A 72,089-nucleotide genomic window follows, 5' to 3' on the forward strand; every position below is an offset into this window, starting at 1 on the left:
GAACTGTATTTCTCTGCAAGCATTTGCAATTGCAAATAGCGTGGACACACAGTGAACATCTGGAAGATCTGTTTTGAAGACAGGAGGAGGGCTTTATGTGCATCAATTAAATCAATATTGCTCTGAATAAACATTGCACTCTGGCATGTGCCTGGCTACCTGCAGAGGGGGAGCTGAGGGGAAAATTACTGAAATCATTAATGACACGGCAATTTTTAAAATCTGGTTCAAAATGTCAAAGCACCTGAGGTTCCCCGCAGCCTGTCCTTTCTGCAGGTTCCATGCAGTACATTTATTTTTGTCATGCGATAATGAGAAAAGCCTCAGTTGAGGCCTTCTGAGAGGTTCCTCGTCAGCTTGTTCTAATTATTGAACTCTCTCCATGACCTGAAAAGCAGGATTAAAAAATGATTGCTCTGTGCCTGCAAATTACAGAAATAGACAACCATTAACTCCTTCAAGACGACACTGTCAACATCCTAATGGAATTAAAACAAGGCTAGAATTAAAGAAAAAAAATTCTGGACAAAATAATGACCAAATGTGTTGTTTTTCCGAATTCTCTTGTCACACCTCAGTCATCAAACAGTTGCAAAAATCTTCTCATTCTAGAGTTCCCGTTGAATATGGTTATGGCAGTAGCTGAATAGATTAATTTGAGATTCTTATGTTCTCAGTTTGATAAGAAAGAATTTGCTTTGATTAGCATTTAGAAACTTTGTATGAATAATTAAAATTTTGCAGTGGAGACTGTTGTCTTTCTCAACTGATTCACTATCACTGGGCTATCTCTCAAATCATCCATTTCCCGATAAACTGTGAAGACGATGTTACAAACGGCTCAGCGAGGTTAGTCAGTGAAAAGCTGAATCTCACAGACCAGCAAAATCTCAGGTCTGATTTCTGGTTGGTGCTGAGTTTGCTGACCTCAGCCAAAGAGGCACCAGTCCTCAATGCCTAGGTTTATGGGAGAGGAAAAATCAGTCTATCTGAAAAATCAGATTTCTATTTCTGACTCCAAATAAGAACCCCCTGCTGCACAATTAGTGAGGGTGAGATCAGGCTCAGTTGTGATCTTCACCCTGTGATCAAATGGCATATAATGGGGGTGTCAAAGTACATATCTGAATAATAGTGACTTGACTAGCATACGTGGAACTATACCTCAGTAGGAATAAGCAGTATATTGTTCCAGGAGCTCTGAGACCTTGTCAAATCACTGTTATTCAGATATGAGTCTTGTCACTGCCCTGATATGTTACTTGATCACAGGGAGTCAAACAGCTTTGAGGAGAGAAGAGAGCACAAAGAGAATTGGAAAAATGAAAATAATGAGTCTGTTAAAGCAAAGAATGCTGATTGTACAGGAGGGACATAATCTAACTTTATAATTGAACTGGGAAGCAACTCCTTCAGATTTAAGAGAGTAGGCCTCTGAGGCATTTCAGAAACTGTAAAACCACAATAGCTAACAGTACAGTGCAATGTTGGGGATAATGCTTACAAATCACCTCGGTATGAAGCAAACAGCTGGACTCTGTGGGGAGAAAAGTACGGTTGAAATTGTTCTCACCTTCAGACTTGCATCTAGCATGAAATTTCACACTTGTGTTTCCTAATTTTGCTCTTGCAGTCCAAGTCAAACAGCCTGCTTACATCTTCAGCTGCTATGCATGTTGCTGCTTTATTGATCTGGATCATGATATCGTCAATCTATGTAAAAAAAAGCGATAAGATTTTCAAACACTGAACATCAGATAAATGTATAATAATGAATCAGTTCTGGAGTGATAGTTTTGCCTTAGTTATGGATTGATTCATTTACTGTATATCCCCATGGCATTTATCTGGCATAACAGGTGCAGAGAATATGAGACTCCTAATTCTTCAAATGAGAGATGCACACACGCTCCAACCTGATTTCAATGATTATAGTCCAGTGAAAATAACAACAAAGCAATCAGATGGCAGACTCCAATCCAATACTCAACACCCCATGAGATAAGCAGTACAATATTAACTGAACACTCACAGGAGCCAAGCCAGCAACAGCAGAAGCAGCAGCAGCAGGCTTCTAACAGGAGTCCTGACCTAAATCAAGAGCCGTGTATTTGGGTTGGTGGATATTGATTTTAATTTTTTTCTGATTTTCATCAGATAATATCACTTTTTGGGGCTTTTTAATCTAAGACCATTTTCACACTAGGTGGACACAAAACAGAGGCAAATTGATAATCATAATAATAATAATAAAATACCCAGTCACCCAGTTCTCCTCTGTTGCCTCAAGTTTCAGGCACTTTTTTTTGGTCAGACAGGTGTCTATCACATGGGGAAACCAAATACCATATTTAAGAATATTTAAACAAGTCTAAGAGATGCACATTTATTTGCCACCTATGCATGGAAATTTACCCGTGCCTGGAATGGAATGCACACTCTCTCCCTGGAGGGCTGCATCCTAATTATATATTTTTGGAGAGTATTAGGTGCAGAATGATGAGAGCAAAGGCTTGGGGGACCCCAGAATGTGTGTTGAGAAACTGCTTGGATTTAACCAGCTAAAACAGCACTGCTTGCCATTGAGAGCGCTGTCTGGCAAGCTTCCAGTTGCTTGTCCAACTAGGACCACCCTAACCATTAGGACTTGCAAGGTTAACAGAAGCCGAGTAGGAAGAACTCCTGCCCCTCACCTATTTGGGAGTCACTCTCAATACAAGTAAGTGTTTTTTTTAAGAGTCCTCATCCTCTCCCTTTCTTACCTCACCCACTAAACGTTGTTTTTGAGGCTCCAGATATATTTTAATTATTTTTCTCGATTCTTTGCTTACCAGCATCATACAAAAAGCTGATTTTTATTGTAGAAAATGTATTTGTGTTGGAGTGTAGAGCATCACAAAAAACAATGAATATCAATGTGTACCAATTTTTTTCAAAATTCAGGCAAGCCTACACATACTCCAGAATTTCCCAGCAAAACCACTGACCACTGACCATGAATGGAGAATTATATCTTCAATTGTCAGGTTGATTTATTATCTGATTTCGATTCTAAGATCAAAAGAACCAGAAAGGAGGAAAATATTCCTTCTGGACAAACTAGATCAATCCCTGAAACAACAAGTGGCAAACATCATTACCCCAAACAGAAAGCTCTTATTTCAGTCTGTCCGAGCAACTAGAAATATCACTGCCATAACTCTAATAAAACACTGGCCACTAATCCTGGTTAAAACAAATAGATCCTACTTACAAGAGGGTCACTCTGTTTTTTTTTCATTTTCCTCGAATTCATTGTTCAGGAAGTTCAAACAACAGTGTACAACTTATCCACAGATATATTGGACATGCTTGATTTTAAAATTATTTAATCTTTTGACCAGTGGAGGGTGATTTTGAACTGAGCTCTAAATCAGTATAGTCAGCACATTGCTTAGTTGTCCTGAATGTTGTTTTGCTATTTCACTTTGGTTTGTCTCTTATACTTTGTTTGACACTGAGGTAATCTGTCCCTGGTTTCTGACAATGCTGCTCCACTACTGACCCTCCTCCTTTGTGATACAAGGTGCTCGAGCTCAAGATTACTGACAAATGCCCTCAGATGGGTAAGTAAAACCGTGGGTCTGCCATATAGGGAATTGGTGGCCCTGTTTCCTACCTTTTGGCAAGCCAGCACACATTGCCACAAAGTTATGGGGAATAAGTTTATTTATTACAGTCCATTCATTTTACAGTATATTCTGTGAACCACCTTAAGATGGCCCAAAGATTTGATAAGATGCTGTACCAAATGCAAGGATTATTATTATAATAATTATTAATAATAATAATTATTAATAATAATAATTATCCTTGCATTTGATATCATGCCTTATCACGTCTTCGGGAGGTCTCAAAGCACTTCACAGTATATATTGTGAAGTGAATTGACTGAATCAAAAACAGAATACTGCTGGGAATACTCAACAGGTCAGACAGCATCTATGGAGAAAGGAAAGTGAGTCAATGTTTCGGGCCCTAGCAGATAAGTGAGGTGCTGTTCCTCGAACTTGCACTGTGGTTCATTGAAACAGCATAGGAGACCATGGTTGGAGAGGTCAGAGTGCGAGTGGGAGGGAGAGTTGAAGTGGCAAGAAACCAGACGCTCAGGGTTGTGCTCAGGGTTTTGCGCTTTGAATTGACTGAATATTTTATAAGAAGACTTTGGGACTGTTACACCAATCTGAATGATCTTTGGGATATTCGATGGTAAATCGTTTCAGACTATTGACATATTTATCCACTGATAGTGTTAAGCACCAGATGATGGTGAGCTTGGGCTATAGTTCAGTGAAAATAGGAGTTTTAATGAGCTAGAGCCAGAATGAAATCCTGAATGACTAAAATACAATTCCAAGCAGCTGACATCAGACTTTCCTCCATGAAGCACTTGTCTATACCACAAAACCCATCGTCAGCTCACATTCGAACAGTAAGCCTTGCTTGATGTAATTCCACCTAAACAATACAAAACAGCTCTCACTGAGGATAATAAATCACCTGTAATCACAGTTTGAAATCTCAAGGGACAGAACCTTCTTATGAGATTGTTTAAATGCGAATGCCTTGCCATTGCAGTATTCTCTCAAGGAGAGCATGCAAGAGGGTGTTGCTATTGATACTGACCATTTGTTGCAGTGACCAAACACTATTTAATCAGAAACAAGACACACAAAATAGCTTCTGATTAGCTGCTGCATCGAGCTCATTGGGGCCCCACTGGCCAAGGTTCCAAAGGGTGTCTGGAACTCATGGGATTGTATCCCAGTCGTCATCAATGCCTTTAGCGGAGGATTTTAGATTTTTGAAATCAAAATGCGAATGAAGAGAAGAGTGTGGTCTGGTTTGTGCTAGTTCATAACTCTAGTGCTGCAAAATCACAGATGCAATGGACAGCGACATGAGGTAATCAAAATAGATACTAATTCTCAGAAACACATTTGGTCTAAACAAGTGAGCATGAAATAAGTGAGTAATTCTGATGATCCATCTCACATTTCAATCTTTTGACTACAAACCGACTTGTGTGTTAGGTCACCAATTCTTGGTATTACCAGCCTGGACCATCTGTACTAAACAGTAGTGTGGTGCACACAGTGCCAGAAAACAAAGTTGCAAATTCCGACTTTAAAAATGCAATGTGAAATCTTGCTTTGTGCTGAAATGGAATCCAGAAATATAAACAGCGATAGTTCCCAAAGCAACCAAGCTCTCAAGCTATATCACAGGATGGTTTCTTCAAGCACTTGTGTGTTATAAAGGTGGCAACAAGCACGGTAATGATACCAGTACTAGAGTCTCCCACAGGGGTGACTTGCAGCGAGGTGTCAAACTCTGAATCTGTATCTTATTCATTCCTTTGAGATAGAAAACTATTGAAATCTCCATCGATTCTGCAGTTTTGTATTCCTCTGTGTGTATTCTCATGCATACTGTTGGCTCCCCAACACTGAGGTGCTGCAATAAAATCAAGCAGGGACAATCTGTTTTAGAAAATGCAGCGTGCTGTGAACATATCTGTTCCTATTATCTCTTTTTATTTCGCAGTCTCTTATTTCACTAGCCTGTACCCTATTGCTAATAAATAATTGTGGAATTACTCTCCCTTGATTTCTCCATCCTGATCTTAGCATACAGTAATTCGATATTTCTAATTTGCAAAATATTACTTAAAAGAGGTTTGATGCAAAACAATGTTAATTAATGAAACTTGGAATTCTAAAGATCCCTGTAAATTTCAATAAAAAGCCTTGGTAAAAGGGCAAGACTCAGAAACGAGTACACGAAAATTGAACCAACAACAACAAGATTACATTTGTATAGCGCCTTTCACGTCAGGAGGACGTCCCAAGGTGCTAAACTGTGCTATCCTAAACCCAAGGGTGAAGACCCTAACCCAAGTGAAGAGTAATGACCCATAGTGAAAGATGCTAAGGTAACAACCTTGGAGAGGCGATGCCAAACCTGGGTTTTAAATGCCTGAAGATACTAGGAAATGATAATGTAGGAGATGTTGCAATATGTTTTGATTTCAGTTCAGCAAGGATGCCTATTTTCAGTAAATGGACAGAAAATTATTCCTGTAGACACAAGTCATAGAATGCGTTTGTAATTTCAGGATTGCATGGGTGCACCCTGATTGCAATGATAAAATAATTGACTCTTAACGAAATAAACTTTAATTGTTTTAGTCTAGTTAAACATCTTGACACAGTTCAATGCTGGCAAGTAAATCGGACCTATCACAATTCTTTGTGTAATGTCAAAAAGGCAGTTACTAGCCCTAGCAAAAATTATAACCAATATGACAATTCAAAACGAAATTAATAACCAAAGTTTTTGCATCCTGTGACGCTGATAATCCCTACGTCAGTTACAGGCCCTGGACTAGTATCATCAAAGTTAATAAGATCATTATATTCAGTCTAATTCTGATATTCAATGACTGAAAGCAGAGTAGAAAGGCACAGTTAATAAGTGTTTTTAAAGACACTTCCTTCCTTGAGCATTGAATGCTCTGGACTTTGGGTAACACAATATCTGAGTATAATCGTCCGTGCACTTGGTATAATTCCTTTTATCTTAGAAGGACTTTTCAAAGTGCTTCACAGGATATACTGTAAAGTATAGTAACAGTGTATTTTTGTAGGCAAATGGGACAGTTAATTTGCACTCAGAAATATCCCACAAATACCCATCAAGTGAATGACTAATATGTATAGAAACATGCAGCAAACTTGTGACAACTCTGCACTCCAAGGAAAAAGAGTTCAGTAACAAGTTATCCGGAATGGCAAGTTAGGCATATGTATAAATACATAAATAAATGAAGCCAGGATATTTGACAGCAATGATGACTGAAATGGTAGTGACAAGTGAAGCCAGAGTTATCAGGAGTTTACTGTAACTGTGAAAAAAAATCACTTCATCATATCACATTTGTATTTTATCTTCCTCCTCCTTGTAATGAAATCAATACTGATCACTCTGTCTCCTACTCTAATTTTTTCAGGGCTTCAGACTGTGAACATGCTTCCCTTCTTCAGTCTTTCTTCTAATCTATAAGTTTTCAAAATCCAAGTTTGATCTCACCAAACCAATAGTTGATTTATCCTTTATTTCCTACCCTTTTCCACCTTTGTGTGGTCCTGCATTTTGCCCCTTCACCTAGGTTTCCCAATAAAAGTGATATTTTCTATAAAGTTGGTGACATTTATTAAGGGATCCAGCTGTAATAAAACATGAAGCATTTGGAATAATGCTGAGTTACAATAAAAGGGATTGGTTAAATATTAAACTGCTGTGTCCTTAGCTGATTATGGTCATGCTTTACGTCCTAAAATAACAAAGTATTTACAAAGTTATTAATCTAGTTATTGGTAGTCCAGTTCCTGAACCTGCTGGTGGGGCCTGCGGTACTCCAGGGCACTGCTGATGACAGCCCAGCCAGCTGGCGCATTGGCAGGTGAAAATGCTGAACAGTCATTGGGGGCAGGGTTTCTTCTATTAACCCTGCGAGCCAAAGCACTAACAGATAGGGTGGTTCTAGGTGGACAAGCAGCAGGAAAGCTTGCCAGAGAACGGCAATCTTTAGATGGTTAAACTCCAGCAGTGCTCCAATACACGTCGTGGGGTTCCCGAGCTTTGGTTCTTGCCAACCTGCACCTAATACTTCTCGGAATTAGGGTAAATAGGAAGCGTCCCTCCGAGGAGAGAGAATGAGCATTCCATTCCTATAAGAATCTCTGGAATTTCCATGCTTGGCTGGGATACGTGGAACTCTCATACTGCTTGATACTCTTAAGCATGATGATGGATTTCCGTGTGTATCAGATAACCAGCTGACCAAAAAAAAATTACTAAAAAATCATTAAGTCAAGAAAGTGCAACATAATACATAGACAAGACATATTTGTGCAACTATTTAATGATAATAAAATCAATGTGATTGAGTTATTAATTTGTAATACAATGTTAATTATTAAACAGTGTGATACTGTTAGTTGCAGCAAAAGTATACGGTTACTAATGAATTAATAATGCAATTGCAAACTTGTTACTCATATCGCTCTCAGTTTGCAAATACTATTAATTTTTCACCCACAAAATATAGTCAATTCACTTTGCAGTATATTCTGTGAAGTGCTTTGAGACGTCTCAAAGACGTGATAAGGCGCTATATCAAATGCAAGTTTTATTATTATTATGAAGCCATAAAAATTATATTGTTGCCACACATAAAAGTAGATTGCAGTTGCTTCATCCAGTCACTACACCTAGGATTACAATACAAATGTGACTCATCCCTACAAGCTATGATAGGCCTAGAGGATTTATGCTATGAGGGAGGGATTCTTGTTTTGAGGTACATCTCCTCAATGTCATTCATCATATTTTAATATTAAATTAGTTTGGTCACTCAATCCACGACTGTATGTGGAGCACTGCTGTGCACCATTAGCTGCCATGCTTCGCCCACTTTACAATATATTCTGTGAAGCACTTTGAGACGTGTCAGTGATGTGATAAAGCGCTATATCAAATGCAAGGATTATTATTATTATAATAAATTGCACTCTTTCGTTGGCATTTTGGCATCTCTGCTGTTTCCTAATTAAGTCTGTGTCAGGGTCTGATTCTTTATTTCTCCGGTTGCATAATGATAAAGAATGGATAGCAAAATGAGCCTTGTTGGTAATTGCTGGCTACAGATAATTGTTGGAGTAAATAGCCTGAGGGATTACAATCTGAGTCTACAGAATAGATTGCGATTGTGCATTTCCACTGTTACTTCACAAGAGCAAAAGATCCCTCAGCATTACCAAATTCTCTCAACACACAACTGTCAGACTATGCACATTAGATTTATTCTTCAGAGAATACCAGTTGAGGGATGTTGAAAAGTTACTGGCAACTTTTCCTTCTGTGAACTCATGCCCAATAGGACATGGATTGAGTTTTTTTCAAACTCACTTTTCATACCACCTTTACAGTCAGAAGAGAAAGGAAATGGTCATCCTGTTGGTCTTCATTGGATCTGAATCCAGGTCCCACAGGTGAGAGCAAAATGTGGAACATACTGTACCACCCAATGACAGAGCCATGGGAAATATAATGCTCACATTTGATGTAGCAAAATATAAAGTTGAAGCATCTCAATGCATTCCACTTAATACATATCTTTCTATTGACTCTTAAGTGAGCAACAAAACCAGCAGCTAATGTGTGCCAGCAATATCCACAAACAGTAATGAGATGAATAATTAATCTGCTTATTAATGAATTTTTAATTATTGATGAAGTTCACCCACAAAATATAGTCAATTCAGTTCACAGCATATTCTGTGAAGCATTTTGAGACGTCTCAAACACGTGATAAGGCGCTATATCAAATGCAAGAATTATTATTATTATTAAGAAATCCATTCTTTTTTCAAATAGTGCCATGGGATCTAAAACATCCACCTGAAGTACCAGAATAGGCAAATAGGATCTTGGTTTACTGTCTCATCTGCAGGATGGTACCTCTGACAGTGCAGTGCTCCCTGTTGCTGCAATGCAGTCAGGCTAGATTATGAGTTCAAATCCTTTTGTGGAGCTCGAATCCACAACCTTTTGCCCAGACACAAAATTGCTACCAAATCAGCCAACTGACACAATAGTCTGGTGAATCATAAAGAATCCTGTACAATAAATAGATGAAATAATAAAGAAATGGTACAGCAAAGCCATATTTAAAGCATCTCATAGAGAGCAACTGTCAACATCAGCTGAATATAAAGCACAAATAAACCAAATTAGAAATAAGTATCAGTTATGGGAAGAGAGAGGAAAATAGTGTCAACAGGGGGTTAAAGCACTGATTTCAAACCACAGCGGTGCAATCTCCATGCCAACAGCTCTGCTTGTTTCAGTGACTAAATCCTGTCCTCATTCACTCAGCTGAAGATTTACATTACTGCCTCAAAGTTCAAATTTTGCCCACAAAATATACAGTCAATTCACTTTACAGTATATTCTTTTGAGACGTCTTGAAGATGTGCTACATCAAATGCAAGGATTATTATTATTAATAAAGCACGGGGTCACAGTTCGATAAGCATCAGCTGCCCTACCTTATCCAAGTGGCTATGCTTCGTGTTCTGAGCTGTAGCAGGCTAATTGACAAGGGGGAATCAACAACAACAACAACAAAATGATATTTATAGAGCGGCTTTCACGTCGAGAGGAAGTCCCAAAGCGTTGGGACCAGAACCAATCATGTCCAAACATATCAATGACTCTTGAGCAAAGGGTCACTGATATTCATCAAAAGCAGAAACCCTGGGCAACCCTTGCCCTCCTGACCCTTGAATGCCAAGGTTACTGGTTGCTCCTCTATCAGCATTCCAGCTGCTAAAGGTTGACTTGGAACCTGGGTATTACGTGATCTGTTGATTCGTACTGATTAATACTGAGAATGGGAAGATATGTTGCATTTCTGTCAGCTTAGTCACAAATGCAAAGGCAAAATTGTCAGGCTTCCCTCATGATTTGACCACCTTTGTAGTTCATGATATTTCAAAACAATTTCCCTAATTACTGATCTACACGGTGAGTTAGCACAGTTCCACTTCATTGCCCAGTAAATAAAAGCTTTCTAAATGCATCATTGTAAAAATATGCAGCACTAATGCCAGCTAGAGGTAAATACACCCAATCAAAGGGTCGTAATAGGATGAAAATGAAACTAAAGTTTGGATTGATAATGAGGTGCGCTGGTTTCCACATATGCTGCTGAGGATTCCGTAGGGATTTTAGAAAATCTAAATTGGCTCCAAGGTATGCTATCTCAATAAAACCTTTACAACCCAATACTCTGTGACAGTAGCGCTGCGTGGGATTATGTCATACATGTATCCCCAGGTCAGCAATGTGATACCGCATTACTCAGTTAAGTCCACGATCCTAGAAAATTAGAGACACGGGATGAACCCTAGAGGAATTACATCATTGTACTGGTTTCCAGGTTCATATGGAGACAAGTAAAGCATTGCTTTGTAAAGTGTGAGTGATGAGCTTTCATTGTATCCTCAGCATACTGTATGTTACAAACATAGGAAAACAGGGCAGGAGAACAGGAGAAAGTCATTCAGCCCATCAAGGCTGTTCCATCAGTTTATTAGGTTTAGCAGATCTTTTAAATCCAATGCCCATACTCCCTTATATCTCTGACACCTAAGTAGCTGACTATCTCTCTTTTAAACACTGTGTAAGCCAGACAGTCAACTACGACCACTTGTGCGATTGTTTTGTTCATGAGTAGTTGCTACTGACTGGCTGGCTTTCACGGAATACATACACAGCAAGCATTATCCAGTCAGTGTCAGCAGCTGAAATGTGTAGCATACAGGTAAATGCAGGTCCACATTATAAGCAGACTCATGCTTTAATAATGGGGCTGCATTGCAATAGTAGCATTTTTACAAAGAGGCTTGACCTCGTTGTTTCCTCTCATCACTGTCTTTCTTTATATACCGAAGGTGCTTCCTTATGTCCAAGGAATAGTTCCACAGACGCTGGTTTATTTGCAATGTCTCACCCAAGTGGCCATTTTGCTCGTCCGAGCCTAGATACCAACAGTCCAACATCAACTGTGACCACCGTTGCAATTAATCATAGCCAACCCCGATCCCATAGGAGTATTTGTGAATGAGACAATTCCCCAAAAAGTGCTATTTGTGGAGATTCTATTTTACATGGAATTCCACATTTTCCATTTAATGTTGTCCTGCAGTTCTATCAGTATCGTATACACAATGGAATAAGATATGTAAGATTAACAAGGCTTCAAGATACCAGCTCTGCAGACAGGGAGAAAACACAGTGCTGTGCGTGCCACCATCACCTAGATTAGCAGCCAGATTAGCATGTCACATACAGGAATCAGAATGTACATCTGTCCACATGTGTATTCAGCACAATTACTCAGAAAGGCTTAGCGCTAGATTCATACAACATTCAGTGATTCTCTTCGGAGTTGGAGCGCTTGTGGGATTGATTGTAGAAAGCTGGTAGTTAACGGTTCCCATGGCAATGTCCTGAAAATGTATCAAGTCTAACTCTACATATCTTATAAACCATGCAAATAAACCAGGGTCTGTGGAACTATTCCTTGGACATAAGGATTGGTTCTTAGAAAATCTCGGCTTTCCCCTAAAAAAAGGATAAATGTAGTTTCTGTCCATTTCTCCAGTATACAGATAGTAAATTGAAGCCTTTTTCATGATGATGATAATAATAAGACCAATAATAATCATTGCATTTGATATAGTGCCTTATCACGTCAAGATGTCTCAAAGCGCTTCACAGGATTTTACTGTGAAGGTCATCACTTGTAAGCAGATGCCTCAGCTAATTTACATACCACAATGCTCTACAGTGAGGGCACCAGTGAGTGACCAGTTGGGATCCCATTTTAATGGCTGATCCAAAGGATGCCACCTCTGACAATGCAGCCCTCCCCCAGCTACGAGCTTAAAGGGCCGATGTGAGACTGGAACCCACAGCCTTCTGACTCCGAAGCGAGAATGCTAAAAACTGAGCCAGAAGTCCTTGGGATTTGGGCCACAGCTTTTATACGGCCTAGACTTCACCCCTCTTCCCCAGGTACAACCCAGGATCCATTATCACTCAGCAGATCTTGCATTTAGCAGGCCTCCAAATTGCCAGTCCCAACACTTGATATGATATATGGAGATAGATAAACTAAACAAGTTATTGGATTCGTATTCCTGGACATGGATGGTATTTCCAAATGGATTAAAATATTAAATACCAAGTGCTTCAATATTGTCAAAATCAATGAAGGGTTACCTTTACCCTGGAACCATCAAGTCAAAGCAATGTGACAGAAAAACACAAGGCACAGAGACAATTCTGCCTTCAACTGAAAGGTTAATTGGCTCATGAAGACAGATGCTTCCAGACAACATTGAAGAATGCATTTATTTTACTAAAATTCAACCATAGTGTTCCTATCAGATGTGCTTGCACATCATTCTCTGAGTGGTGCATGATTCAGAAACTTGAGCACAACAGTCCATTATAGTATCTTTCTTATCTTTGTCCACACTAACCTCATCCTGAATCAACACTATCTTAAATAATAATAATAATAATAATATTATTATTATCTTAAATAAGAATATCATTACCATCTTACACTGCTGGAAGGCTGAAACCAAGTGAAGTCTAAAATGAATAAAAATGCTACCCTTATGCTGTTTCTCCAGCCAATGCTTTGTGTTGTATTGAAGTGAGCAATTTTTATTATTGTTGGTGGTATCCTGCAATTTTCCCTTGGTCCTTCACCTGGATTTTACAATTACCAAAAACATGACCAATGTACACCCTGTAAAGGTTTGGAAGCTTGACAGAAGGAACCAAAAGCCCTTAAGATTAACAGAGATGAAACAGTATTTGAAATCCGTTTCCAAGTTGGAAATGAGGAGCTACAGCTGCAGCACAAAACAATGAGTGGGAGCCCAGGAAGTAGCAAAGTAAAACTATATAGAAAAAGCAAGTGCAAAATAAGAGGAAATATATTTGAATAATTAAATTCACCCCAAAAACCTACAGCGGAAAAGAAACTCAAGGAATAGTGGAAGAAACAAAGAATTGAAATTAACATATGCTTGTATGTTCCAGCTTGTGGTGGGTGAGCCACGATGAGATACTGCCAAGTACTATAATTAATGTTTTTTTTCAGAAAACCGCTAACCCTTGCCATACTTTGCAAACTAATTGATGCTGAGCACAGAAAGGATGTTAGAGGCGTATGACTTCAAGCTTTTTTTAAAAGTAATATTTAGTCAGAGCGTGTTTTCTGGGTTTTAGAGGCTCTACTGGATGTAAAGAGTTAGCCTCATTGCATGATGGAAGCAGTCTTGTTTTGTAAAGGTTTGACAGGTTGCAAGGCAGCGAGGCTGGATGGGATTTTCAGCCTGAATGCTTCTCTTCCTGTGCAACCTCTTCAAGGCTTTCAAACCCTTTCACAGTGCAGTGATTGGGGACTAATGAGGAAGCTACAAACCATTTTCCCTTTCTCTCTATCTCTTTATTAACTCTTCATCTAAAAATTGGGAGGTTCACAATAATCCTAAAACGACTGGTTTTAAAGGGTTGAGGCGATGTTGGTGCTTCCTATATTTCATATATCTTACTCTAAACACATTGAAAGTTATTGAAACTTTCTTAAAAAAACATTATAATTTCACCTAAGAACACATTACTTTTGGATTGTTTCTTTCTATTCCAAAAATAAGAGACAACAAGATTCCACATACACAATCTGACTCTGTGCAGATAACTGGCTTTAGACCTACCTGGGGTATGCAGTCTTTATCAGTGAACACAGTTAATATGGCTGCCATATTTATAGCCTTGAAAGCTATTCATTTTGTCCTGCACAAGGTTATCTAAGTGCAATTAACTAGAGTGACTAAAAAGTAGGCAATTTTACGAGGAGACAGGTAAACTTACACGACTGGATAGACCAAGGGAGACTGGAATTTTAGAGGAAATCTCATGATCATTTATCAAAACAAACTGTGCATTTCTTATAGGTACAGTATTTAATAAATTTAGTTTTGATTAAATTCAACCTGACAGCAATTGTTGTATCCCCACCATTAGCTCAGCTAAGATTAGCTAAATCAGCATAGACCATTGAACTTGGGAACTTCCTGGTTTGTACACCTCAGTGTCACATTATGTGTTTACTCATTTGTGGTCGTCTCGGTAGTCTGGTTCCTGATTCAGGTGGTCCAGCACTGTTGATGATAGTCCAGCTAGCCTTGCTCATCGACAAGACTTGGAGTGGCAGATACGTCACTGGGAGTAAGGATTTTTTTTCAGTCGGCACCCATTAACCATGTAAGCCAAAGGCTTAACAGGTAGGTGGTCCTCTCTGGACAAGCAGCAGGAATCTTTCCAGTGTACACAATAGCAAACACAGTTTTAACTGGTTAAATTCCTGCATCACCCCAACACACACTCTGGGGTTCTCAAGCCTTGGCTCTTGCCGACTGAAATTACAAAAAAATAGGATTCTTATCTTCCAGAGACAGAGCGTGCATTCCATTCCATACCTTTGCTCATTCATCCTGCACGAGAACATTACAGACACATCATTAACCCAGGATACTGAATGTCTCACGAGTTATGAGAGGAAATAAAATTGAGTTTCATGGTGGGAGGGCTCAATGCTCTATTTAAAACATTCATAGATTTCCAGTTCAAAACATCTAATTGTCATGATTTAATTCCCCTTCCGCTCCCCCATCCCCTCCCCCAACCCAATTGTTCTTTAAGGCTGGGAAAACATCTAGTGATGTCTGTGATCCTTGTGGTTGTGTGAAAGTAGGAATGTTATTTCGGGTCTCTGGGGCTGTTGTATTATAAAAATACAGAAGAATCTGCTTTGGATCAACTCGCAGGTGTGTTCAATGTTAACATAAAGTACAATGTCAACCATTCGTTTTATTTTTGTGCAGTTGCAGCTCTGGGAACTTGAGGTCATGATTAAGATTGACCTGTTCCGGTGGGAAGGGGTGGGGGCACAGTGTCCTGAGGCGATACATCGATACTTCACAGCAATTCCCATTCACAGCACAAAACATGATGTTACTATAGCTACAGCCACTCACGTCACCTGCTTCTCGTCATCCTTGTACTGGCAGGGTGATGTACAGACAGTAAACAAAGCCATGAGCAAATGTAAAAAGGGGCATTTTGCATACGTTGTCTTTTTTTTCCCCTTTAAACAGGAACAAATCGCTTCAAACTTAAAATCATCTAAAGTGAACAGAGTTCAAACATTCTTAAAGACTCATGAAATAAGGCAATTCAGGTATTTTACCATTTCAGCTCAGCAAATCAAAACACAAAAGAACTGTTGTGTTTGAAAAAATTGGGGCTGATCAAGATAAAAGACTCTTTGAAAAATGTAATTAAATATCTTGTTACTTCCTCTAGGTGATGGGATGATTGCCTGCTACTAGTTTCACACTGCCTGACTGCATGAAAAGGAGATCACAGGTTAGCAGATTCGTGAATGAGTAGAGGGAAGCTAATCTTACATCACTCACCACAATCCATCACTTGTCTAAGATGTGCAAGTCCTGCTTTCTTGTCTCCTCTCCTCAAGACAGTGATGCATGCCGAGTTCAGCTTCATGGACATAGGTCACTTCATCCCAGTGGCTGTTCTTCATGTGTGATCTGAGCTGGAGTATTGACAGGCCATTAGTTACCTGAGCTTGGTCTGTCCTCATCCAATATTCATACATATGCAAGTTCCAGCAGCTGTCATTGGATAGCATTAGGTTTGGGAATCTGGTCTGATTTCCCCCCTTTCCAGCCCAAGGGCACTGATACCAATTGTAGTGATCCTAATCCCACTGAAACTCAAATTAGCCACAACACAGACCAAGGTTTGAACCTAGAATTTTTCTGGTCTCCATGCCTTAGCACCACAGAGGCAGCACTTTTAGCAGACAAGCCACAGTACTTTGCTACAATGAGAAAAGGACAAAAACAATAGAAACTATGAATGAAAAAAGAGTTTCAATGTAAAGAAGCGACCTGAACAACAAGTTAAGGATTGTCTAGGACCACAAAGGTCTCCTCTTAAAATATATTGTGCCCTAAATGAAGGGCAGTATAGAGTATAAATTTAAAGATTTCAAAAAAATCTGGGTACATGTGTAACAAAAATGCAAACTAAAATTCCTACTGATCTTGTTCACAACTATGTGTCCATGTTGAGATTAGCTTTCCTTAAGAGGAAATACAATAATTATACAATAATTATATCTAGCATGTAATACTCCCCAAAAGAATTAGGATATCAATATTTTTTTCTGGGGGGGAGGGGCGTTGGAGCAACTCATTTAAGATGCTTAACAATTTCCAAACCAAACTACTGAAAGTTCCACATATGTACGTTTTCTATTTGTCTTTATGAAGTGTTCACTCTTGCCCAAGAGGGATGGATCCTGCTTATCTAATCCCCGTGTAAGCATAAATTGGCAAAGGTCAAGGCTCAGTAGCTCCACAAAGGCATTAGGGTCCTGTTGGAGTTTAACCAGCTACAACTGCGCAGCAAACCATGGCAAGCTTTCTGCTGCATGTCCAGCTGGAGCCATCTTATCCATTAGGGCTTTGGCTTGCAGAGTCAACAGCGGGAAGAATCCCAGTCCTCCCTCCGATAACCCAAAGACACCCCACATAGCTCCTCACCCCCAAAGTTAGTAACTAGTTGTTCATTACAGTTGATAAGCATAAATTTGATCCATTGCTAGCTGGGTAGCAGCACAATGGAGCATAAAACGCATGAGAACATTTTCACCGTCCTCCACAGCCTGATAAAAAGAGCTTGATGCATAGGAAGAGAAAATTGAAATCGGCAGAGGTGGCACTGACGGTATGAGAATTAAAGCAAACTGAATCATATTCAGAGGGAACTGGTGGGAAAGTTATCTTGTGTGAAGGTCAAATATTTTCCCATTGTGTAAGTTGTAAATATTCAATAAAAAGTGAAATCTGTACATCAAGAAATAAATTGTGTGTCATCTTTGAAATTACGTCCATATATTAATGACAGAAGTGTTCCACCCCCAAACACAACAGCATAGCTAACAGAAGCTGATTGGAATTATACAGCGTGAATCACAGGAAATTAAACTGATAACCTTGAAATAATGCGTATGTGGAGCATGCAGTGACTGAAGTCTGTGTGAATTAAAGGGAATCGGTTTTACAGTCACTGCTGTCCTTTTATCTGTTTGGTTAGCAATAAGTAAAATACTCTTTTCAGCAGAGGGATTGTCTGTCTCTCTCTGTGCATCATGAATCAAACCAAAAGCAGCAAGTAAGGTCAAAGCAATTTGTCTTGAGAGAAGATGACTCAGAGAGAACCTCATTGAGGTGGTCAAAATTGTAAATGGGATTGATAAAATAAATCCAGATCAATACTTTAAGGATGTATCACAATGGTAGAACAAGAGGACATCGGTTTAAAGTTATAAAGGGCAATTTAAGGACAGATACCAGGAAGGTTATTTTTTACACAGAGGATGATTAACTGGAAAATGGTAGACACCAGGACACTTGACTCGTTTAAAAAGGAGCTTGATCCAGTGGTGGTGGAGGGGACAGTAGGAAGGGTGTTCTGGAGAGATGAGCTCAGATGGGCTGAAGGGCCTCCTTCATCCAGACCAATCTTGTGAACTCCTTTGCAAGATTAAAACTCCATGTACATTCTCTGTTCTGCCATGTCTACCAAACATCCAAAGGAACAAATAAACAGGGAGAACTGCAGAAGACAAAACGTTATGTAAGTCTCAGAAATAATCTCAGTGCTCCTCTTTTTCATCACCCAGGATGTTGGTTATCCCACTGAAAGTCTGCAATAACCTTAACACCAGAAATCAACAGAGGTCCACTAGCACTTTTAAACTAATGTCTTAAAAATATTTTGAATGCTGAAATTTAGAAAATTAGAGGCAGAGGGAAGACTGGGTGGTTTAATAGATAAGCATGTGGCAGATGGCAGTGGATGTAGAGAAAACAACCACAATGACAACAAATTACATTTGTATTATGCTTTTCACATTGGAAGGACGTCCCAAATGTTTCCATTTTGCTACAACCGTTAATGGGGAAGTCCTCAACTCTGTACTGGCACCAGTTTAGTCCTTGACTGATGGTACAAAATGTCTCGCTTAAGCAAAAAACCTTTTTGACCGAACATAAGGGAAAAAGCGGTATACGCACAGAGAAACCTCTTGACTGTGTGATCAGATTTGGGGTTTTGTATTGTGATGGAGTTTGCAACAGCAGCTTTAGTCAATGCGTGGATTCAAGAAAGTCGAAACATCTGCACTGTCTCCAGCAATAGTTAAATACAGCTAGAGCTGATCAGTTCACAGGGCATGCCCAAGCAGCCTGAAATATTTACATGACATGAAACTACTGAAGGCAAAAAAAACTTTGATTGCACATAAATATATATTTGGCCTGATTCTGAAACCATCTTGCTGTCCTCCAAGGATTAGCCCTATTTTTCCTTGATCTCGCATGAAGTTTAGTTGGACAGCCAGAATCGGCAGAGTATCAAACAGATCCTCTGCAAACCTGACTCCCGCAGGATTAAACTGGTTTGTATTCGGAGGCAAGACCCACTGCGCCAGACCGAGAGCAGCTCCTTTGAATCCATCCAATTATCGGTAGCCCTGTAGGCATCTCCTGTTGCTATAGCAACGTCACTGCCTAGTCAATAACTGGATGCTGGTTTCCATGGAGACTCGACTAGAGATTCGAGGGATAATCTGGCAAAGGAAACTGTTTATGTGAAAAAAACATATCATTGCAGTCGCCCCAAAAAATAGAAATTTCCAAGAGCAAAATATTTAATACAACACAGATGTTGATGCTGTGAGTATTGAAATGCTTTCTGTCACTGCAGCAAAAGCAATAGGTTTTCTATCACCTAATGAATGTCAAAATTGCCTCTAACAGTAGCACTTGCTGACAGCATCAATTTTGTCGGTCTTGCGAGTCCTACAGAAGCACTTAGCATGAATAGCCCAGCGTTATTTCCCCCCCCCCCGAAATCTCTCTGTTTTGAAATGTGTGTTTTTATTTCTATGCTTTAAATTTTTTTTAATGAGTTCAGGAAAGATTGATGACATGAAATACAGCAGCTCTAGTGTATTCACAGTCCAGGGAGACTCACTCGCTAAGAAGGGAACAGACTTTTCACACACCTGCAGCTGGGCAGGAACATCAAACAGTTTCTGCTTTGCGAGATGTTGGAAAGATTAATTTGGTGCTACTTTTCACATTTCAGGTTACAGCTGTCTTTTTGTAAGGGTAGGACGAGGTCAGTGGCATTAAAGGCCGATGCTATAAATTCTACCCTTTCTGAGAGATGTTTAATACCTGTACCCCAAGGCCCACAGCAAAGGCCATATCATACTTTTATTACATGTTTATCGTGTGGTATTACATACCATCTCTAGGGCAAACATCTGCTAGTTAATGGGAATTAGATTCCAAGCATCATAAAGTCATTTGAAAGGATGTACTCTTGACACCAGGTGAATGGTGGGAAAAACATTCCCAGACTGGTGCATAAGTAACCTTAGCAGGTTCAGAAGTTATTAATTCCCTTTGCTGGATGCAATTTACAAATCAAATTTTAAGGCGTATGGTTATTGTACTTAATAATAATAATAATAATAATCCTTGCATTTGATATAGCGCTTTTCACGTCGGGAGGACCGTCCCAAAGCGCTTCACAGAACACACTGTAAAGTGAATTGACTGTATATTTGTGGGCGAACGCGGCAGCCAATTGCGCACAGCAATGTCCCACAAACAGTCGTAGATTGAAAATGACCAATTTAATTATTGTTTTTTTTTTGTTTTTTTTGAGGGATTATTATTAGGCTCTGTGTGGAGTAAGGAAACTTGCCCAAGGTTTCGTCCTGCCTGGAATTGAACTCAGGTCTCTCACTTGCAAAGCGAGTGCTCTAACCACTGAGCTACAGGACTCTACTTTTTTGAGGTAATAGACAACGACAACAACTTGGATTTATATAGTACCCCTCACGTAGAGTTTCAGAACAAAGATCCTCCTCCTCCATCACAGGTACGTCCAACTCTAGAATAACAACTCTCAAGCCTGGATTGGTGAGCATAATGGTTTACTCAGTTTACATCAGGTTTTGCCTAGAAAACTTCATTTTCAGTGTGTGTGTGCGTTGCCTGAATTCAGTTTGAAGGATTTAAGACAGATCAGGAATCCCTACAACACCAGGCTTTATTTATTTTTATTATATCTTCTGTTCACTGGTATGACTGTTTATATGTGTAATTGATAGCCAACATAACTCGCCTAAATAAATCAATAAGCATGCAGTTATAGACAAGGACAAATTATTCAAATTTCAAACTAGCAAACAGTCAAAGTAAATGTCAATTGTTTAAATGACTTGCTTTGTTGTGACATAATACTGTACTTATGAGTCACAGCAAATTGGAAGAAATGCGTATCTTGGCAATTGGAAATAACCAATTAGCATACTCTGCGACAGGGAATACATATTCACATCATTTAGCAATAATCTCATTCCAGAAGCTGTACTCAGCTTCACTGTGTCACTGACAATTTATCCAAAGAGTCTGCACTGAATGGCTGTATGCTCTCCAGGTACACATTAACCATAGTCATCACAACCACACACTCCTGGAAGTCACCAACATATTACAATTGACATTTGACAGCCCTGCAGAATTGCTCCCTTTTACTTAAGGGCCATAAAAAAAATGGATTTCCATGAGATTGTATAACGGCTTATGTTATTTATGACAGTTTAAAGTGTTTCAAAATTAAAATACTGAGCTCTACTAATGCTGCTGAGTAATGCGAGCTGAGTAAATGCACTGCATAATCTGGTACAGAGTTGTACATACCAAGAAAACTCCACATTGTGTGTCGGTTTGGCTTAGTTTCATACTCTTACTTCTGGTTAGAGGCTAAGGGTTCAAGTCCTGTGCTGTGAACCTTTAGCTTATTGTCTAGGTTGATACTGACTAGTTAGAGAACCATTGTTGGAGATGCTGCTGTTTGGACGATACATTAATCTGAGGTTCCATATGCCTATTTGGGTAGATGCTAAAGAACTGAGACATTATTTGAAAATAGAGATATATCTGATGTCCTGGCTAACAATTAATTGGTCGTTCATCTCCTGGCTGGTTATATGGGATATTATTGTGCAGAAACTGGCTGCTGTGTTGTCCACAAATACATAGCCACTACACTTCAGGAACAACTCTGTGAAGTGCTTTTCAAAGTGATAAAGTGCTATATCAAATGAAAGGGTAATTATTAGCTTGTTAAATGCAAATGAATGTGCTGAGCTTAGCGAGTGTGGCAATGAGAGTACTCTGATTTACCTCAGTGCCCCAAGACTGGGGAGTGGGAACTAAAAGAAACAACCAGCATCTAATCACTATTCAGTGAATGTTCCCTGAAATGTGCCTGTGTGAACATTAGCTGAGGGCAGATATTGTATTCTATCCAGCACATTACTGCTTATGCCTCATTTCATCATGAGGTTAGGGATAAGAAATAGGAAAGGGATATTGCAGGAGTGAAAAAGAAGCTAACTTACGACCCAATATTTTTCTTTCAGAGCCTCCAGATTCCTTTTGCTGTCCTTACTCAGTTGATGCAAACCCTCATTATATGGTTTCATGTAGAAGCATGCACAAATCCAAAAATTAATCAGCAGCTATTTTTGGGAAAGGCAACAGTAATGCCAAAGAAAGTCCTAAAGATGGGAATAATTGCTCCCATCATAGGAAGCATGGTCAAGACTTGTGTATTGAAAGCTTAATCAGGCACTGTATAAGTGAAAGAACTCAGTTAAAATGATTTTTTACCCAAACTATAAGAAACGTTATTGCATCAGACACAAAATGTGATGGGAGCGAACTGAAGGATCAGTCAGAGCTCATGTACTAGTGCTGAATGACATAGCACTGAAAAGAAATTAAAGAAAGCTAAATCGAGTATCCTTACTCGTATATCAGTAGTAGGTGTGTCCGGCTGGCTCAGTTGGTAGCAGTCTTGCCTCTGAGTCAGATACGATTGTGGGTTCAAACCTCATGTCAGAACATGACACTGTTGCACTCCTCACAATCAGCAGGCTAATGGCCCCTGCCAAAGCGGGCTATATTGTTGGAGATGCCATCCTTTGGATGAGATGTTAAACTGAGGACTCTTCACGTTGAATTAAAGGTCCTTAGTCACTATTCAAAAAGAAAAGGGAGTTTCTCCGGTGTCCCAGACTACAATTCTCCAAATAAAGTCACTTCATGGTCACTACGTGGCAAATTGGTTGCTGCATTCATTAACAAACCAGTCACTGCACCTTATAGTATATCCTTAGTGCTTTGGGATGGCCTCCTGAAAAAAAATGCATTAGTTATTAGTAGTAATTGCATTACATATTGACATGATTTACACATTGAGACACTGTAGGCTTCTATACAAGAACAAATTTTGTAAGGAGCTGTTCTGTTATGACAAATGATTCCTTAAGGCAAATTACCATGTTTAAGTACAGAGAACTATTTATGTTGTGTCTAATACACCTGCTACTACAAATTTATGGGTTTTATATTTTAATTCAAATATAATATTAATATTAAAAATATGAAAATTGCATGGATAAACATAATGGCCAAACATCTGCCAGGTTAGAGATGGGGTTTCTACAATTGACCTCAGTGCTCTTGGGAATGGAAGAAAATAGATTCCCATCCCCAATTTTCATCCTCCAGATTTCACCATCCTTTCAAATTAAAGGATAATAATAATTCTTGCGTTTGATACAGCGCCTTATCACGTCTTCGAGAATTCAATGCACTTCACAGAATATACTGCAAAGTGAATCGACTGGATATTTTGTGTGCAAATAACTGTGATCTGCTGGCAACATTTCAACATGATCCGGTGCTATAAAAATTTAAGTTCTTTGTACATGAAGCCATGCCTGATAGTGAAACAGTGTGGATTTCTTGTGAAGTCATTTTCGGCTTCGATGTACCCCATGGACACAATCTGCAAATACTCACTGGCTGAGCTTTGGAGGATCGACACTGCCCATTAAACTGCACCTCAGTGCATTCAGGCAAAGAGGGAAGAAAGGAAAGATATGATGCACTAAAAAGAAAAATACAGAAATTAATTCCCCCTCCTCACAATCAGCAGGCTTGTGACTACTGGCAAAGTGGGCTATATTCAAAACCTAGCAATCCCTGCATCAAATTCTTTCAACTGACCCTGGAAAAGGACTAAGATTTAATTTTCTCTGCTTTGACAGTCTCCCTCGATTTTATTCCAAGCATTTGCCACTCTTAACCCTCGTATTATTTTCTTCAGTAAAGTGATACGGTAACTCCTAACTCTGCACGCCTCTGTTTACCGAGCAGTAAGCAGGAACCTGGTTGTTAATCGATCGGATCGTTTTCCGGCAGTAATAATCCCTCAAAAAAAAATTATTATTATTTGGTCACTCAATCCACGACTGTTTGTGGGATACTGTTGTGCACAAGTGGCTGACATGTTTCACCCACAAAATACACAGTCAATTCACTTGATAGTATATTCTGTGAAGCGCTTTGAGACATCTCAACAACATGATAAGGCACTATATCAAATGCAAGGATTATTATTATTGTGGTGAAAAAGAATCTCCAATTCCTGTAATGGCATTCTGATAATTGTATCTGCAATGCAATTCTAGGATTTGAAAACGTGTGCTGACTCTTTATGCAGCAAGCTAAATTAATCTGATCTTGCTGTAAACCAGATCTGGCTATGGTTCATTGAAGGATTGTTACTGGAGATATCTCAGCCTCCCTTCCCCCTTTCCCCTATACATCCTGTAAAAAAAGGACATAATGTCAAAATCCTGTGCACTTCTTTTTGCTGTATAAAACAAATACAGTCTTACTGTAACATAAGAGCTTCTTTCACATGTAAATACATTCCATAATCCCAGTGCGCAGAGAATTGGAGTGTCCCTACACAAAGTGGCAGATCACAAAGAGGTCACACATTAACATCCTCTAATGATCTCAGCAACTATGCTTGTATGTCATGCACACACTTCTATTGTTTTCTTCCCACATACTACGGGTGCTAATGAAACCACACCAACATTCCTTACACAGCAATGAATCCTGATCGTGCTCTATCCTTTCCCTCACGCACATGCTATCGTTTTATCCCCCATACACTCTTCCTACATAAACTATGACTTTATTCTATGTCTCACTCCTACACGCACCACATAGTTAATCAAGCATCCACTCAATATCTCTCTCCGCATCCACACATTGTATCGCCCATACCACTCACCCACACAATATAACTGCAGGCAGCATTCTGTGGCTTCTCACCTTCCCTTCCACACCACTCGCAACACCACACACACAACCATTTCACACCTAAAAACGTGCAATAATCATTTGAAACTAGTATTGGGCACTTGAAGTTTGGAAACATTTAAAGGATTTGGTCACTGTATCTCCTCCCTCTGGCTTAATGCACACTCTCTACTTGAGCATCCATGACTCCACACAATAAATCTATGAGGGAAGATTTAACTTAGCAGGGTTTGCCACATTTATGTTTTTCTCTGCTTTTATTGTGTTTGAACGCTGCAGCTCTGTGACAAAGCGTAAATTCAGATAATTAATTTGATTACATCTGGTATCAACAATTTTCTTGCCTAATATTTTAAGATCTGAACAAAAGTACCTGTTTTACTAGAATTAGTTTAATCCCTATATTCACATCAGGATCACCTTAAGCTAATCTGAACCCCTTTGAAAAAGCTCTTTTTGGGTAGGGTTTCTGACATTCTGGATTCTTCGCAATTCACATTTTTCAGTCATGGTGTCGTGGGTTCTTAAATATCCTGAAACTTACTGGTGACACCAAGCAGTAAGATTTCAGCGCCTTGGGACGTCCTCCTGACGTGAAAGGCGCTCTATAAATGGAATCTTGTTGTTGTTGTTGTTTGAGTGAGATTGTTGACCATACGTTTAAGGTACCCCTGCTATATTTTCCAAAAATACATTTGGGTATCTCAAGCATATTTGAATACAGGTCAAAATAAGTCCAATATTCGGTGCTTAAATTCCCTTACTATTCTGTCCTTTCTTTGCTTGAATGCTAATTTGCTAACCGTGCCAGAAGTAGTTTTCCATCTTTGGATCTGAGGAGGAAAAACTATTTTAAGATTCTTTGTGATCATGAGAAATACTCTTCACCAACAGAGTTGTACATTATCAGGGTAACCAAAACTCTATTTCATCACTGTGCTATGACCTTTATTAAACATATTTGCAATAAAGATACAGACTCAGAGTTATGCTGTTGAGTGATGCTGGTTTATAATAATAATCCTTGCATTTGGTATAGCACTTTTCACGTCGGGAGGACATCCCAAAGCGCTTCACGGAACACACTGTAAAGTGAATTGACCATATATTTGTGGGCGAACACGGCAGCCAATTGCGCACAGCAATGTCCCACAAACAGTCGTAGATTGAAAATGACCAATTTTATTATTGTTTTTGGAGGGATTATTATTAGGCTCTGTGTGGAGTAAGGAAACTTGTCCAAGGTTTCGCCCTCTGCCTGGAATTGAACTCAGGTCTCTCGCTTGCAAAGCGAGTGCTCTAACCACTGAGCTTCAGGACTCCATTACACATAAGGGAAGCTTTTAAACGTAAACAGTCTTTGTACCAGTGATGACGTACTATGAGCCTGCAGCAGCTCAGATTTGAAGAGTTTAAAGAATCTAATGCTCAAACAGAAACTCAGCCTTTTTTTTTCATTTCCATTTTCCATCTCAGGCTCATTATTTCTCTCGATCCTGGATATGAAATGTACTTTTGAGTCATTCAGTACTAAACAATCATTTGCCGGATGTTCTCATTGCAGTGCCTAGCCCTGGGAGGACTCCAAAGGATGTAGGTAAAGCAGTAATGAATTAGATTCTTACATTACAATGGCAGCGTGCAGTGAATATCTGAATCACAGCACATAATACAATCGATAATCACATCACTACATCGCAACTGTCACGTCTTCGAGTTACTATTCATATAAAGTTGCTTTAATAACACAAAAAGTTGTATTTATTTGTTCAGTTGCTTTTAGCTTGAGGGGTTCTATTTCCAAGAATATAAGTGTTGCTTTTCAGAAGTGCTCTTATTACTGCACTGTGTATTTGGCATTGGTTTGTTTTATTGGCTAACTGCTAATGTGACTGTGCAGACATGCCAGAGGACAGTGTTTAATCTCTTGTCAAATCCTTTTTACTGCAGTATGGTCCACATCTGACTGAATCTAATTATGCTTTTTTTTCTCTCCCCAACTCCTTTCAGCTCAGTATCATTCCTTGAGTAGAGTTCCAGCAGTCAGTAGCTGTCACAGCATATTATTTATCCGTTATCTGAATCGCCAGTATTTTATAATCCTTTTCAGAAGAGACGATAGTCAAACTGACCTGAGATTCTACATCAGGCAAGTCAAGGTGCGAAAATTCCCACTTCCTTAAAAATGATCAGTTTGCGTCAACCAAATAACCTAGTGGTTTGTAGTGCTGCAAAGAAGTATCCATATACCACATAGGGAATGGTGCAGATGTGCATATACAATGTATTTATGAGTGTCTTTCGCCCACAAAATACAGTCAAACCACTTTACAGTATATCCTGTGAAGGGCTTTGAGACATCTTGATGACGTGATAAGGTGCTATATCAAATGCAAAGATTATTATAATCAGTTTGGGTGGATTCTTTACATTATAAATATCATAGTACCTTGCAAGAGATGGTGGAGACATCTTTTTGATTTCAAAGTAGAAGCTTGGAGTTCTTTACCAACCCTATGAGGTGCTTTGGTTGAGAATCTCATCATATGTGAAAGGTGCAGGCTGTTGTAAGTCAATTCAATAATAATACTTGCATTTGAGATAGAGCCTTACCACGTCTTCCACACGCCTCAAAGCGCTTTACAAAGTATACCGTACAATGAATTGACTATATATTGTGTGGGTGAAATATGACAGAAATTGCATCAAATTTCAACCAACTGCAAGAATGTGTGTGTATGTATATATATATATATATGGTTTCCCATAAATTAGACGTGATGCTGGAGGAACTTCAGGAAATAGATTTGTGCTGGAAATATGAACATGCAGTACAAACAAATGACTGAGGATAACAGTTAGGTATCAATAAAATTATATTAATTGTGTGCACATGCTCTCTAGCCCTACTCATTGTATTCCGTAAATGTGCGAGACGGAAAGAGACTCATGATGGTTATTTCCAAAGGGGGAGGAAGAGGAGGTAGAATGCTTATTATTATCTGCATGATAAATATACAGTTATGTATGCTACATAGTTTCACAGAATCATCTTCTGAGAAGAAAACATGCACATTCATTAATTTCTCCTCGGTTTTCAGGTCATACGCAAGTGAATTTCAACTGCACCCCCTAAACATCATCCTGTTGCGTTCATCTTACCTGCACACTAGCCTTTAGCTTATTTTTATGTAATCCATTTCCCACATTGAATATATATGACAAACTTATCCAGACGGCAATCATTACTACATTGTACATGTTGAAATGGTGTCACAACTTCTTTCTGAAACCGGCTTCTGATTCGAAACAGTCCCAATCAAATTTTGACCCTGTTGGAGTCGAACAATGGAAAAATGCAACTTTCATATATTAACAGTTTAGTGCAAAAATGATACAGGAACGTCTATAAACCACTTTATTCAAGTACCGTAAGACTAACTGAATTTTGACCCCATTGTTGACACTTCCATGACCTGCTAACATTCGAAGTCTGGGACTGTACATGTAGATCTGTCACGAGGAGAGGTGAAAACTAACAATTCCTACACTGTCCACTCAAATGGATAATTGTGGGCGAATGCAACACAGCTGGAGGCAGCAAGACCTTTGTTTAAATCATATTGTTTAAATTCAATCCTCATACACATTATGAGTCTACCTTTCTTGACTCTTAGACATCTATTATTTATAACATTCATTGGTTGAGTTTATCTCTTTTTCTGAAATGTAGCAGTCGATTCTCTCCTGAGGTATCATGGGAAACAGCCTTTAAAACGCTTCCAGAATAGAGGAACACTTTTCACAATGAACCACGTAAACATATTTAAAACGCTGCATAAAGGCAGGTTCAGCCTGCTGATTTGCAGTTAGAACATACCAAAGCCTTGAGATTGACCCAAAATTATTGAGACAAAAAGATGGCATTGTATTGGATGGTATCATAAACGCTACAGAGGAAGTGTCGTACACCTCAGTTTCATAAATAGCTACAAGAATGTTTGTAAACCTTTTTTTACTAAAGTGCTTTTCCATGGCTTTTGTTTCCCTTTCGCTGAGTAAAAACCCTCAACCAGCTTCCCAATATTTCGGTGTGGTTTTCTGATGCATAATTGAGCCGTGCAGACCGTGAAGGTCTCAGCTACATTCTATGGATGGTGCCCAATTAATTGACCTGCATCATGGTAGTTCTTCAATTGTGCGTAAATTGACTGCTGCGTTCACCTATAAAATAAACAGTCACTGGGCTTTACATTAAATCCCATAAAATGTTTTGATAACGTCCTCCCAACATGAAAGGCACTATATTAAATGCATTCTACCACCATATATTATATGGTGGTAGAATGGGACTACAGTTAGTCTCAGTGCTCAGAGTTAGGGAGGAGAAAAATCAGCTAAGGTTTGCTGGATGAGGAAAGAAGGGAGGTCAGTGGAACATATTGGTAAAAAGTAAATCCTTCATCAGATATTACATTTCCTATCAGTTTAAAGAATGACCATCATTCTCTGAGTTCCTATCTCTCTGCTTTATCTCCTCTCTTGATGTTCGTTTTACATCCCAATGAAATAACCAGACGCCTACACTGTAATGACAGGCTCTGTGAGCTGGTCTCAGTTGCTGGGGCATCAGCAATCATCCTGCTGTCACTGTGGGATTGGAGCCGTTTTCAAACTCCTAAAAGAGATTAATACGCCTTTTGTCCACCCACGCAAACTGTATTTCAAAGTTACTTACAGCTTTTTAAATATGCATAACATGATCGATTTGCACGGCCCAATAGTTCATAGCCACCTCTGCAGGCTGTAGTTTCAACAGTGCCCATTGACAATATAAGCAGACACATGTACCGTCCTGCCAAACTGAGCACTGCTGCACTATTGAAGGGCAACCCTGAAGGTTGAATAACTTCATTCAGCTTCCCCTTAATTTGGAGAGACAGTGCTAAGTATGCAGCTGAATTGGCAGTACAGATCACGGTTCCTATTGTAAATGCCTTGTGTTGACACCATGAGGAACATCTTTTATTTTCTCCAAGCAATTATTTTAAACTGTATGTAAATTAAGGCGCGCCACAAAAGCATAGATTTTGCTGCATTTTCCTCCGATTAGTGCGATTAGCAATCGGGAATAAAAATCCCAGGTAAGTATGCCATATTCCAGCTTGAACAATATCATATTTAGAGCCTTTCAAAATTTTTGCATTCAAGATATACTTTTTCTGAACTGCTTTGCGTCCGAGTCGATCTGGGACTTGCTTTTCTTCTGTTGCATTCCCCCCCACCCACAACAGGATATTGCTGGATTTTAAAGCGAGTTGCAGTAACAAAACACATAGATAACAGCATTAAGGTCATTAATAATACTATTCCACACCAAAACCGGTTTAACCTAAGGCAGTTGATCGATCGCTATGTGCTCGCCCAAAACAACTGTTAATTAAGGGAAATGATTATCATTCACTTTACCTGCTTTCAAGGATAAAGGCCCTGAAAAACATGACAAACTGCCTGATTCATTGAAGAGACATATCACATAACTACTTCCTTTTTAGCATAGTATTAAATACCTGCATTATTATTATTATCAAAACATTCAAAGATCTCGTTGAAGGATTTGGTCCTGCTCACAATCCCGCCAGATGTCAGTCAGACAAACATTCATTGTTGACACAAAAAAGAGAATATGTCATCTCAGAATATTCTCAATGCTAATAATAATTAACAACAGACAAGTTATTGTTGACAAAGACAAACAGAATTAGCTCCTGACAGCTCACCTGAAATATTTGCCATTACTTCCTGAAACCTTCAAAGGAAAGAGTGGAACATGTAGTCCTTTGCACCATAATGAATGACTCATAAACTTACAGTTGACAACAGGTCAAAACTCAGAAGAATGTCCCCCTAAAAGCCTGAATTTCCATTTAATTAACAAGACGTACAGATAAAGAGGACTGGGTGCTTTTGCAGTACACATCAATAGGATAAATTACAGCCCAGAAATTTAAGTGAAAACAGATGCTGCAATAGATTAAATAATCCATATTGAGCCGAATTTAAAGTATTCGTGAACAGACCCAAAATGATCAAATTTGCTCAATTTGGGATTACCATTTGATTTGTTCTCAACACTATCCTTTACCTCACCAGTAATTTGGGGGGCTTTAAGGTTGTTTTGATCAGTTTGATTGCGTCTGCAGATTAAGGTTTCCCCATCACTGCACAACAGCCTGGACCTCCGATGTAGCCGAAAATTCTGCAGGTGTATTTTCTGTTTGCTCAGTTTTGGATAGTGGATCTGAGGAAGCTCAGGACAATGAGGGATCCATTGTATTGTAAAATGTATGTTCAAACAGAGGGCCGGCTCGATTCCGACATTCCATTGCCAAACACATCACCTTGGAGCCAATCCAGCTCCAGAGAGACCCTCCTTATCTCCCCTCCAAGGACTTAGTTATTTGACATCCGACAAGCTAAGGTTTGAGCCCTCACTAGGTGGATGGTAGATACCAGAAACTCCCTGTGAACATTCATGGTGGGCAACACAGCTCAGCATGAAATGCGTAAGAGCATTGACACTATCTTCCTGTCTGCAGTTTGGACACACATTTCTTCCCATTGAGCGATGATTCCATCAGTTGGAGGTGTGGAGCTTAAGCAGTACGTCTCTGAAAGCCAATCAAAGTGGAGTCCAGGCACTGAATGTACAAACATTCAGTTTCAACATCAGCTAGCTGGCAGGCTTCTGCCTTCAGCATGGTGGGAGGGCCTTTACAGGACAGCTTGTGATGTGCCAGCCACCTCGATGTTCTTAAGCGCCAAGTCCAATGCCGCTTACCAGTCTTACTCAGCACCAGCTGCTTAATCCAGGTCATGTGAGGGGCCTTGGGAAATAGACATGCCGGCTATGAAGACGATTCCGCCTTCAAGGCGGTTAGCGATAGGTCATTGTAGACCAGAGCCCTTACTCTCTACAGCCACTTCTCCTGTTTGCCACAAATCCACCTCACTACTTGATCCTGGACTTTGCAAACGGGCTGGAGGAAGCCTCTCCTCTCTATCCCCAGGAGTTCAAATCCATAAAGGAGCACTATTTGCACACAGATCTTATTTGCCGTAAGCCTGACCTGCATTGGGACCTTGCTGTCCTTGAAGAGAGACAAGCAAAATCAGATTGCCCTTTGTCCCTTCTCTGTGCAGTTGTTCAAGATGGTGTCCAGGCAAAAGTGAAGATAATAAACAGTACTAGAAATTGATTCAGACGCTTTAATAAGTATTAAATAAGTACAGAGTATTTTGATCGGTGCACCAACATATTGTAATGGCTTTTAATGGTTAGCGTGAAATGGCACTGAAACTGGCTATAAACTGAAATAGCCTCAAATTTTCATCTGTGTTGTCCAATCATCACATGTAATGCAATTATGCACCGTTGCTTTATTTAAATGATTCCACTTGGCTCTGTCCTTCAACACTCTCAAAAGATTGCTCCAAGGAATGGGACAGGAGAACAAGAGGAAGGGTGACGAATGGAACAGGGTAATTACTAGGAGATGGCAGCCAGTACTTCAGGTGAGGCTCATCTAATCTAATCTGAGTTCTAATGTTTTGGCCTTTCTTCAATTATGCAATCGAGGCAAACAATACAAGATATGAATCATATCTGTCAAACCGTACACATTTCAGCCTGTCCCCCCACTCCCACACATGCATTTGAAAATCCTATCACAATCTATAATGATAATAATCCTAGCATTTGATATAGTTCCTTAGCACGTCATTCAGACGTCTGCTGGAAGGCGTTACCTGGAGTCCGAGTTCATACATTCAGTGCCTGGGATCCACTTTGGGTCACTTGCAGAGGCGTAAGCAGCTGCTGCTTAAGCTCTGCACCTCCAACTGGTGGAACCATCGCTCAATGGGATGAAAAATGTGTCCGAATACATTATAAAGTGGATTGATGGTGCATTTTGTGGGTGAAACATGACAAACCAATCTAGTGATATCAAAATAAGGATAAATCACACGCACACACACCAAGTCTTCTAGGAGACAACTGTGGGCTTGCAGAACTTTTTTTGAATAGATCTGCATAAAATGTCATACTTGCCAATTCACCTGTTATTATTATATTCAATCACGCTGACTCCTGAATCATGTTTTAAAAAATCTTGGCTGTTTCTTAAACTGTCCAGAAGAATAATTATCATTTTAAAACATACGCAGAGCTGAAATTCCCAGTAGCAACCTGGGTGGTTGATTGGCTTCTGTGTAGTGATTGACTTGAACCAGTGGGATATCCAGACCTTTACATAAACATGCTGCACTAGATCAGCAGGCCCTCAGCGCTGTCAGGATTTTCCAGCTGAAATACATCAATAAGAGTCCACACGAAAGTCAATAAACATAGCGGGACTATTTTAAATATTTATTTCATGAGACTGTAGGAATACATTGCTTTCAACTACAGGCCTGGCTTGGAAAATACAGCCACAAGACTGTTAAGGAACTAGAATAATTAATAAGACAAATAAAAGTATTCCAGATACTCTCAATTGCGCTGCCAAATTAGTTGGTTAGTATCTAACTCAGTGAATATAGATCTCAAAATTGCCCTGCCATTGGCATTAATGGATACTGGCACTCAAAACAGTTTTGGAAATATCACACTGGTGTTGTGGAGTGTTTTTTGAGGTCGTATTTCACATAGAGTCAGCACCTTGGGACGTCCTCCCGACGTGAAAGGTGCTATACAAATGTAATCTTGGAGTTGGCCAATACAATGGTCACTGACCACATGTGAAGAAATGTGACATGGAGTCCTGCAGCTCAGTGGTTAGAGTACTCGCCTTGCAAGCGAGAGACCTGTGTTCGATTCAACAACAACAACAAGATTCCATTTATAAAGCGCCTTTCACGTCAGGAGGACGTCCCAAGGCGCTGCACAGTTGGGTCATGACCCAAGCAGGGGGAAATGGTCAGGGGGAGGGAAGGGAGGGAGCGAGGAGGGGGGAAATGGTCAGGGTGAGGGGAGGGAAGGGAGGGAGCGAGGAGGGGGAAGAGAGTCGAGAGGGGAGCTGAAGGCTCGGTCAAAGAGAAATTCCTGGCTGGGCGAAACATTGAGCAAGTTTCCTTACTTCACACGCCTCTGTTTACCGAGCAGTAAGTAGGAACCCGGTTGTTAGTCAATTGCCAGGGGTAATAACACCTTAAAAAAAAATTGGTCACTTAATTCACGACTGTTTGTGGGACACTGCTGTGCCCAATTGGCTGCTGTGTTTCTCCCATAAAATATATAGTCAATTCACTTTATAGTATATTCCGTGAAGCGCTTTGAGATGTCTTTAAGACGTGATAAGGCGCTAAATCAAATGCAAGGATTATTATTATAAATGTACATAAAAGTGTGGCCAATTGAGGTTCATGCAGTATCAGCCAAAAAAAGCAGAAACTGTTGGAATTTGCTAATGTGAGTGTCATTACACTTGGCTGAGAAATTTGCTGCACAAATTCCAGGAAAGATTTCTCAGTTTTGTTGGATTTGGTATCGCATTCCAGTTTCTAAGAGATCCATTCCAATTTGATGTCAGAAATCTGCAGGAATTAATCAAACTGCTGTCCAAAGACAGGCTTAGAATCGAAATGGACTTGCTTTCACTGCAAGCATCAGAATTCAGCCGAACAGGAGACTCACTGCTGCTCATGTGGCAGAAGATATTTTTGAATGGCGACTAACTGGTACTCAGAAGCCTAGTTTGGCTCAACTTACATGTGTGAGGCGATTTCTAGAGATACACTTTGCATTTTCTACTATTAAAGTACAGGTCGCAGTTGCTGAACACCAGCTTGGAAGCAGAACTGCGTTGTATATTGTCTGATTGGTTTGCGCTAGAGTTTCGAAAACTGGTGCAAGATAAAGAATGCAGTTTCTCACTAAAAATGTCTTTACTTGTACCATTTGTTACTGCTTGTACAGTTTGTGTTATTGCTTGCATCGAACTAGATTCTGTCTGCTCTTTGAATAAAATGTGGAAATAGAGAGGCTTACATAGATGGTTACTTCTGTGTCAGTGACAGGAAAACAGTTTGGTACTTGGAAAAACAGTATCTGCGCAAATATTGTATCGTGTGACCAATCTGGTGCTTGAATTAGCCAGATTGGTAGTCAGCCTAAAATCTGTATTGGACAATGCTAATTTAACACCTAGACCATTTCTATCAGGTTCTGTAAAAACAAGCTTGCTCCCAAAACGGAAGCGTTTCCCAAACAATTTTTTTTCCAATGAGTTCACCTAAGTGGCTATTCTTTACCTGCGAGCTTGGACCACACAAATATCCTTGTATGTTACTATACTACACACAACAGAATTGAATACAACAATACTGCATGGAGGTAGCACCAATCCATTATTAGCTCCTGAGGCTTATACTCTAGCCTTCTAGAGATACACTTCTTCGTTGCTCTCCTTGCCACTGTCGTGAACTGGTTATGATAAATTATCAATCCATCAATCAGTACCCTAGATTAGTATCTTGAGATGCTGAGCTACTGAACCACATTTAGCAGCAAGTGTGGATGAAACCCAAGTACAAATGGTTAAATGGCAGAGATAACTGAAACCATTTTGCTACAGTTTAGGTCATGTCAATCTCATTTTAGATTCTTTTCCTTGTAAACAAGACAAAAAGTTACTGATTAACAACTGTTTGCGGCTCTATGGCAACAAAGACGTTACTATGGAAACAGCACTGAATCATTTGCAATAAGAAGACGCTGGCATTTGGTGCCGAGGTGTAAAGTACCAGGTTTATATTTACAGCTGTGATCCTTTGAAACACATCCAAATGATACCAATTAGCATTGAGCATGTTGCATTGCAAGGCAAAATGTTGCAGTTCGTGACGGTCACTGATCATCATAACAAAACTTTTGCTGGTCAAGACTCAAGTCAAAAAATAATAATCCTTGCATTTGATATAGCACTTTATCACGTCCTTGAGACGTCTCAAAGCGCTTCACAGAATATACTGTGAAGTGAATTGACTGTATTTTGTAAGCAAAACATGGCAGCCAATTGTGCACAGCAATGTCCCACAAACAGTCATGGATTGAGTAATGTCATTTATTTTTGAGGGATTATAACCCCCGGAAAGCGATTCACCAATCGTCTAACAACTGGATTCCTACTTACCACTAGCTAAACAGAGGAGTGTGGAGTAAGGAAACTTGCCTAAGTTTTCACCCACCCAGGAATTGAACCCAGGTTATCTCGCTTGTGAGGAGAGTGTGCTAACCACTATGCCACAGTGAGCCTTATAGCATAGTGAGGTTCAATTGGTAACCTGTGCTGAGTTAGCTCATCCAGAATAGCAATTGGGCACAACAATTGGCGACAGTGCTCCTTTGCTTTGAACAAGAGAAAACAAATTCTGGAAGATGCTTATGTGTGAACATTGGTTCAGCAGCGTTACTTCCAACAGTTTTGCTGACACTCACTATCCAGGTTTATACATGCAGAATTATCACTTGAGACGAGAGCCTGTCTTGTTAGCAGGACATGGAGGTGCTGGTATATTCCTGCAATCCAATACCCTAACAAATAGGGTGGATATACCCTAACTTAATACCCTAACTTGAAGCTGGACAACAGAGGGAAGCTTTCCAGACAGTTTGCAATGATAACGCTATGCAGTATTCGCTGGTTAAACTCCATCAGTAACCCAACACACTCTGGGGCCCTCAAACCTTGGCTGTTGACAATCCACACCTAATACTTTGGAGAGCACAGCTAAAAATTCAACAAATTATGTGATTCAAAAAAACAAAACACAGAACAAGAATTATCCGCTCACTGAAGCTGCAGATTTTTTTTGTATTAATATCAAATTTATATTCATGGAAAGACATTTAACTATCAGACCTCAGTGCTCAATTTCTCTTTAAATGCAATGCACTCCTCAGAATGTAGATTTGATTTTAGACTGTACTTCAAAATTTTGATCAGGAATCAGGAGTGCTTTACACACACTGAAATAACAAGAAGGAGAATTAAACTTGGATATTTTGTGGCTGCACAGGAACGTTTTGAATTTGATAAAAACTGTCTCGCCAGGAGTGGGTACTGAACAATGAAGTGTTACATTTTTCTATTTTAAAAAAGCAATTTACAGATTAACATTTGCAAATGTAAAATGTGAGTAGACACTACGATTCTCTTTCACGTATGTGTAATTTACAATTGGACAATACCAGCAAACTCTTGATGCCACCTCAGCTTAGGCCTTCTTTTGATTAACAACTGTCACTGTTGATAATAGAATCATAGAATTATACATCAAAAAAAGAGGCTATTTGGCCCATCGTGTCTGTGCCAGCTCTTTGAAAAGAGCTATCCAATTCAATCCCACTCCCCCGCACTTTCCCCATAGCCCTGCAAACTTGTCCTCCCCAGATAACCATCCACTTCTCTCTTAAAAGTTGTTATCAAATCTGCTTCCACCACCCTTTCAGGCAATGCATTCCAGATCCGAACAACTCAATGTGGGAAAAAAATTCTCCTACCCTCTGTTTCTTTTAACAACTATTTTAAAAATCAGTGTCCTTGGGTTACTGATCCTCCTCCAGTGGAAATAGTTTCTCCTTGTTCATTCTATCGAATCCCCTCATAACTTTGAAAACTTCTATTGAATCTCCTCTTAACCTTCTCTGCTCCAAGGAGAAATAATCCAGCTTCTCTAGTCTCGCCTGATAACTGAAGTCCCTCATTCCTGGTACAATTCTGGTAAATCTCCTTTGCACCCTCTACAATGCCTTGACATCCTTCCTAAAGTGTAGGGCCCGGAACTGAACAATACTTTTAAAAGAGGCTAAAAGATGTTAAATGTTTACAGTATCTGCTTTCTCCAGGGTGAAAAGTTTCCTTACTCCACTTGCCAGTTTAGCTAGCAGTAAGAAGGAACCCAGTTGTTAATCGATTGGCGGATCACTTTTCCGGGGGTAGTAATCCCTTAAAAAAAAAATAATGTGGTCACTCAATTCACAACTGTTTGCAGGACACTGCTGTGTGCAATTGGCTGCCATGTTTTGCCCACAAAATATACAGTCAATTCACTATACAGTACATTCAGTGAAGCGCTTTGACGTCTCGAAGACGTGATGAGGAGCTATATCAAAATGCAACGATTATTATTATTTATTCAAGATCATCAATACAAATAATTGGATAGTATAAACTTGAAGAGAACCATTTGCACGGGCATTGCAAGAAAATGGATGCTACCTATAATTCAGCTGCACTCTGTCGAATTGTACAGATTTTGTGGCTTGGCCTCAATCCACAAATTCATACCTTCAGAACCGAATAGAGATGTTCTACACCCACCCTTCCTTCATTTCCCCCTTTGAAGTAGCTGCAGAGCCATTGCATTTACGTCACGTTTCAATTTTCAAAAAGAGAAACTTCACTTTGTAATGAAGAATTCATAAAGTCTCTGAGTGATGAAAGAGCTGCTGCTCTCTCCCCAGCTTCTAGGCTCTTGTGAGAAAGCAGGGATGTAATCATTAGTAATCTGCCAATCAAAGCCCCAATAGAAGGAAATCTGTGCAAATCATTTAATGAAACCTATCAACAGAAATGTTTGCTTGCTTATTAATTGTCCCTATTGAACAAAAAAGGTGCAATACACATGCAGTGTAGCTATCCATCAACGGAGGGAGAAGCAAAATTCCATGTTGCCCAGGTTTGCCTTTGAATTATGGGAAAATTGATCTGACTGTCAAGTCCTGCAGACAACTGATCCTTTCCGGGGACAGTACCAAATACGCCAAGCTTTATTCAAACAAAATTGTATCCTTAAAAACAAGCACCAAAAGATGGCGAGAGTGCCATTGTACAGCATTTGCGTGATGTTTTTTCCCCTCTTCCCAAACAAACTCTTTAACTTTGTCCTAAATAGTGTCAAATTATGTCAACTGTGTTGACTTTGTCTAAACACATTAACTTAAGATCCTCAACAGCTGCGAGAAGGGTAGGCTTTCCTCCCGCCTTGTAAGATCAATTCATGTTCCTAAAGGGCAGCTCACCCTGCTGCATAATCCTCGTACTGTAATTCTATCAGTATTTCAAAGAAGATTTAGCTGATTTTATAATAATAATCCTCGCATTTGGCGTAGCAGCTTGCTGTGTGATGAAAACATCTCAAAGCACTCAGTAAGATTTACAGTAAAATGCAGTGACTGAATATCTGTACACTGAGCAAAGGGAGTGGCCAGTTGGTAGAGGTGCAGGAGGTTGCAGAGGTAGTGTGGGCTGAGGTGAGGAAGGATTGAAATGTGGGAATGATGATCTGGAATGGGGAACCGGTAGAGCCGGTGGGGGGAGGTAGGCCTGGGGAGTCAGGTGCGAGAAAGAAGACATGCTGCAGAGTTCCTGACGGGCTGTAACTTGTGTAGACAGAGGGAGCTGGGGAGCCGGACATCAGAAATGTCAAGTTTGGACGTGATGAAGGCGAGAATTGGGTCTCGGCAGCCCAGGGGGAAAGGTAGTGATGGAGACGGAGAATGTTGCAGATGTGAGAGAAAGCTGAGCACATGATAATCTGGATACAAAGCTTAAAAGACAGGTGGGGGTCAAACGAGACACTCTAGTTCCTCATCAGCTCCATGAGGTAGAACGAGAATGTGTGCAGGTCGATGGATGCGGTCAGTGCCTGAAGTGAGAAGGTGCAGAAAGGAGCTAAGCAGGAGAACCTCAGTCTTGTTGACATTCAATTAAAAGAAGTTCGAGCTCACTCAGCTCTTTATGAATATTGCCATGGGATCTTTACCTTCCACCTGAATGGGCAGAAGGGACCTTACTTTTAAATCTCATCCGAAAAATGACACCTGACAATGCAGCACTCCTCCAGCTATGAGCTCAAAGTGCCGATATAAGGCTTGAACCCACAACCTTCTTTTTTGTCTTCTATAAAAACAACAAAGAATGTTTTATCGAAGAACTTCAATCAATTCCTTTTATCGTCCCTCAGATATTTAAATATTTTGTTGTCTGGAAAGTATAATGGCCTCATTACAGCAAGAAGTAAATGACCAGCAGAAACACTGGGTTATAAGCACAGCTTCTGCATTAATCTGTGTGCCAGGAAAGTATTTAAAGTTGGTGCAAAGCCTGGGCACATTAATTTTGTAGGATCCCAATCACTGACTGACTTTGTATGGCTTTAAAAATTGATAAAGCGATACAGACTTTTGAATATTTTGAATAATACCATATTAAATATTTGATTTAGCACCTCATCGGGTTCTTGAGACTTCTCAAAGCGCTTCAAGAAATGCACTGTAAAGTGGATTGACTGTATAGTTGGTGGCCGAAACACTGCAGCCAATTGTGCACAGCAGTGTCCCACACACAGTTGTGGATTGAGTGATCAAATTTTTTTGTTGGTAGAGGGGGAGGGATTATTACACTCGGTAAAGAATTCAGTTGCAGGGTTTTGATTTTTTTTCCTGGGAAAGTTGTTCAGTATCTTTCCGTTTTGATTGAAGTTATGGGGTGGGGGGGGGGGGAGGAGAAACAGGGTGGGGATGGACAAATAGAATGTGTTCAAACCAAAGGTGTGCGAGAGACTGCAGCTCTGCATCCCAAAGGAGAATTACTGGAATAGTATTGGTCTATCAAAGGGAAAGGTTGGTAACACTGTTGACATCAAATGCGTATGTGCCCTTAACCACAAAATAACTCAGTAACAATAAGCCATCCCATCTAGTCTGGTCAAAAAGAGATTGATGTCAAGTTCTCTGGGATGCTACCCAGCATGAAGGGTGCTAAATAAATGCAAGTTGTTGTAGTCACACAGACACGAGACTTTTGCATCACAAGCACACTGCCAGGCTGCTCAGAATGACTTTCAGTGCATGAATTTTTTTTAAAAAATAACTAAAATAACTACCAAACCTGTGAATGATTTTAATGGAAATGCCCTAAATGTGATTTATACCAGGTTCCCTTTCCAATCCAATGTACGTAGTATGCAGTGAGGCATCAAACAAAGTGTTTAACCCCTGGCTTAAGAGCCACTGTTGCAAATGTGATTCCTCGCAAACCGGTACTATCTGAAATGGAAAAATAAGAAGCACCATTCTAGACATAGAGGAGGTAGTTTATCCGTACTGTGAGCCAAGGAGGTGTTTGTAATAATCTGCTGCTAATGAACAAAATTACACCTTCCTACACATTGCACCAGTCTAGCTCCCCAAACCATACAAATTTGCCAGAAATGAATTAAATACATAGTTAAAGAGGAAATTAATTATTGGATAGCAAAGCGCTCCGGGACACTAGCCCAAATGATGGACGCTATATAAATGCAAATTGTTGCTGTATAGATGTATGGAGAGGAAAGCCAGTTCTTTAAAACACTACAGTTCTCTCTATCTCTAATGCTGACTTTTCTAAGAAAAAATCCCATCTTCTCTGACTGCGCTACATTAAAGTCCAAATTCCAAAGATTAAAAACAAAAATCCTGGCAAAAAAAAGGGTATAACACAATACATTGTCAAATTCCTTGTTATTGAAACGTGATCTGCATCCTCTCAGTCGGCGAGGGTGGGGGGGGATTAGAATCTCAGAGGAGATACAACAACCACTCAGTATTATGTGTCATTCAGTTCCCTGAAACTATCAATATTATACTGCATCAATTGCAAGAATAAAACATCTCTCACTGTTCTGAATGTTTTGGTGGAAATTGTTCCCAACACGTCAATTTATATCAAGCGTCAATGTACGGGAGGTGATGAAGGGGGAAAAGGAGGCTAAACATTTAGAGGCAATAACCGTTCTCCCCAGGAAAGTCTTTCCACATAAGAGTTCAGGAAACAAGTGTGATTCTTGAGGTGAAATCTCATGCAGAGAGTGATGTGCACAGAATATCAATGTGCACTCGCTGACAGATAACATGCTGCCTAATTATCACATCGCCAACAAAGCAAGTAGCAGATGAAATGTTCCCTCTCTACAGGGGCTCACTGACATCATTGCTTGCCATACAACATGCAGTTGCTTTTATCTGGAAGCACCACTGGGAGTCTCCGACAGATAGGACTTGAATCTTTGAAAATGTTCTGAATGCGACAGAGGGATTGGCGTTGGGGGAGAGGGGGGGGAGAAAGAGACTGGTACAAGAGTGAAGAATGAATGCAAAAGAAATTGACGCAATTGATTCACACTGACAAAAATGGAGTGAAAAGAACAATAACAGAACAATTCCCACTTGAGGTTTAAACTCTAGCTATTTTGATTTATTTTGTGTATGGGCTGCTAAAGGTGTGGTATGGCAGTGCCGGAAATTAAAGCAGTTTTTTTTTTCTATCCACGCAGTTTCAGAAGACTCCAGAGTGAGATGAGAAGATACGATTGTTATTTCCTTAAACAAAAACATTAGATCAACAGGGGATCGCTCTCCTGTAAGAGAAAGTACTATGCAAATCGTGAAACCCATCGAGCCAACCCTCGGTAGTCCAATTCCTGAGCCAGGTGGGTCCGCAATCTTCCAGAGCACTGCTGATGTCAACACAACCAGCCTGGCTCATCAGCAGAACCTGGAAGGGCAGACCAGTGACTGAGGGCAGGAAGTCATCCCACTCAGCTCCTGTTAATCCTGCAAGCCAAAGCCCTAAAAGGTGGGCTGGGCCTAGCTGGACAAGCAACGGGAAAGCATGCCAGACAGCAATATCAATGGCAAGCTATAATAATAATAATAATCCTTGCATTTGATATAGCGCTTTTCACGTCGGGAGGACGTCCCAAAGCGCTTTACAGTACACACTGTAAAGTGAATTGACTGTATATTTGTGGGCGAATGCGGCAGCCAATTGCGCACAGCAATGTCCCACAAACAGTCGTAGATTGAAAATGACCAATTTTATTATTGTTTTTGGTTTTGGAGGGATTATTATTAGGCGTGTGGAGTAAGGAAACTTGCCCAAGGTTTCGCCCTCTGCCTGGAATTGAACTCAGGTCTCTCACTTGCAAAGCGAGTGCTCTAACCACTGAGCTACAGGACTTCAAGCTATGCAGTTTTATATGGTGAGACACCAGCTGTACCCCAACACATACTCTGGGGTCTCCAAGTCTCGTCAACCTGCGCCTAATATATTCCGGAATTAAGTAAACCGGAATGCCTCCTTCCAGGGAGAGAGTGCGCATTCCATTCGAACAATTTATCTCTGGGATTTCCATGTGTAGGTGGGATGCATGGAAATCTCAGCTTTGTTTGAATACTCTTAAGCATGGTTGTGGGTTTCTGCATGTGCCAAACACCCTATTAATCGAAACAAAATTGTGTTAACAGATCATGATACACAATTGTAATATTTAAAATTCAATATTCTAAGGAAGGTGAATAACCTTTGACAATACTTGAATATGAATGATTTTAGTTAAAAATGCTCTGTTTCGAAAGGTTTCCTGGACATTTACATTCCTGAGTTGAAACTAATATGATTCCAATACGATTGGAGGGCTCAGACTCTACATAGCATTAATAATAATCCTTGCGTTTGATATAGCGCTTTTCACGTCCTTGAGACGTCTCAGCGCTTCACAGTGAATTGACTGTATATTTGTGGGCGAAACACGGCAGCCAATTGCGCACAGCAGTGTCCCACAAACAGTCGTGGATTGAAAATGACCAATTTTTATTATTGTTTTTTTTTGGCGGGATTATTAAAGACCTATTATCATAGTCTTACATTTGGTAAAGCACCTTTCACATTAGGTAAAATGTCTCAAAGTGCTTCACAGGATATTCTGTAAAGTGGTGAGACTATGTTTTGTGGGCAAAGATAGCAGCCAATTTGTGCACAACAATGTACTCCGAACAGCCAAGTGAAGTGAATGACTAATTTTATCCGGGGCACTGTGGGCCGATGGTAACTGAAAGATAGCACCTCCATCAATCCAGCACCCCGCAGTACTGTATTGGAGTGTCAGCCTGGACAATATGAGCTCTAAGTCCCGATGTGAGGCTTGAACCCTTAACCGTCTGACTCAGAGGCAAGAGTGCAACCAGCTGAGCCAGGTTGGCACACAGACACACACATCTATGCCTACTGCCTTCAATCCCTTTATAACCAGATAATCGGTATTCTTTTCAGAGGAGTTACAGCACTAATTATTTTTGATGAGAGTGTAATGTGCATGACTAATACTCTATGAAGAAAATGTCTTCCAATTTCACTCAAAGCTTCTTCACTCAAATCCTCTCGTTTCCATTTACAGTTAAATATCCCATATTTTTATACTGCTCCAGCATATTAAAAATTGTACTGTCTGCTTCCTGATCTTCACTTCTCCATTAAATAGTAATACTTGTGCGTTTATTGGTTTTACTACAAAACATAATGACCATAAAGTGGTATAATACATTCTTTCTGAATCATAAATATTCTACATTCACTTCAGCAGCAGTTTAATACAATTGTAGAGAAACAGTGACTCTTACCTTTATCAAAAAATTGGCCTATTCATTGAAACGTAAGTGATTTGACACCCATCACTTTCATTTCTAGAGCTGGTCAAGAGCGTTTTCTGATGACCATCAGTGAGAAATCAGTGTTCGATTCGTATTCATTCAGGATCTCATAGCTGATAAAACGTATCCTAGAAGCAGGAGATAAGAAAAAATAAACATTGAAATATTTTACTATATTTGCATTCAACATGAAACTAATATAGAATTCAAACACAGATCTTAGTACCCTGTGTTCTGTATTTGCATTTTACACAGCAAAACCCTATGCTGTGCTGTCATTATATTGGAAACTGGTGGATTGAATATTATAGAGTGAAACGAACAGCAATGACAATTACAGACACAGAAAGAGTTCTCAGCTTTCTTATAAATCAAACATTAGGGTTTTGTACTAAAACACAATCAGTTTCAGATTTCAAATGGCCTCCATTCTTTCACAAAAAGGCTGCAATGATGCTACAGATTTCTGTGGCTGAAGTAGAACGACATTTGTTTTCAAAAGTGCACAATAATTAAGAGATAGCAGCAGTCATCTAACCAACAGGGTTCCTTTTCACAGATACATGAAATGTGTTCTACTTTAATTAATGATCAGCAGCAAAGTCTCTACTTGTTTACGTCATTAACTTAGAACAAAATGCTGTGAGTCAAATACGTAACAAACACGTGGTGTTACTCACTGAACCAGTGCACAACATTGCCATCCAGTTTGATCCTCAGCTCTCCTTTCTCCCTTATATTCGGTCCCTGAGTTAAACTGCCTTTCTTCACCTCTGCCACATTGCTTGCCTCTTCCCCCATCTCATGAAATATTGCTGAAACTTATTTATGCCTTTGTTATCCCCCTTCTAGACTTTTCAAATGCACTCGTCACTGATCTCCCTAGCTCCCGCATGTATACACTCCAGTTTATAAAACTCCGCTGCACACATCCTCAGCTGCACCAAACTGCACACTCATTAGTCTTCTTCGCCAGGCTCCACTGTCTCTCTATTAGCTCCCCTTTCCATCGCTCAGGGTCTGACCTAGTTTTTGTAAAGCACTCCAAGACATTATTCTATGTGAAGGGCGCTATATAAATGCAAGCTGTTGTTCTTGGAACGATGCATGTTTTCTTGATACTACTATAACCGCTGCTCTTCTGAACTTTCCTCTTGAATCTCCCTAATGTAGAATAAGTTGTCCCATACATTCTTTTCTCTTCCCTGCATTCTCACAAGCCTTGCTTTATCCATTCACTGATATCACTCCATTTGGAACTATACTCTTGCAAATCACCTATAAATGATAAAACCATACACAGCTTGGAGTATCAAAGTTACTGCAGTTATACTGCACCCCTCCCAATGACTCAGGGTATAAATGCACCGCACCTTTAGTGGTAACTGAGTTACATTTCTTGGTGTTTACAAGTCATTTTTAATCCCCAGTTTGTAGTGAGTTAATTGATCTAAGTGATACAATTGGCTTCAGAGGTGTGAAAATTAGCCACTGTGCCAATTCCTGATTGCTATTAAGAGACTCCTGCAAGACAGACTGTACATGCACATCAGCTGAGAGCAGGATTGGGTTCAGCTGTAATGTATAATCACATATTTGCAGACACTTGATGTAGGCTATCGCAAAAAGGACAATACAGAGTAAGGAATTCTTTTGAAATGAAAAGTCATCAATATGCCTTAAGGAAAGGGAATACAAAATATCTGGTTCTGAAAGAGATTGAAGGTGAGACAGTAAGTGTATGGCATGGTGTATGAATTGCACCCTAGCATGATTAGGTGGGTGGAGGGTAGAAAAGCAAATGTCAGTAGCATCATCTCAGGCAGGAAAGATAACCTCTATTTGAAAGTAGTGCATTAGCCAAAACCATGAATTGGGTAATTGCCTTGTATGTCTTTCCTGCTTATCTGCATTATATTTCTCTTCGTCAGTTAGTTTCTGAAACTCTGATAAAAGCAGCTTCATTGAACAGCATAATTCCCATCAGCGATTATTCCCATTGCTTTACTCTTCAAGAGTATTGGCAATGGCCTTCTGATGTCAACAAGAGTTGAATGAGATTAAGCATTACACTGCCAGTGTGACCCACTTTCAAACTGCTGTGTGCAATCAATGATTGAACCTGACAAGCCTCATGCAGCAATCAATTGTGTAATCAATTGCGCTTGTTAAACAGCTCTTCTCTCTACACAAATGCACCATAGGCACCATACTGCCTATACTGAAATTGAAGTGAATCAGAACTGAACATTAGTATCTCATCTGAGTGCCAAGTGACTATTCTTCATGTACTATAATAATAATGATCCTTCCATTTGGTACTGAGCTTTTCACAAGGTGAGGACGCCCCAAAGTGCTTCACAGGATAAACTGTAAAATATGTTATAAGTACTGACAGTGAGTTTGGGCAAGCTATTTACATACTTTCTTAAGTGTGGAGGTGGGGAGGAGGAATACATTATGATAAGGGCCAGCAATTCTGGCTATTTTCCTCTCTCGCCAGAGATTACTGAAACCATCTGTAACCTGGCTGAGATCAGCTAACCCAGCACAGAGCAGAGAAGTAAATCTGTGACTGTCTTGATCTTTATAGCTCAGAATCAAGCCAGGCAGCTATTTACTACTCACAAAGCAATCAAGTGGGTTAACGCTGCTATTTATTTTATATACAATCATATTATTTTAAACCTTCAGATGCAATACTGCATCACACCAGGTGGATGATTGTACCTTTCAGTATTTTTCTACACAAATGAGAATAGTGTTACTGTAGTCTTGTGTCACAATCTACATTTTGGGTTTCTGCCATTCTGGCCACTAATTTGTGATCAGCAAGATTACAACAAAAACCGTTAAAGTTAATCAAAGTTATAGAGTATGAATCAATAGTAAATATCTTGTCAATAGATTACTGGCTGTAAGCTAACCTTGAGGTACAGATGACAAAAACTATTTATGATATTATTTGAGCCATTTGATTTGATACCATATTGTAATCCACCTACACCAATATGGCATGTTTTGCATGATTCACTTTCAACTCCCCGTAGTCCTAGATTTTTAAAAGGAAAAAGTTATGTAAACTGGTGCATAATGTACTGTACTGCACTCCTGAAATAGTGAAATAGTAACGTAAAAAAATAGAATTCATTGGTTTAGTTTAGATGTATTATTACTACAGAAAAAATCCCTAATTTCAATGCTGGTGATGTAAGAGAGAATTCTTTTGTGAGATACTGTGTCCATTTCCAGTCACCATTACCACAGAAGTGCTGGTTTGGCCAAATTGGTCGCACATTTGCCTTTGTTTAAGAAGGTTTGTGCTCAAGCACTTCAGGCCTGTGGTCCATAGGTGAATCCCACAGGGTACACAGGATTCTATCTAGATTGTTTTTCTATTGAGGTTACAGAGGTAGCGTTGCATTGTTGGGAGGTGTAGTCCTTTGGATGAAACTAACCTGAGGTCCTGTTCTGATGGGTAAAGTGGTCATTAAAGAAGTGAAGTCCAATCATTGTCCTGGTTAATATTCCTTCTGCAACATTAAAACGTATGGGATTTATTGAATGTTGCTGGCACAGATTAACTCTTGTATTTGCCTATATAACATCTTAAACTTGTTGTTAAATTTATTGTGGAAACACTTTGAAGGGATAAGATGGTCTATCAAATGAAAGTATTTCATTTTAATTCAACCCTGAAATATTCAGTTTTAAAATGAATTAAAAATTATAAAGTGTGATTGTCTGTACACTTAAATGTATTTTCAGGGCTGAGATGAGAAACAGATTATGGTGAGATTTGTATGTGAGAGGATACAATTATTCCTTGGGTGTGTGAACATTGTCACTGCCCACAGAACTGATACTTTACACATCCACCCATCAGAAATGCTAACCCACACGTGAAATTATATGTTCAGCAGCTTAGTGTCTCAGGATTCAGTTAAAGACTCACTAACTGTACTGGAAAATTCTACTGAGAAAATGCTTGACTGAAATGTTATGGTGTGACCACGATTCTAGTTGTGAGTTCCAGACATTGCTCTTAATTTGGTGTTTATTTTTCTTGTGCTTTTACATTTCTTGGGTAAAGTCTAAACGTGAAAGGATGAGTACACCTCTAACACCTCTACCAATGTATTTTATTATTTCTTTAATTTACAACAACAAACAACAACAACTTGCATTTATATAGCGCTCATCATGAGGGGTAGCATCCCGGAGCTCTTTTTTTTACCGTGAGGTGGTGCCCAGAAATCCTTCAACCTCACCAAATAGCTGACACTGAATACATGTCATGAGGGAAATCATTGGTGCACGACTATGTACAGTACTCCGGCAACTGGATACAGTCCGGGCATGAGTCAACACTCTCAGAGAAGCAGAGGAAGGGCGAGAAAATTGGAACGCAATTTAATATGAGGAACACTCACCAGCACTGTCAATAATATAACTAAAGTTATGAGGCTATGAAGATATAGGAATGGGCACAAAAGGTGTCGACCAGGTCTGTTGCTTTGATCTAAGGAGACAGTATATAACGTACTGCATTGGTACTGATGCTGTCATTTCATACACAGCAAGTTACATTTGGTGCTGACTGGCGAGCAGAAAGTAATTTGAAATCAGGCGCCAGTCAGTCAGCATTCAGTCAAACCCCAGTGCGGATGCAGGGTTTGACTGTTGTTCCCCCAGTGTTTTGTCATTCAGCTCAGAATCACGGACTGAACACAGATGGAGGAAACGAGCAGTCTCCTTCTGGCTCTCTGTAAGGAGAGTGTGGGGCATTGTCAGGTGGTGGTATCTAATCACTTTACATTGCTCACCATATGGAGATGCCTAACAAGGGCTTCTGCAGTTTAGAAGGGACTGCAGTCAGTCAATAAGGGTTGAAGTGTAATGTTCTTCACTGAAGACGGAGGAGTCTGCCTTCAGTGACGCAGAATCTGGTGCTGTACCTGATAATGTCAGCAATAGGTAGACATTAAGACAAGTCTACAACCCTCTAGCCCAAAGCTTCCAGGGTCATTTGTCACTCAGACTACATCGCTGGTGAATAAATTTAGTCATTGATCAGCTGGATAACAAAAGTTGCAAGATAGCAAGGTAATTCTTAACAAAATGTATAGATCAACTCAATACAATACAGTATGCATTTCCTGAAAATAGGTGCCTCAAGCATGCTATGAATGTTTCACAAATGTGATGAATTTAATTTAAATGCTGCAAATGTTTTACAAGTAAGGATGAGAATCAAGCCAGTCAGTCAGTAAAAGTTTTTTTGTTTTTGATTTACATTTTTGCTCTCTGTACCTGTATTCTTTTGCAGTCACCATTTACTAATTTTCTGCTACTTGTGTCAACTGTACCTTACACACTGCTGTGATCTTACTCAAATAAAGTACCTCAGCATTATCTTACATAAAATTAAACGTTATTCTTTAAATGTGTCATAAATTACTGTGAACCATCAAAATATATACAAGTACCAACATTTATGTTGAATTATCCATACGAGTACACTTTTGTTTTCTATGTTGACACTTGAGAGGCTAAAGGCTGCATAGGGGTGTTCAGTGTTTCAGCAAAGTGCTTCCCATCCATTTATTTTAAATAGCGTAATAATCCTCCAACTTGTAGGAAATATTATCATTTAGTTATTTTTCCCTGTGGAGGCCCATTGTTTTGAGTTTCCATGCACGCCAAGAATTGTCTCTAACCATATCAGTCGCAAGGATGTGAGGGAACAAACAGAAGTTCTGAAATGGGACTTGGAAGCAGTCTGCCTCCGAATCATTTTCCTGCGCATGTTCACAAGCTGATCCTTTTATCAGCAGTGTTTCGGGGTGTGTTGCCATCCAATAGGAGTCCTGCAGCTCAGTGGTTAGAGCACTAGCTTTGCAAGCGAGAGACCTGAGTTCAATTCCCGTCAGGGCGAAACCTTGGGCAAGTTTCCTTACTCCACACACCTGATAATAATCCCTCCAAAACCAAAAACAATAATAAAAATTGGTCATTTTCAATCCACGACTGTTTGTGGGACATTGCTGTGCACAATTGGCTGCCGTGTTCGCCCACAAATATACAGTCAATTCACTTTACAATGTGTTCTGTGAAGCGCTTTGGGACGTCCTCCCAATGTGAAAAGCGCTATATCAAATGCAAGGATTATTATTATTATAGGAGGAGTGGCATATTAATTAACTCTCTTTCAAAAAGTGACAACAGGAACCTATCTAAAGGGTGGGTTCTCATAACCTTGCTGTAAAGACAGTGGATCCCCATCTCAATCTATTTAATGAGCGTGTGTCACTATCAGGACTAGGTTTAAAGAAATGTCTCGCTATTTAAATAGAGAGAATTTTGCCATCAAGACTGTCTAAAGAGTAATTGTTTCACCCTGGGTAAAGAAAATCTCAAAGCAGGAACTTGCATAAAGGAAGAGGGTCTCACCAATAGAATATCTATTTAGAGAGTCTTAGTGTTGGAGTCTTGTTAAAGAGAATCACATCTATCGTTACAGAAACCGCTCCATATGCAAGACATTTCTGACTGGGTTCTGTTTGTAAAATCTACACATGAAACTTGTATTTGCACCTATGAAATTAATTAATACTGTTATTCCACTTCAACTAAAATCAGATTACTTTTCTTTCCCTGAAGCACAGTAAAATGTTTTCTCTGTTTTACAAGTTAGTGTTTAACCTAATTAACACTTTGGTATAATCTTAATATACGGAGGAGGTGTGTGGATGTACAGGATCTCAAGCAGCAATGTGATGCTCAGCCGAAGTTATCCAACTCCAAATAGGTGTTCTATATGTTCTCCCCATATATGGGACTTCGCTGTGCGCAATTGGCTGCCACGTTTTGCCCACAAAACACAGTCACTACACTTTACAGTGTATCCTGTGAAGAGCCTTGAGATGTCTCGATGACCTGAGAAGGCGCTATATCAAATACAAGGATTATTATATACAAGATAGTTTGCAACGCATTAAGCAGGGATGTGTTACATACAAGTTATAGCATCTCATGCAGATGCTCCAATCGGTCAATCGCTGTTAGGTGGCGCTCTCGCGCTTGAATAAAAAAGACAAGGAGGGATAGAACTGTGTATTTATTTAGTCCAATTGGAAACAAAGCGAGATTCATGAAGCATTTTATGCATCTCGAAATAAAAACATCATCCAGGAGCGATCAAGCAGTTGGAGACCCCCTCATCTAGTGTCATTTGTTGGATATGCTTGTAATATTTAGCTTCGGAATTATAACCTTTAATCCATCCCAAGATTAAGTTTTTTTAAAAAAAAATTCAGAATACAAACTAAAATCATTCATGGAATTGAAATGAGCATAGAAACATTGCCTCACTTCCCATTAGGCATTTCCCCCCCAATTGTTTTCCATCCTCTTCTGATGGTATTGACTCTTGCTCGGATTCAGTAGCAATGAGCAATGGTAGCTCTTCACAAAGTTTCCCAAGTGACCATTTATCATGTGTGAGCGTAGACAATGTCAGCACACTGTTTCACTGTTGGGTGGCGTAATCACAGCTACATAGGATTTTACTCTCACCCAACATCCACATTTATACATTTTCCAAAAGGGATGACTGGGTAGCAATCAATACATAGAAAGCTATGATAGTTAAAATGTGAGGAAACGAATGAGGGATTCAAGCGAGGATAAGAAAATGTATGTTTACTGAAATAAAATGATCATAGCAGGCTCAGAAGCTTGGTTGGGGTCTTCATCCCCAAGCAATCCTGAAGGATGAGGTCAGACTGTGGCATCATCTGGTCGTAGTCGAAGGAGATTTTCCCCCTCTCTCAAAGGAACTGAGTTCAATTATAACAAATGTATTTATCCTTAATTCCATACAAATGTACGCATGTGGGTCTACTTTCACTTATTTTCCCAGCTCTTAACAATTCACAACAGTCGTTTTCATAAATTCTTTACAATTTTATGGAGAAATAACTTACATTTTCTTTCAAGGCTTTGAATAATAGAATACAGTACATGTTGATTTTTAGATTGCACAGCACATATGGAATACGTACATTGAGTCTTGAGTCTGCATGTCGGAGGGATATTGGGACAAGCTGTGTGCATGTTAGGGTGCTTTATTATTGCGATGGTATTTATTGATGAGCCTCTATAATGCCACAAGTGAGTCACGGTTGCCGTGGCAATCTCTGAAGGAAGACCTTCCCCAATGCACTGAACTGCTCTCACCCTTTGAAGTGCTCTCACATCTGCCATCGTATATGTGTGTACGTTTTTACTGCTAATAATTAACAATCAAATAACAGCAATTTGCCCATCTCTCAAATCCTAAATAAGCATAAAACAGATTATCACATGCTTTAAATGTAATTGACTGCAAACCCTACATTTACAGCATCCCAGGTTCCTGTGTGTATTACTTTTTGTCAGTGAAAACAAATTAATAAAATGAAGGAGCAAAGAGAAACTGGAATCCAATTTATGATTCAATCAGATTAGATGTAACACCTCTTTCTTGTTCCACTGACCAATTTATGTCTTATCACAGTCCAACACCTTGAGAAGAGAATAAAGATTATGGCCGTTTAAAAAGTAGTATTGTGTGACAGATGATAATAGCAAATAGAAAAGGGTGCTTGTTGTTCCAATTTCCCTGCCTTGTGGATTAGACAGCAAAGTATCAGTGACTCATCACTGGGTCACAAAGTGTACTATGTTGTTCCTCTTGCATATGAATATAGTAATTATCATTAGTTTAGGCCAAATGGATAAGTGGGAGATCCATCGATTTGAGTTTTAAGCACAGTCAATTGGACAATCCTCCTATAATTATGTAAAGTTCCAATTACCAAGGCAGGGTTGCATTCTATTATATTGCACTTGTTCTAATTGTGCAATCCATTTTCCACAATTTTTACACTTATCCAGAGAATGCACTTAAAGGCATAATGGCCACAGAAACATTTTGAAAGAATAAAATGTATGATTAAATTGCAATCACCACTAAACATCCTGTTTAAAATGTAATATATTTAACAAAAAGTTGACATTTTTACTCTGGGGATTGAGAACCTATTGTGCATTTCATTCATACAGTTAGGTACCAGCTTGAGATAAACCAATACTTCTGTACTTGTAAACAAACTACACTGTTCAGAAACACATGAAATGTAGCTCTATATTAAACATGTGAAAATGCTCCAGAATGGATCATAAAAACAATATTTTTGTAGAACTATATGCTTGTAACATTTATCCCAATAATGTAATGCTTGCATTTGATACCGTGCCTTTCACATTAGTGGAATGTTTCAAAACGCTTCACAAGACTTATTGTAACATGTCGTGAATGTGTATCTTGCAGGTGAATGCAGCAGCCAATTTGTGAACAGTAATGTCCCTCAAACAGCCAAGAATAAAATAGGTACAGATTTTTTAAAGAATCAAGCAGGACAATTTAAAACGTAAGTGTACAGTCTAAATAATAATAATCCTTGCATTTTATATAGCAAGTTATCACACTGTTGAGACAACTCAAAGTGCTTCACAGAATATATTGTAAAGTGGATTGACTGTATTTTGTGGGCGAAACAGTCAGGGATTGTCAGGGATACAGAAGCTGGAGTTGTGTTTACAAGGCTGTAATGTGATAGATGGGTACTTAAACCACTATTCGCAGATTAGTAGACTCTTCCTAAAGAATATCAAGTTCCCTCTATATTTTGGGAATGTTTATTTATATTTTTCTCACATACATGCAGGTGAGAACACACCAGTGAAGTGTGGAAACAAAGAAGCTGTTAAGGTATTTTGACCCAATACAAGAAAACCACAAATGAAAAACAGGAATATAGTTTACAATATCTCAGCAAAGTAACTAACTAAACATTCAAAATTCACTTTTCTTTATTGTGCTCTCTTTGCTTAGTCTCTCTCTCTTTCTGGATGGATGGATACTTTTCTCCTTTTACTGTTTTTCCTTCCTTTGACTGCCTACTTTTCTTGCTTTTTTTATGTTCTCACTGAATGAGACTTGATTTCCTTCTCAATTCATTCCTTCTGCCATCCACTAATGTTGAAAGGTTTGACAAGTTATTCTATGTGACTAGCACAATGCTGTATAAATGCAAGTTATTCTTGCTTACACAGACTGCTACTTTCTCGTTTGTGTCTACTCAGGAGTAATGTGAAGAGAAGGCTCAGCTCTAAATACTGTCAATAATAAATTATAACCAAATAATCTTGTTGGGTTAATAAGCAACACTGATGCACAGAGTACACCAGATGCTCCCCTGGTTTCTTGCATTAAGAGGGTTGAGCTGCATTATTCAAAAATTGTTTCAAAAATTTTCCTAAGATTCCTAAGATAAACAAGATTCAGGGCTTGCTGGTCATTTCACAAGCTCCCACACCAGCATAGTATATTTTGTTGACTCTCTTGGAGTTCTGCAAGACCCATAAAGCAGCAGGTTTAACAGGTTTTTGTGTTTACTTGATTTACACCAAGGTTTGTGTGAAATATCACAGGCACTTGCAGATCTGGGAATACCAAAACAATATTATGAGTCATGAAAGCAAAGCCTGTCACTCGCTCCAACCTAGCATTTTCATATATTACCAGTTTCTCTGAGCTATTGTGTCTGATATTTTTTGGGGGTCAAGCCGGGTGTCTGACACATGCAGAAACCCATCACCAGGCTTAAGAGTATCCAAATCAAATTGAGAATTCGATGCATCCCACCTCTACATGGAAATTCTAGAGCTGGACTGTTCAAATGAGTCTGCCATAAACAGTGATCAGAAGGTGAATTAAGATTATTTTTCAGATTTACTAATCTACCAGTTGGGCAAGTCAGTTAAAAGTAAATGCAGAGAAATACTCTGTTATAAAGAAGGGCAGAACAATTAATTGCACAACGCACTAACCAAAGCAACTGTAAAAATAAAACTTACAAATTGACAGAATATACAAAGAAATTCAATTTCCATTGAGTATGAAAGTCACTCAATGGAAATGATCTTTGAATGGATAGGGTTAAAGCGCAGATCAAGAACACAACACAATATTTATGATACTGTGACACAAAAGGGAAAAAATCAAAATGGAAGAAGAGTATCATGTCAAAGAAAGTTCAAAACTAAGATCTAATGGATTAGAGCAAATACAGGGATGCTATGTTACTCTCATACCCAGGAGAAATATTGACATTTCAGAGACTGAAGAAAGCAGCAGATGTGAAACTTAGGCAAGAACAGATTGTCCTCAAAGATGGAAGATCAAAGCTTTCTGTACTTCGTGATATTACTGAGGAAGCCTTAGACCATTGTCTATTCCGCAATGGCCAATTTGATTGGACTTAAAAAGCTTTTGACAGAATGGATGAAAAATAACCTCAAAAATCAGGAATTATTTTATTTTATATCCTCCTTTGGCTCACCCCACGATACATTGTAAATGCAGGTTACTGAATGCTACAGGTGAGCTATGATCCTTGGTTTCAGCTGAAGAAACAGTTTAATGCTGTAAATAGAAATATAGCCAGGTGGATATTCTGAAGCAATGAGAAAAATGAACAATAGTTCTAATCAGTCCTATTCTTAAAAATAGTATAGACAAAGTGTTAATGAAAAATATGTCCTTTTGAAAATAATAATATATGTATACTAATTTTTGCATTTGATATAGCATCTTATCACGTAGTTGAGACGTCTCAAAGCGCTTCATAGAATATACTGTAAACAACAACAACATTACATTTGTGTAGCGCCTTTCATGTCGGGAGGATTTCCAATTGACTGCATATTTTGTGGGTGAAACACGGCACCAATTGCACACAGTAATGTCCCACAAACAGTTGTGGATTGAGTGACCAAATTATTTATTTTTTTTGAAGGGATTATTACCCTTGGAAAGCAATCTGCCAATCGACTAACACCCGGTTTACTGCTACGCAAACAGAAGTGTGCGGAGTAAGGAAGCTTGCTTAAGGTTTTGCCCTGTGTACCAAACACAATTGAGGATAGGATTAAGGGGTAGAGCAAACAGCCTCTAAAAAGTGACAATTAGGGTTAGAATTAGGGTTAGCGAAGAACAAAGATTGAGACTGTAATCATAAGCCGACCAAGTGAGCAAATACGTTTTTTTATTGAAATTTGTCAATTTCAAAACCTCTATCATATAACGCTCACAATATAATAGGGTAAACCTTGTAGGTAGCATGGCTTTCAGAGAAATCAAATTTAAGACTTGATTTCAAGTGCCATCTGCTTCGCATTTATCAGCATTCAATTTGTACTGCAGCAATTTCACTAACTACAACAGCTTTAGTGGAGGTTGTTAAAATCTGTGCTACAAGCAAGTGTTTAGGAGTGCACTCAAATCATTATTTTTTGAATTTCAACTGAAAAGTAATTCATTTTAGTTTGCACTTAGCCTGTGGACGCGAACAGATCTACAGAAGGTGAAACCTCTAAGGATTGCAGTCATTGGGAGTCATATCAAACTGTTACAGAAACGTGGACACAATAGGGAGATTTTCTTACTTGACATTTTACTTGTGATTGCAACCTGATTGTTGAACCTCTCAAAATTATGATATCTAATATAATCAGTCTGCTCAGTTTCTATATTATGAACCATGAGAACCAAATTCTTTGTATCGAAATATTACAAAATATTACAAATATTGCAAAAAGCACCATACTTTCCTTTTATAATCTACAGAAGAATTTGAGGTGCAATAAATATATGGCTGTTGTCACCCCGCTTGATTGATTCCTAACTGAAAATGTTATTGTTTTCAAAGTGGGGGTCTATCTATTACTCTACGTTTGTTAGATATAATAATCTTTGCATTTGACATAGCATTGCTGAGACATCTGAAAGTGCTTCACAGAATATACTGTATTCTGTATACTGTATCTGTATATTGTATAATGTATACTGTATCTGGAGTTCTGTAGCTCAGTGGTTAGAGCACTCGCTTTGCATGCGAGAGACCTGAGTTCAATTCCAGGCAGAGGGCGAAACCTTGGGCAAGTTTCCTTACTCCACACAGAGCCTAATAATAATCCCTCCAAAACCAAAAACAATAATAGCAATTGGTCTTTTTTAATCCACGACTGTTTGTGGGACATTGCTGTGCGCAATTGGCTGCCGTGTTCGCCCACAAATATACAGTCAATTCACTTTACAGTGTGTTCTGTGAAGCACTTTGGGATGTCCTCCCGATGTGAAAAGCGCCATATCAAATGCAAGGATTATTATTATTATTATATACTGTATTTTGTGGGCGGAACATTAGATCAAACATTAAAATGTTAATAAACTATAGGGTTTAAAATATGTATGTTTGTGTTTGATCCTACTCTATGCACTCATATGTGTGCAATTTTTCTTTGTTAATTTAAAAATAATTTTTGAATCGCATGAAGAGAACCAGCCAATGTAGAACCTGTAAACACGCGAAATGCAGCTGGGAAGGCAAGCTGGATGAAGTAGCCATTTGTTTTCTCACCACAGGCACCTCTAAACGTATTGCAACATCCACAACTTCTGAAAACAGACTGCTACGGTTAGGGGCTGTTTTACCGTATGCAAAATTGTGCGGCTATGACCTTGACTTTTATTTTTAAATTTGGAATTTAGGAAACCTCGGAATTCCAAGCCTCAAGCCCATAGTGTTTGTTTGCAAATAAATGCTATGACAGAAATCTCATACTAACTAGTCATCATATCTCTCAGAAGGAATTAAACTATAGATGACACACAGCAAATTCTGATACCTGGAAATGGACCTTCTACAGTATTGCACTGCACATTGTCAGTAGTTTGCAACACTTACTGTGCCCAACCTCAATTTGAAACCACTTACAATGCTCTAAGATATAAATAAAGCTGCCAGAGATTGTGGGCTGAATTGGAATGCAAGTCCTGTACTGAAGCTACATTGTTTTGGCATATTGTGCCACCAAATCACTTCGGCTAGACAGCGATCTAATGTACCTAAATATAAAAGGCCACAAATTCCCACGAGCTTGATTTGAAGACTGAGAAGTGAAAGGACAGACATCAGATGCACTGGACCAGAAAGAACAGTGTCCCAGGAGTTTGTACAGTAAAACGCACATAAGTCTGATCTGTGTAAATAGTATAATCGCCTAAGTTGTACATCTGCTCAAGTCTAGTTGAATTTTCTTCGATTTATGCAAGTTTGATTTAACTCACACTTTGCATAAGTCATATTAAATGTATGGTCCCAACTGATATGACTTTTGTGAGGTTACTGTAGCAATTAATTCAATGGCCAGGATTGGAACTCCCTTGTATCCAAGACTAAAAAAGTGTTCCATCTCCCCTTCCCAAACTTCCATCTCCTATATACACTCTCGCATTAAATCATTCAATTCTTTTGTTATGCTTATAATTTACAAACTCTCTGCAGCTGGCTTGATAGTATAGCACGTCCAATGTTATTGTGCAGAGACAATTGCAATGTTCCCTGAGTCACAGCGCAGTGTTTAATCTCTAAAGATTTACTGCACAAAACGGATTATGCAAGGTCCTCTAATAACAAAATAAATTACTTTTTGGGCAGTAATCAGAAATAAGTATACATAGGATCTTTTCCAAACTGCTCTAAAATGAATTTGGAGAGACAGACAGCACCTGACAAGACCAGATGTTTATCATCTTCAATATTTTCACTGCAGTACTGCACAAACAGACGAATGGGAATAAATGACTGTAACAAAGCTTCCAATCAGAATCAAGGGAAAGATGCTGTTTTTCTACATTTAAAGAAAATCGTACATACAAGCACTACGAGCAGTAATATAACTAATTTCTCGCTTCGTTGCTTGTCCTGGTTCCACTCAATTACTTAGCCTGGTTGTTTCTTCTCCCTCCTTCATTGGTTGAAACCTTAAACCGAGATCCCAGGCAGATGTTAAAGATGCAGTGTTACCAGTTGAAAAGAGAAGGGAGTTTCTTCCACTGTCCCAGCTAAGAATTTCCCAGATAAAATTGGTTATTCACTTCATGGCTGTTTGTTGGACTTTGTTGTTCGCCATTCACCTACAAAATAGACAGTCACTGCACTCTATAGTAAATCCTGTGAAGCACTTTAAAGCAGTTTGTCGATGTGATAGGCTGCTATATCAAATGTATGGATTATTATATTTTTACCTTCAATCTTCCAACTCCCCTGGCCATAAATCTAGCTTGCCAGCATTTTGAGCTATTTCCCTATTTCCCTTGATCCTGTTCGCCATACAACTCTTATCTCACTACGCTTCCAAACCTAACTTAAGTTTGATCATTGTACAAGATCAGATATAATAATTATAATAATCCTTGCATTTGATATAGTGCCTTATCACGCCTTCGAGATGTCTTAAAGCTCTGCACAGGATACACTGTAAAGTGTAGTGACTGTGTATTTTCTGGGCGAGATAAATTCACATCACTACTATTTTCTGCCTTTAAATAAAGGTACTGTTTTTCTGGAGGGGTTCAGAATTTCGTGGGCATATTTCCAAGGACTGGCCTGGGTGTCAAATTCTGCATTTAGAATAGCAACTACAAACACTTCTCAGATCAGCAGCTGCTGACTCAATTATGACACGAGTGCTAAAAGTGGGAAAATTAGCAGTAAAAGGCTTCCAAATTGGTGGTGCATATTATGTACATGCTTTGCACATTTTTCTATATTCTCATGTGATTAAACTGTAAGCTCTGTGAGGATCCAGCCAATGATCATAGTTTTCCCCCCACCAGTGTGTTGTTATCAAACTATGGTCAGTTCCGATTTGTCACAACTTGGAGTAAAATAACATCTGGTTAGATAGGATCTGGCAATGGGGCTAAGATGCAGTATTCACAACAAGATTCAAAAAGAACTCTTAAATGTTGAATCTGGCAGGTATCAGGATGACCAGCAGCAACTCTGTTTCGATATGATCTCCTTTCAGTCGTGTCAGTGCTTAGGTTTTGCGAGTCAGCATTATACATCCTGTAACCTGCAGGATTCAACATTTACAAATCATTTTGCGAATGCTACATTTTGGATCCATTGGCTCAGTAGCAATAAGTGAACCATCTGTCCTTTGGATGAGATGTTAAACCAAGATCCCGTCTGCCTGTTCAGGAGGACGCTAAAAGATCCCATGACTCTATTCAAAAAGAGAAGGGAGTTTCCCCCGGTGTCCTAGTCAACAATCCTCGCCAAATAAAGAAACAATTGGTCATTTGCTTCATGGCTGTGTGTGGGACATTGCTATGCTCAACTGTGCTGCTGTGTTTCCCTACAAATATACAATCCCTCCATTTCACAGTAAATCCTGTGAAGTGCTTTGAAACATCCTTCTGACGTAATAAGACATTATACCAAATGCAAGGATTATTATTATTATTATCACCATTAGCCATTTAAAAACCAAAGGTAAACACAACTATTCAGTCTAAATAAATACTCTTCCATTATTTCAGCAACATTAGTTCACTTGTGGTGACATAGAAAATTACAGGTCGCTTCAAACACAATCATTAGGTTGATAGTGAAAATCTTATTCAAGTGTCAATCCTGAAGCTAAAAATGTGAGCCAGGTACAAGAGATAACACAATATAATAATAATATAATAGAAATACTGTATTCTTTGCATTCAATAGAAAGTGCTTTACAGAATTTTACTACAAAGTGAAATATTATTCATTTTTGTAGGTTTTATCCTCAATACAAAATTACTAATGAGTTCTCATTAACTAAATGGAGCTTCAACCAAATTATTTTCTGGTCGCATATTAACAGAGATTCAATAGCCTTAATTCAGAGAAATGTTGCTAGATTTAATGCTGTGCCATCATTAGTAGGCGATCAGCTGGCAGTGACTCTGAGGTTAGGGCGGAAACACAGACCAATGGGTTACTCTAGGGCATTCCTTGATGCACGAAGTTTCACACAGAAGCACGTGGTATTCCATAGAGGCAGAACACGTGAATAGACAGCAATGGAACAATTAATCCCATAGCAGGGAAATCGGCCAAAAATGTCTACAGTTTGGGATTAAACTTCTCTGTGAGATCAGAAAAACAAACAGCTTCTAAAATCACTGGTCTTCAGCTGCACGGTACCTCAGAGCGAGGATTCACAAACTAATCTGAAAAATTGCAGCAATCTGGAATTTTTCCAATAATTGTTAATAAGAGGGGAGGAGAGGGAAAATATTCTGCCGGAATCATGGGATATCTAAAGAGAGACACATTTTTTATGTTATTCTCCAAATGAATAAGTTCTTTAAAGTAATTATGAGAGGTTCAAGTTACCCCAATGACTCACTGGGCAAATCTATTACATGAGGTGGTGCATAGTACTGAAACATACATTTGGATGATAACAGATTCATTGCTGAGTTATCAGCTGGGAGCATGATAGTTGGTATCAGCATTTGAGAAAGATTGAGGGATGAGAAGCAGCCACAGTTACTTCAAAACGTAATTGGGAAAGTATTTCAAAGCGCAGTAAATTTCTTAATTAGGAAAACCCAGAAACCAGTTTATGGGTAAAATTGTAGACATCGACTGAGAAATAGTCAAAAATATATAAGAAGTACGCAACAAATTCTGGGGGGAAAAGGAAGCAATATGTATTGCATTTCTAGAATATATGTCCATTTTGGAACTCCATCCCAAAGTCCCATTGCCTCACCTCTTCTCTTACCTCTTTCAAAGTACGTCTCAAAACCTTTCTCTTTGACCATAATCATCTTTCCTCCACCTTTGGCTCCACCACTTCCGAATCCAATCCCCAACTCAGGTTCAAACCCTCGATTGTCTTGAGACATCCTCCCAATGATATAGAAATGCTGTTTGTTGTTGTCAAAGGCTGTTGTTAATGGTGCTTGTATGGAATCAATCAACATTCAGCAGTAACTACACTGTAATATCAAAATATAAACCATTCAAAACAAAACAATGAAAGAAATTAGATTGATAAAATAAGGCACCATTTCAGCAATGGAAGCTATCAGTCTTGGTTATTGGCAACCAACTTTCAGGCTTCTGTTAATGTAACTAGACTGAATTACAAGCCACTGGTTTTCATTACAACTGATAACAGTGAACATGATCACTACTCTGAAGGTAAAAATCAAAGTTTTGAGATCTATTCACCAATGATGCAGCAGTTCTCTTCCCAATAAGCATTCCTGAAACAGCTTTGATATTGTTATGTTAATGCCAGCCCATCGCACCACTTATTTCACTTTTTTTTAAACTAGGTACTTGCTATCACTGAGATGAAATGGTACTCGAGTGTCAAATCCTGGCAGATAACCGACTCCGACAAACGCAATTGATGTGCAGTAACTCTGTGTTCTCTTATATCATTTGATTCATGGATTCACTTTCAGGGCATAAACAGAACACTGGGTGAGAGTGCAAACCAATCATTATTTCTCTCAGGAGACAGGAATTTATTTTTAAATTATTTAGTGCTTTCAGCTTCAAAGACTTTTATTTACGTTTGTCAGCTGCTTAGAGTGTTACCCATCAGCAATGTGAAGCTTGTGAAGTGGTGACACAAGAGTTGTTCTGCAGTGAAGGCTCTTCAAAATTCAAGAGGTGGCTTTTGAGGTCAGCGGGGAAACACTGCGGTGTAGGAGCTGACCCTGTCGGGGGTCCACTTGTGTCATCCCCAGAAGAAGCATTTGACCAGCTTCAAACAACTAAGCCAACACTGAAGTGATCCTGCACGGAGAAGTAGCTCTTCAACAAACCCAGTTATCAGGCGACTGACTATGTTTACTAACCAAGACAATCTTGAACCTGGCACTGCACTGCTCAGAAACACATGTCTGTCCATTTGGTGCTGCGGGTACTGAGAATAAAATCAAGTTTGATATGATTTACAATCAGAACTTTAGAATTACTTAGAGCCACGATTCCAGAACTGATTGGCTCTCAATGGATTGTCTCCAAAGGTCAACAGAGCATGTAAGCTTCCACCAAGTAGACACAGAAAGCTTCCAAAGTACTGTATCTTCACCAAAGATAGCCTAAGTTAAAATACTATAGTTTTTTCTTTCCATTACGTTTTACACCATGTTTGATAAATTTCAAGATTCAGGCAGACAGCACTAGCGTACATTAATTAGCATAAATTCTTTGAAGAGAAGATTAAATCACTCTTTCATCTCTTGCCTCTTCCAGACCTTGATGTGCCAAAATGGCTGCCGCATTTGACTACAAAACTTAATAGCTGCACTTGACAATAATTACTGTAAAGTGCTATGAGATATAAAAATTCCCATTCTTTCTTATAAAAGGATACTGATGAATAATTGAACAGTGAATTAGCCTTAAATGCATAGACTGGTACATGTGAAGATGCTACGTATATGCTGATTATTACTAATGAGTCAAAAAAATCACTCAGTCTGATGAGTCACTGTGCAAATTACCACAAATATGGAAGATGTTAATTGTAAAGAGCAGTCCTCACAGAGATATCCTTTGTGTGATAATTTATTATAAGCCACTACCTGACCCACAGCATAGCCAAAATACTCATCCTCGCCTGTGTCACTTACAGAGCTGATATCTCCTCTACCCTGCTCACCAGCCTCCCCAACTCTACCCTCCACAAACTCCAGATTATCCAGCCTCCATCCTCTCCTGCTGAAAGCTCACTGAGCCCATCATGCACACCCTCACCAGGCTCCGCTGTTTTTTCTCAGGAGAACCAAAGTCATTTCTGGTTGTAAACAAATTAACCCAGAAAATTCATCTTTTCTGATTTATTTGCATAATTCCAACCAGGATGTAGTCTTATGTGAACACCCTAATGGCACAATTTTGCTGAAACGAAGCTAGAAGTTGTTACTTGTTTAATAAGTTTACCACATGTATATTTATGATGTTTTTCTAATTTTGAGGTTATTAATGAGGCAGTTTGTTTGCCTTATTTGAAAGTTGCTCATACTTTAAATAAAAAATCTGATCAGCCTCTAAGTACCAACATACTCACAACGTCAATTAAATTCAGCATTGAGCAGTGACGTAATTTCATACGTGTTTTTAAGTTGTGATATTTGGAGTTTTCATTTAGTAGTGGTAGGTGATGAAAGGAGGGGGAAAAAAGTACAGCTGAAAATTTAATGCAAAATATTTTTGTCTAGTTAGTAATGTGGCTCCTGCTGAATAATTAGTGGTATGTAAATTACTTCAAGAAAAATGGAAATTAACTGGAAATCATCCGAATTAACAAGAAATTAACTGGTCAATAGATATCAGCTTGGAGTGCAGTTGAATGACTTTTTCAAAAGAGAAGGGAATTTGTCACTGTGTCCTGACCAACAATCTTCTAGATTCATCAGTCATCATGGCTGTTGTAAAATCTTGCAGGCCCAAATGCCTGCCACCTTTGCTAACAAAAATAGTCACTACACTTGACAGCTATTATCTATGAGGTTCTTTGATTGCCAACTTCTGACATGATACAAAAATGTAAGTAGTTCATTTTATTGCTGTTGTTGACTCAGTTGACTCCCTTCCCAACAATACAACAGTGATCACGCTTTTCAGTAATTCATTATGTGAAACGCTTTTAAAAGTTCTGACTTAATAAGTCGCTATCAAATCCAAATATTATCATTACAATACAATTGAATCAGTTACAGAAAACAGTTGAAAATAAAAAAAACTAATATACATTATAAAATGGTTGTCATCATATTGCTAATATGTTCCAATTGATGCACCGATTTCTAGCCATTGTACAATAAATACAGACTTTGTACATTTCCCCTTTTAATTCATTTACAAAATATCAAATCTGTCTTGAGGGCTTGAACGTTGAAAGAAACTGGAACACCTCCGCACAGCCACAGCTGCAGGCGCTGATGTGTTCCAATTTCTTTCTCATCATTAATTCCTATGAATCATACAGCATAAACATTCTGAAACAAAACACTGTCGCTCCTGCAGTAAACAAGACTGCTACCCACAATGGACAGCAGCTCAAAGTTACTGAGAGTGTAACACAAAATCTATATTATTGGTTCCAAGGCACCAATGATTTAAAATGCAAAGGTAGGAAGATTGAGCCATTCCTAGTGCCATAATTAATATATTAGTCAATTGCTGTGGTGATAAATTAAGTAAATTAAACTAATGCCACCCATGAAATACATGTACAACAACAACTTGCATTATATGCGTCCCAGAGCACTTATTTCTTTCTGATTATTGTTGTATTCTGCCCATATTCTGGAAATGTGCTGCATCTAGTAGCACACTCATACACATAAACAGAATGCATAGAATAATGCCCGCTATACTGGAAAACCAGTCAATACCTTTGGTATAACTTTGAAGTAAATCGTTTCAAAAAGGCTAAAAGTAGTCACCCATTTCCCACAGGTGGTCTAACTTGTGCGCCCTTGCGTCAGCAACTTATAGATTTTTTTAAGCATACAGGATAATGCTCACAGTTACCAAATATAGGCCATGGTAAAACCAGTTTCTCACCGAGTTTCTTATCTTTGGTTTCCTATCAAATCAGAAACCAGCACCTTTTTGAGGCAATGGGCAACTACATTGGTATAATCCCAAGACAATATGAAAAGTACAATTTCCTTACCTATTTGGTGAGGTCTTCCATTTTTTTCACTAACATCCTGCTCCCCAGTTTTTAATACATCTGCCATTTATTATTTCATTTTCAACTGATTTCCTCTTCTGTAGAATGCTATTTTACTTTGCACACTGTTTCTCTGAAGCACTGAGGAAAATCAGTACTATTTGGTTTAAATGTGCTTAAAACTGTTTAAAGCACATTTAATTTTCCTTCATCGGGTGCCTCCTTCAAGGGAGACAATCAATTCCCTATCAATATGGTTTTACTTATTTTCAAAATATTTTATTGATAGACCTACCATCCAGCCAAAGGTCTGTGCTCATCTGAGTCATACCATATCCAGAGACCTGTCCTCAAATGCTTCTCCAGAAAGGGAGTCTGCATTGCAAGATAGGATTCTACAGAAGAGGAAATCAATAATAAATCAAATAATAAAAGCAAGACACGTTAGAGACTGTGAAGCAGCGTGTGTATCAAAAACACCCTTTGAAAATGGACACCTACACTGAAGAAGTAAAGAAAATTAAACTTTTCTCTTCTACAATGTGCATATAGGAATTATATCTTAATAATTGCCCCCTTTTCCACCAAAAGCCCTCAAAAGATGCTGGTTTCTGGTATAAAGATCCTGTGCAAAATTAAAACAGGATAAAATCCATAATAAGAAATGGATTTATAGAACAGATGCCAGGACGTTTTTCTTTACTTAAGGTAATCAACGGCTGGAATAGGTTTACAGGAAAACTGGTTGAGGTCAGAACACTGGAATCATTTGAAACAAAAACAGAAGTCATTGGGAACACTCAGCAAGTCCGGCAGCATCTATGAAGAAAAAAAAGTGAATCAACGTTTCGGGTCCACGACCCTTCGTAGTTCTGACTGATGGTACAGATGCACTTTTAATATAGTCCAGAACTAGAGTTTCGGGGGCGGGGGATAAGCTCAAAATCTAGACACTCCAGTGTAGAATGGAGATTGTTCCGTTAAATAGTTATATAATTATATAGCGGAATAATATATAATTTATTTTTATATATTAAAAATAAATAATATATTATATATAACTTATATGTTATAGCAGGACTTATTCTACGTGTTCATCAGTGAAATCTTCATCTCACTACCTAGGAATTGAACAGCCTTGATTGAACTTTGTCAATTTTATGCCCCTCCCGATTCAACCAAGTTATATAAATGACTTCCCATTCCTTCTCAGGTCAACTGAATCAGTAACAATGTCTAGCTGTTTAAAGACATTTCCTTTAAAAGAAAACTTATAATTTCTATATCCCAATTATTAGCACTGGAATTGCATAATATTTCTCCACTTAGGCACAACAAAATTCACAAACAAACACTTTCCTGGCATTTGCAAACCTTGATTAAGGTTTGCAAATGCCAGTAGCAGCTTACATTTATGTAGCATCTTCACAAAGTGCTTCACAGAATAAGATTTATCAGAAATGGAAGTGATTTTCGTTATGGAGCCAAATACAACAGCTGATTTGTGGCAGTATATCATTGCTGGTGACATTTATGTGATGCACAGAAAAACAGCTATCTCAAGTATTACATCTCCATCTTTTGTATGTGGCTGTTCCTTGGCGAAGATATTACGTAAGAAATCAAAATCTGAAAGTGGTTTTCCATCCTTGTGGGATTTTCATCAGCCTCAACATCTAACCTTTGCTGCCAATCAAATTGTATAACAGAGCGACTAGCAGCAAGATTAAAAAAACACAGTTCTTAAAAATATTTTTTAAATGCAAGCTTAAGTAGTAGGTGAGGCTTATCTGATGTAGCTGGATTTTCATGTGGAGGGGGTTTCCATTTGCTCATTCAAATGGATGCAATCAAATGGAATCTCCATTCAGAAAACACACTGACCCAGGCAAAATCCAAACAGCTGCCACAGGCAGGGGGAGCAGAAGTACACTGCGGTTCTAGGGAACCCGGCCACACAAACACTTGCTGCTTGGATCTTTAACCATGAGGGGTTGGCATTCTTGCCATTTTAATGTGTTACCAGCCAATATTTGCCTTCTGGAATGCTGTTTCACTTTGTAGAATCCAGTGAACCACGGTGCTAAAAGCAGGTTTTGTAGATTCTGGCATTTAGTCAAGGTTTGCAAATACCAGGAAAGTGTTTTGTTTGTGCAAGAATCTGCTCGTGTGATGCAATACCTCTTCACTGCAACCAGATGTCTCTATAAAGAATTGGAACTGTCCAAACAAGAGACAATAGACCTGCACTCTTATCCACATTCCCCTAAAGCCGGGCCAATAGAAAAGTGCGGAAATATTTCCCTAAAATTGCAGGGTGGTTTGACAATTTTGCAGAGAATTGCGGGGCCCGGATTTTGTAGAAAATTGTGGGGGGTTGATTGGTGCTATTGAGGTACATTTTACTGCCAACCTACATTTTTTCATTTTATTGATAAAAACTAAATATGGGGAAATAACACATATTAGATTGTTGCAAAACATTTGTATTAATTTCTTCTTTAACAAAAACTGGGTGGCCCATTTGGATGGTGGTGGGTGGAGGGGGGTGAGACGCCATTTGTGTCTTGAACGTTGGCTATGTTATTAACAGTTAAATCAATTTATTGTAATAACTTGTATAATATTTCACCAGTAAGCAGTAGAAGGATGGATAAGTTGTAATTTATGAAATTATTGATGGAACAGTCCATGGTGGGAGAAACAACAGACTTAATGAAATGAAACTGAAAGATATGCATTCAGGATTTAAAACCTTTTATTTGGAATATAAGATTGTCTTTAGCAAATTAGCCTTAAGACTGGAGAAATATCAAAATAAAAGACCATAACATAACAGTGCAAGCACATAACATAGGAATGAACATTTGTTTGATTTGTTATTAATAGAATGGAATGCGGTACACATATTTGGGAAACAAGGAGACCCCTTTGACATTGTGTTCTGTGAAGCGCTTTGGGACGTCCTCCCGACGTGAAAAGCGCTATATCGAATGCAAGGATTATTATTATTATTATTATTATCTATACATCAGCTACTTGGGATCCATATTCACCTACCCATGAGCATTTAGTACAACATCCAGGGAATATGAACCTCTGAAATAACATGTAATTGCCATTGGAATGTAAAATATTTTCATGCCAATCTCTGAATACCAGAGCTGGAATGCATGATTAAGGTTTTCTTGCCGTAACTTCAGCAGAGCTGTTTCAGTAGACAAAATAATGACCCTACATTTATCCCCCACACAAATTTGTAAACAAAATTATTAATAAGAGGGAGAAAACTGATACTGCAGTGAAACAAACCTGAGCGTGAATTGTCTGAACTGCAACAGCACCTTCTAGTGGAAACATTCTAATTTGTGAAGTCACTTTTATTTGTTTAAACCAGTACGATTTTATTTTCAAATTACATTTTCTTTGGTCAGCCAGTAAATCAAGTAATGTCTTCCCATAGGAACAGCCATGCCTGGGATTATGTTCTTAAATGGGAATAATTTATGAGAAATTTTGCAGATATTCCAATTTTGTAGATCAGATATAAGGATATTGACAGCTTCATTCCCTTGTGGGGAAGGGAAGGAAAGAGGAGAGAAAAGGAGAAAACTCATGTCTAAAATATGACATGTTTGAAGTGAACTTCAGTTCATGCAAGACCATCAAGACAGTTTCAGCAATGCCCTTAGGCCAGTCTATTCTGATCTCCAGATGGAATGAAATACTGTATATGCAGACTGTAGCCTCAAAGGGGTGAAAAATAGAGAAAGCTGAGGGAACAAATACAGCAACAAACAAAATCTACCATTTGCAGAGGGAAGAATTAAGAAATACTTTTTACTATAAATTCCAAGAGTGCCCTCTAGTGTAAAACCTGTAAAAGTTGCTACAGTTTCACTTTTATCAACATATTTAAAAACATTTAAAATAGTAGACCAGGTATTTAGGCATAGGCTTGGTTCAGTTGAGAGCACTCTCGCCTATTAGTCAGGTTATAGGTTGAAGCCCCGCACTAGGACTTTGAAACTAGAGTCTGGCAGACATGCCAGCGTGGGGCGGTGTGGTAGAGGTGTGTCCTTCAGATGAGATGTTCGGGTAGATGTTAAAGATCCCATTGACACTGTTTCTTCCCTGTGAACCACGTACCTCGACCCAAGACCCAAGTTGGTTGCGTCTGATTGTGCATCTTTTTCTTTCTTTCTGGAAGCTGGTTCACACCGGGGGAAAATTTTCACCATTTGCGGGAACTTCAGCTTCCATTTCTTGAAGGACTTGTTCGTGACACTCGTCACCCAACCTCACACTTTACCTCTCCGCACTCACTCGGGTTTCCAACTGTCTCACCAGCCCCGTGAGAACAATTCAGACTGCATGTGTGCACATAGCCCAGCCACCCTGTAGCTCAGTGGTGAGAGCACTCACCTTGTAAGCGAGAGACCTGGGTTCGATTCCCGGCCGGGTGAAACCTTGGGCAAGTTTCCTTACTCCACACGCCGGATAATAATCCCTCCAAAAAACAAAAACAATAACAAATTGGTCATTTTCAACCCAGGACCGTTTGTGGGACACTGCCGTGCGCAATTGGCTGCCGCGTTTCGCCCACAAATGTACGGTCAATTCACTTTGCAGCGTATTCCGCGAAGCGCTTCGAGACGTCGAGAAGGCGTGAAAAGCGCTCTCTATCAAATGCAAGGATTATTATTGTTATTATTATTGTAGATAAGGTATGCTTTCTGCATTGCGAGAGGTGTCCGCAGGCGCCAAGATCAACGCAATACAAAGTTACACTCGGAGAGCGCCTTTCGCGTCGGGAGGACGCCCCGAAACACGTCGCCCTTTTTGCGCCTTGCCACCGGCTTCGCTTCGCTCGCTCGGCGCGGGACGGCTTGGAAGCCATCGAGCGAAACGTTTGCCGGCGCGCCCACGAAGACAGAAGCTGCAGAGGAGCTTGCGGTCGGCGGCAAGAAGAAGAAGAAGACGACGACGACGAAGACCGGAGCTATCGACTTTTAAGTCGAAGTGGGGGGGGTTGAAATCAGGTCAAACAGGGGACGTGTGAGGAACCCGCGCATCGATTCACGGGTCCGAAATTCGATCGAGGAAGAAACGAGGAAAACTATGGAAAAATCAGGAAAAAGCAGCGAGACCGAAGGCACGGTCGAAGAGGAGGGTCTTGCGGTGGGTCTCGAAGCAGGCGAGGGAGGGGGTGCGAGGCGGTGTGTGTGTGTGTGGGGGGTGGGGAGAGGGACTGCGGGATGGAGTTCCAGAAGCTTCTTGTCGTCGTCGTTGTTGTCGTCGTCGTCGTCGTGGTTGGTGGGATGGACTCCAGTGGGGCCCACACTTGCGAAGGGGGGGGGGAGGGGGGAGCAGAGTGGCCGACGTAAGGGCCTGTGCTTCAGAGACCGCGTCAGGACAGGGCGCCCACGCGCGTTTTGCGGGTTTTAAATCCAAACGACATTTTTTTTTTTAAAAAATGAAGCAGCCGCCGGGAAAGGGATTTTACACGCGCGGAAGCAAAAACCGCCCAATCGGGGCAGAAACCCGCCCAATCGGGGCAGAAACCGCCCAATCTGGCCACGTCGCCCGCCCACGCCCCACGCGCCGCCCACACGCTCGCGCATTTTCCGTTGAACGTTTTTTTTTAAACCGCCCCCACGTGCCGCCGCAACTGCTTCCGGTCAGGCGGCGCTACCCTTCACGTCACCGAAACACATTCCCACGTTGAGGCGCCGCACAACTCCGCCGTACAACCGCTCCTCTCGATCCCGCCCACACCCCCTCCCGGTGCTGCTCGGGCAGGTGTCTCCGGTGCATGGAGAGAGCAACAGCGGCGGGGAAGGCGCCTGGGA

The 72,089-nt window shown here is 39.4% G+C and overlaps 1 non-coding gene across 1 annotated transcript; it reads left to right on the forward strand.

The window, feature by feature from the left end:
- The first annotated feature begins 70,631 nt into the window (after window positions 1-70,631).
- trnat-ugu lies at window positions 70,632-70,703 on the forward strand. The gene has a single exon. It is a non-coding gene; the product is annotated as a tRNA-Thr (tRNA).
- The last annotated feature ends 1,386 nt before the right edge of the window (window positions 70,704-72,089 follow it).

Source organism: Callorhinchus milii, unplaced genomic scaffold (assembly GCF_018977255.1).
Source record: "Callorhinchus milii isolate IMCB2004 unplaced genomic scaffold, IMCB_Cmil_1.0 Scaffold11, whole genome shotgun sequence".
NCBI lineage: Eukaryota > Metazoa > Chordata > Chondrichthyes > Chimaeriformes > Callorhinchidae > Callorhinchus > Callorhinchus milii.